The 62,271-nt window shown below is 45.8% G+C and overlaps 2 protein-coding genes and 1 pseudogene across 2 annotated transcripts; 2 read left to right on the top strand and 1 right to left on the bottom strand.

The window, feature by feature from the left end:
• The first annotated feature begins 3,514 nt into the window (after positions 1-3,514).
• On the top strand, positions 3,515-38,155 carry Rnf10 (ring finger protein 10). Its single transcript, XM_042669553.1, has 17 exons — positions 3,515-3,672; positions 14,364-14,560; positions 16,332-16,531; positions 19,243-19,333; positions 21,501-21,685; positions 21,765-21,901; positions 23,636-23,796; positions 25,470-25,595; positions 25,846-26,116; positions 26,404-26,537; positions 28,819-28,936; positions 29,160-29,261; positions 31,950-32,105; positions 34,077-34,177; positions 36,272-36,329; positions 36,423-36,581; positions 37,624-38,155. Exons 1-17 carry the CDS (start codon positions 3,516-3,518, stop codon positions 37,698-37,700), a joined length of 2,430 nt encoding a protein of 809 aa, XP_042525487.1. The 5' UTR covers position 3,515; the 3' UTR covers positions 37,701-38,155.
• Positions 20,754-21,199, top strand: LOC122099003 (annotated as a pseudogene).
• A 3,915-nt stretch (positions 38,156-42,070) lies between the features above and the next one.
• Positions 42,071-44,897, bottom strand: Pop5 (POP5 homolog, ribonuclease P/MRP subunit). The gene is made up of 5 exons (XM_042669589.1): positions 44,838-44,897; positions 44,614-44,756; positions 43,505-43,654; positions 43,261-43,344; positions 42,071-43,168 (listed from the first exon to the last, which is right to left on the bottom strand). Exons 1-5 carry the CDS (start codon positions 44,855-44,857, stop codon positions 43,059-43,061), a joined length of 507 nt encoding a protein of 168 aa, XP_042525523.1. The 5' UTR covers positions 44,858-44,897; the 3' UTR covers positions 42,071-43,058.
• Between the last annotated feature and the right edge of the window lie 17,374 nt (positions 44,898-62,271).

Below are 62,271 nucleotides of genomic sequence, written 5' to 3'. Positions count from 1 at the left end.
CTTCCTCCCTTCTTTTCTCCTTCCCTTCCTTCCTTCCTTCCTTCCCTTTTCTTGTTCCCACATATGAAGAAAAATGTGATAATTTCTTTGTGTCTTATTTTTAATATGATGATCTCCAGTTCCACCCTTTTTCCTCCAAATGACATTACTTCATTCTCCTGTTTCTTTCTTCCTCCTCCTCCTCCCCTTCCCCCTCCCCTCTCCTCCTCCTCCCCCTCCCTCTCTTCCCCCTCCCTCTCCCCTTTCCTCCCCCTCCCCCTCCCCCTACTTCCTCCTCCTCCTCCTCCTCCTTTTTCATAAGACCTGGATATGTAGCCCACAGAAGCCTAAAACTCAAGATGTGTTGCCTCAAGCTCCCAAGTGCTGGGGTTACAGGTCTTTCTACCACATCCAACTTACTTTCTCTCCCCCCCTCTCTCTTTCTCTCTCTCTGTAGGTCTTAGGGCTTCAACTCTGGGCCTGGGCACTGTCCCTGAGCTGAAGGCTAGCTCAAGCCTAGCACTCCTCCACTTGAGCCACACAGTGCCATTTCTGGTTTTTCTGGTGGTTAATTAGAGATAAGAATCTTACAGACTGGACTGGACTGGGAAGGGGGCCTGAACTCTGGGCCTGGCGCTGTCCCTCAGTTCTTCAGCTCAAAGCTAGCATTCTGCCACTTGAGCCACAGCGCCACTTCCGGCTTTTTTCTTTTTGCTTATGTGGTGCTGAGGAATCGAACCCAGGGCCTCAGGCATGCAAGGCAAGCACTCTACCACTGAGCTACCTTTCCAGCCCCTTTCTCTATTCTTTTATCTGTCCATACATACATGCATGTGCAGGTAACTGTTTGATGTTTCTTTCATTTCCTTCATGTATCTACCCAGAAGTAGTATAATTGGATTATATATGTCAGTTCTCTAGAACATTTTCCCCCCAGTATTGATGATTATAATTTTAAGCTCTTGTGCTTAGAGACCATCCTTGAGAAACATATGCTAGACTACTTTGAAAAATAAACAACAACGAAAGATTTCTTTTGGCCTATTTTATGAACCTTTAGGAAGTCATAAATGCAAACTAAAATTCAGGTATCTATTTAGCAAGCCAGAATCAAACATCAGATATTCTTTTTCTTCTGCTCAGGCAAAGCTACATTTGTAGCTCACTGGCATGTCATGGGTGTTTTACTTCAGTCCCAGATTTCAGTGTTTTTAGTGGAAAGGATAATGAGACCATCTTGTGCAAAAAGAGAGCATGGAAGTTATATTGTTTTGCTTTGCTTTCCTTTCTCTGTTTCTGCTTGAATTCCCTTTTTAAAATTATATTTTCTGTAAATATTTCACAAGGAGAAAGAGCCAAGGATCTTAAGAAACTATTTTGAACTGCAAAGTCTTTTTCTGGTTTTATATAGCCTGACAGATGGACATCTTCTACACTGGGATTTCTCTTTTACTCTCTTTTATTTTTATGAATGACACGGAGAAATGATTCATCTATAAGTTCATAATTGTTATGTCTATTTTACACTAAGATCCTTTGAGAAGGTATCTTAGTAATATGTAAGTACATCTAGTAATATGTAAGAATAGACCAGGGCTGGGAATGTGAGTTAGTGGTAGAGTGCTTGTCTGGCATGCATTGAGCCCTGGGTTCAATTCCTCACTACCACATAAACAGAAAAAGCCAGAAGTGGTGCTGTGGCTCAAGTGGTAGAGTGTTAGCTTTGAACAAAAGAAGCTCAGGGGCAGTGCCTACGATCTGAGTTCAAGCTCCATGGCTTGCAAAAAAAAAAAAAAGAATAGATCATAGATGGTGGTTCAAAGCCAGCCTGATAAGAACAATTATTATTTGAACTCTTTATTTCCAACTAATCAGTATAAAAAGTTGTAAGTGGAGGTGTGATTAAAGTGGTAGAGTGACAATTTTAATTGAAAAAATCTGAGCAAGAGCATTAACCTCAGTTTAAGCCTTAGCACAGCACCAAAATAAATATATACATACATTAAATAAATAAAATGGACCTTAAGATTTAGGTTATTGTTGTTTCTTCTGGATATCAAATTAAACAAACTAGCTGCATAGCTATTTTACTAGATTTTTGATATGATTTGTGTGTGTGTGTGTGTGTGTGTGTGTGTGTGTGTGTGTGTAAAACAAGAGAAGCAATACTGGAACTGGTGAAGGGCATTTTAAGGAAAATTAGAAATATAATATTCTGATAAATGATCTTCATTTATCCCCACTTAAACTGTTACTGCACAGAAAGCAATTTATGTATACGTATTAATGTCTCCTATGCCATGAACCAAGAAGGGGAGGGGCCCCATTAGAGATCCAGTCATTCTTTTTTTTTTTTATTTTTGGCTAGTCCTGAGGCTTGAACTCTGGGTCTGGGAGCTATCCCAGAGCTCTTCAGCTCAAGGTGAGCGCTCTACCAGTTGAGCCACAGCGTCCCTTCTGGTTTTCTGGTGGTTAATTGGAGATAAGAGTCCCACGGACTTTCCTGCCCGGGCTGGCTTTGAACCGCGATCCTCAGATCTCAGCCTCCCGAGTAGCTAGGATGACAGGCGTGAGCCACTGTGGTGCGGCTTGTTGTCATTCACTTTTAAGTGACTGCTAAAATTCTATTCGTGCTCCGGGGATTATGACTGCTAGTTTAAAGGGAGAGACCCTGGATTTGATTTTCAGCATAAAAAGCAGGAAAAGGAAAAAAAAAAGGAACAAAAAGCAAAGCAAAGTGATAGTAAATGAACGCATGAGGGAATAAAAGCCAGAAACCTGTTAATACTAGAATAAGAGCCACAGACCAAAAAAAACCCGATGAATATGTTCCACAAATATTCCAAGGTTCGGCTGCTTTATTATGAGTATGTGTTACTACTGCGTCTTAGCGTGCTTACAAAACCAAACTAAACCAAACCAAACAGCCCAACCCTGGTCTTGCCAGGAACTATAAGTCCCATAATCCTACGCGCCCCACCAGTGGAGAGGACCCGGATAAACAAGAAAACTACATTTCCCAGAATGCACCAGGTAGCTTCTCCACTCTATAAATAGTCCATCCGGGTTCTTTGAGATGCTGTTTGGCGACTCGTCGCCATTCCCGGAGCAGCTCGGCCTCGGCCCAGAGGCGAGTGTCGGTCGCTGTGTCGGAGACACTCGTCCCCGACATCGAGACAACCACCCCTCTCTCCTGCCCCGCGGCGGGAGAGCGTGTCCGGCCGGCCGGCGGGGCTCGCGCACCCTCCCTCGCCTCCCCTTCCCCCGTAGCCTCCGCCCCGCCAGGCCCGGCCCGGACCTCCGAGCCCCGGCCTCCTCCTCCGTCTCGGTCACCTCCGCCGCCGCCGGGCTCCGCAGCCCCGCCTTTCGCTTCTCTTCCCATTTTGAGAAGCCAAGGAAGGAAACAGGGAAAAATGTCGCCATGAAGGCCGAGAACCGCTGCCGCCGCCGACCCCCGCCGGCCCTGAACGCCATGAGCCTGGGTCCCCGCCGCGCCCGCTCCGCTCCGACCGCCGCCGCCGCCGAGGCCCCCGTTGATGCCGCAGAGCTCCCCCAGCGCCGCCGCCACCGCTTCCGACATGGACAAGAACAGCGGCTCCAACAGCTCCTCCGCCTCTTCGGGCAGCAGCAAAGGGCAACAGCCGCCCCGCTCCGCCTCGGCTGGGCCGGCTGGCGAGTCTAAACCCAAGAGCGGTAAGAGCCAGCCCGAGGGCTGCGGGTCACTCGGGGACAAGCCACGCTTTCTACGATGGTCCCCTCTTCCTCCCCCCCTCCCCTGGCGCCTGTTATTTACAGTGAATCAGCACCGGTCGTGCTACTTGGTTTGCTCCGGTCCGCGCATCTTTACTCACAATAGCGGGTGAAATTGGAGCGGTTCTCTCCCTTTACAGATGAGGAAACTGAGGTTCTCCAGCTGGTATGCGCCCGCAGTCAGGCCTTCAGACCCCGCTTTGCCTCGTCTCTTCGGGTCGGTCCCCTCTAAAATACGTCTTGGAGTTCGTATTGGGTGGTGAACAGGACCCAAGTTTAAACGAGAGAGGGTGGGGCCCCAAGAGCTCTTCAGACTGACTTTTTTTCATTTACTCTGGTCTCAGATCTGTGCCTCTGTTGAAGAGGACTCCTCTTTGAGTGACTTCGTTCTGTTTGTTGTAGTAGATAAGGATTCAGTCTTTTGGGTGCAAACCTTGAGTGAGTGGCTGAATTTCTTTAATCTGTACAGGGGGGAGCTCATAGAATACTAAATGAATTAAGAGCTCACAAGAGTTCTAGGTTGCTATTAGGTACCAAGAAGGTACCTTGAGTATGTGTGTACTACTAGGCTGCAGTAATTGCCCTTTCACTGGCAAGATTTTTGTCAAATCTGTAGTCATGCTTCTCAGTGTTTTGTCCCGAGGATAATTTTAACAGCTGCTATTTACTGAGGGCTTATCCTGGCTTTTATCTGCTATCTGTACCCCAGTCATTAACCTGTTTAGCAAGGTAAGAGTTGTGCCTTTTAAAGTGAGGAACAAGTTGAGAGGGAAGATGTTAGAAACTGGCAGAATCTAGAATTCACCATTCTCTATCTTATATCAAAGCTTATGTACTAATCTCTGCTCTCTTTTGTATTTTCTTTATATTTACAGTAATTAGAAGATACTGCCTGTGAGCATGAGGATGTGTGCAGATAGGGAACTATTTGGAGTCCTTAAACTTAAGAGGTTTAGTTGTTTAAAACATTTTGCGATCAAACATCTGTAAGGCTAATTTTAAAACAAAGTAACCTTTTTAGGGCTGGGAAGGTGGCTTAGTGGTAGAGTGCTTGCCTAGCATGCATGAAGCCCTGGGTTTGATTCAGCAGTACCACATAAACAGAAAAAGCTGGAAGAGGTGCTGTGGCTCAAGTGGTAGAATGCTAGCCTTGAGTACAGAGAGGCTCGGGGACAATGTCCAGGCCCTGAGTTCAAGCCCCAGTATTGGCCAAAAAAAAAAAAAGTAACTTTTTTTTATTTTTGTTATCATAAAAGTGATATATAGAGGAGTTACAGTTTCATAACTCAAGTAATGAGTACAATTCTTTTCCTTTGACAATATCATCCCTTCCTCTGTTCTCAGTTTTTTTCTTCCAGTTTCCACCCATAAGTTGTGTAGTTTGTAGTGTGTAGTGGGTGTCACTGCTGCATTTATTTTTTTGGTGGCAGTACTAGGGCTTGACCTCAGGGCCTCACTTTTTCACTTTTCCCTTTCCTCCCAAGGCCAGTGATCTGCCATTTTGGGCTATACTTTTAGTTTATTGGTGGTTAATTGGAAGTAAGAGTCTCTCACATTTTCTACCCTGGTTGGCTTTGAGCCTGGATTTTTCAGATCCCTGCTTCCCAATAGAGTAGCTAGGATTTTAAGCATGACCCACAAGTGCCCAGCGTCGATAGAATTATTATTGTTGTTGTTGTTGTCATTCTTGAGGCTTGACCTCAGGGCCTAGGCACTGTCACTGAGCATTAGCTCAAGACTAGGGTTCTAGCACTTTGAGCCACAGCTCCACTTCAGGTTTTTGAGTGGTTAATTGGAGGTCAGAGTCTCATGGACTTTTTTTGCCCAAGCTGTTTTGAACCATAATTCTTAGGTCTCATCCTCCTGAAAGCTAGGATTACAGGCATGAGCCACCAGCACCTGGTTTTCAACTGAATTTTTTTTTTTTTTTTTTTGGGTCTGGTCGTGGGGCCTGAACTCTGGGCCTGGGCACTGTCCCTCAACTCTTCAGCTCAAGGCTAGCGCTCTACCACTTGAGCCACAGCGCCACTTCCGGCTTTTTTCTTTTTTCTTATGTGGTGCTGGGGAATTGAACCCAGGGCCTCAGGCATGCAAGGCAAGCTCTCTACCACTGAACCACCTTCCCAGCCCTTCAACTGAATTCTTTTTTTTTTTTGGGTCCGGTTGTGGGGCCTGAACTCTGGGCCGGGGCACTGTCCCTCAGCTCTTCAGCTCAAGGCTAGCGCTCTACCATTAGAGCCACAGTGCCACTTCCAGCTTTTTTCTTTTTGCTTATGTGGTGCTGAGGAATCGAACCCAGGGCCTCAGGCATGCAAGGCAAGCGCTCTACCACTGAGCCACCTTCCCAGCCCCTCAACTGAATTCTTAACTATTTTTTTTTTTGTCGGTCATGGAGCCTGAACTCAGCCTGCGCACTGTCCCTCACTCTTCAGCTCAAGGCTAGTGCTCTATCACTTGAGCCACAGCATCACTTCCAGCTGTTTCTGTTTATGTGGTGCTGAGGAATCAATACCAGGGCCTCATGCATGTAAGGCAAGCACTCTACCACTGAGCCACCTTTCCTTAAGTAATTTTTTTTTTTTTTTCAGTAGTGGGGCTTGAACTCTGGGCTTGGGCGCTGTCCCTGTGCTCTTCAGCTCAAGGTGAGTGCTCTACTGCTTGAGCTACAGCACCACTTCTGCTTTTCTAGTGTTTTATTGGAGATAAGAGTCTCACGGACTTTGCTGCCCGGGGTTGGCTTTGAACCGTGATCCTTAGATCTCAGCCTCCTGTGTAGCTAGGATGACAGGCGTGAGCCACCAGCGTCTGGCTCCTTAACTAATTTTATTTAAGGCTTTTTTTATTGGGGGGGGATGGTACTAGGGTTTGAACGCAGGGTCTTACACCTGTTAGGCAGACCCAGTACCATTGAGCTACTTCTCTAACCTTTTTTTTTTTAATACTTTTTTGAGATAGGGCACTCTCACTTGGGCTTCAGGCTGCCTGTTTTAAGTTGCCCCAGTTAGGATAACAGGCATGCACCACTGTGTCCAGCATGTGCTTGAGATGGGGGGTGGTCTCCAAAGTAGCTAGAAATAGTCATGAGCCACTGGTGCCAGGCTCCAGGGCTCTTTAGGCCTATAACCTGGTTACTTATGAGTCAGCTACAATAAATTCCTTGTTTATTCCTTAGTGAGCAATAGGTGAAAACTTGTGACAACCCAAACCAAATAAGACAACAAAAAGCTAAGGTGCTGGAGGCATTTTATTCCTGCCTTTGACTGAATATGTTGTGAACGGAACTAATTACCCACTACTAGTATGGCACCAAGTACTGTTGTAGTTTGACCAAAGCCAGTCATTGTCATTGTTAACATTTCAAACAGTTGTATAGAGTGATTATTAGTTGTTCCCTTAATTCTGACTTTTAATTCTGATTTTTTTTTTATAGTTAAACACTTAATTGAAAACTTCAGAAGAAGGGTACAACACATAGAAAGGATGTTTTGTTAGCTTTCACGAAATACACAAGTATGTCTTGGGTGGTACCAGCTTTGGTGTGGTGTATTTATTGCTTGGCAGTGTTTGTTTGCCCTTGCTGGTGCCTACTTATTTTTTTTGTCAGTCGTGGGGCTTGAACTCCAGGCCTTGGCGCTTTCCCTGTGCTCTTCAGCTCAAGGCCAACGTTCTACCCCTTGAGCCACAGCACCACTTCCAGTTTTCTAGTGGTTTATTGGAGATAAGAGTCTCTTGGAGTTTCCTGCCTGGGCTGGCTCTGAACTGTGATCCTCAGATCTCAGCCTCCTCAATAGCTAGGATTACAGGCGAGAGCTACCGGCGCCTGGCTTGGTGCCTACTTTTATGGCTTCTGCAGTGTGTATTCCCTTAGTGAAGAAAGATGTTGTTTGTATCTAATACAACTTTATCAATTGTTTATGAGCAGCTTGCAGTTAGGAAAAAAATGTCAGAATATGTAGAGATGAAAAAAATTGGGAAACTACATACTGGCTTATTTTTAGAGCTGATCTATAGGGTAGCAAATATCTTATGAACATTGCAGCTGGGCAAGGCAGGTAGTACTTGCAGTCTCTGGAATTTGGGAGCTGAGGCCGGAGGATAGAGTTAAAGAGCAAGACCCTACCTTAAAACAAAAACAAAAACAAAATGAGAAAATATTGTTAACTAAGACTAGTGTTGCTACTTAAGCTACTCAGGACCTCTGATAGGGTGACTTCTGTTTCCCATGAACCAGAAGATAGACTCAGGCTCTACACAATTCCATGAAAAAATTTCTGTATATTTCAAAAGCTGACTCTACACTTGATATGCATGATCCTTTTGGAAATTGCTGAAAGGAACCCTGAAAAAAGGATCCCTTGAATTTGAGTCCTGAGTTGAAGGAAGAACAGGAAGAGTAAGATAAAAAGATGTAGCTGGAAGTGGCTCTGTAGCTCAAGAGGCAGGGCGCTAGCCTTGAGCTGAAGAGCTGAGAGACAGCACCCAGGCCCCAGAGTTCAAGCCCCATGACTGACAAAAAACAAAAAAAGAGTACATTTCTTTTTGGCTGGAAATGTGGCTCAGTGGTAGAGTGCTTGCCTTGCATGCATGAGGCCCTGGGTTCGATTCCTCAGCACTACATAAGCAGAAAAAGCCAGAAGTTGTGCTTTAGTAGAACGCTAGCTTTGAGCTGAAGAGCTGAGGGACAGTGTCCAGGCCCAGAGTTCAAGCCCCACCACCGGCCAAAAAAAAAGAAAGGAAAAAGAGGCAGGACAGGTTAGGCACTTTGTAGGCAAACAGTGGCCCCTGGCCAAGATCCAGTCTCTTGGCCATTTCTGTGGTGAATAGTATAGCCATGGAGGTTAAGGGAAGGTCAGGTATTATGCAGCAGTTATTTTGAGGTTGGTAGTGTGAAGCACTCCTGACACTCTTCCTGTTGTTCTGGTATCAGAAGTTAGGTTACTAGGTAACCTGCCTTGAGGAATGACAATGCTGTAAATGGACCTGCAGCAGGCTTTTGCCTTTGGAAATTGATGTAATTAGAAACTTTCAGTAAAATCACTTGGGAAAGATTTTATAAGAGTTTCAGGGTCTCTGGGCTGGATTAATATGGTTTAGCATGTTGGAGCTGACAGGAATGATTTGTATTTATTAATAATAAATGTGCCAGGCACTATGATAGGCATTTTACACAGATTGTCTTTCAGTCCTCAAGTTCTTACAGTAAACCCACTTAGCAAGCAGGTAGTGTACTGCCACATACATCATTCCTGATCACCACTTCTCTCTCCCTTTCATTCAGAATTACTAATTTCAGCTGGATTCAATTTGTTGTCAGTTGATGCTGTAGTAAGGCTTTATATTGTCCCTCTGGAAGTGCTTGTCAACCATTCTGATGATGGGATGGGTAAGCTACTTGCTCATGATTACAGCATGAGTCAGCAGCAGAAACTTCCTGGCTGGTATTCTGATCTCGGCTGGTGCAACCTGTCAGAACTAAAGCTAGAAATGTGATGCCAGATAACTCAGCTGAAAAACTTAAGGCCTTTAATTTGGTAATGGGGAAAAGAGATGAGGTATGCTTGCTGTTACTTGTCAGAGACCTTTACATAAAACATGTGGGACAATTAAGATCCTGAATTAAGTTTTTCCGAATTGTTGACTCTAAATATCGTGGGTTGTAGCTTTGAGCCATTTAACTAATGGCTTGGCCATTTTGGACTGTGTCTTGACAGTAGTTCTCGGCGTTCTTAACTGTGGCTATGCATAAGAATCTCCTGCCGGGCGCCGGTGGCTCACGCCTGTAATCCTAGCTACTCAGGAGGCTGAGATCTGAGGATCATGGTTCAAAGCCAGCCCAGTTCAAAGCCAACCTGGACAGGAAAGTCCGTGAGACTCTTATCTCCAATAAACCACTAGAAAACCAGAAGTGGTGCTGTGCCTCAAGCCGTAGAGTGCTCTCCTTGAGCTGAAGAGCTGAGGGATAGCGCCCAAGCCCAGGATTCAAGCCCCACAACCACCACCAACAACAACAAAAAGAATCTCCTGAGGATTCAAAGATACACTAGTGCTTTGGTTTAAAACTTCACCATACATAAAAGGCCAGAATTGGTGCTGTGGCTCAAATAGTAGAGTGCTAGCCTTGAGCAAAAGAATCTCAGGGACAGTGCTCAGGCCCTGAGTTTCAAGCCCTAGGACTGTCACAAACAACAATATCAACAACAAAAAACTTCACGTACAACAGAACAACATAAGAAAAAAATGGAGAAAACAAAATAAAAAATGAAAATATAGATTGTGTTTCTCTCTGGAACATGAACTTTTTTTTTTGGTCAGTTGTGGGGCTTGGGCTCTGTCTGTGCACTCTTCAGCTGAAGGTGAACGCTCTACCGCTTGAGCCACAGCACCATGTCTGGTTTTCTAGTGGTTTATTGGAAATAAGAATCTCACAGAGTTTCCTGCCCTGGCTGGCTTTGAACGGTGATCCTCAGATCTCAGCCTCCTGAGTAGCTAGGATTACAGGCGTGACTCACTGGCCCCCAACTTGGAACATGAACTTTTAAGTTTGTTTTCCAAAATCTAAAGTATATCATCTTATGCTCCTAACAGAAATGAGGACACATTCTACTGCTGAGTTATTGATATGTATATTCTGGCAAATTGTCAACAAAACATCTCAAACATAGCACTCTGAATTTTATCTTTAGGTTCCAGACAGTACCTTCAAGCTTTAGCTACCTGTTGCCTGGGTTTAGAGATAAGAGCCAGTTTCTCACTTGAGAGGTCTGTCTTCACATTCTTAGGCAAATGGAAGACAAGAAGAGAGATTTTAATGCCTAAATCATAAATCTTCATGTGGTTATTTGCTGTAATCTGGTTTAGAAATGAGAAGTTAAAAGAGCATTATGAAAGTTTTCTTACAAGTGTGGTAATAAGTAAAAAAATGAAATAGCTTCCTTGCTAGAGTGTCTTTTTTTGTTGTTGTTGTTGTTGGTTGTGGGATTTGAACTCTGGGCCTGCACACTGTCCCTCAGCTCTTCAGCTCAAGGCTAGTGCTCTACCATTTAAGCCACAGTGCCACTTCCAGCTTTCTTGTGGTTTATTGGAGGTAAAGAGTCTTGGACTTTCCAGCCCAGGCTGGCTTTGAACTGCAATCCTCATATTTTAGCCTCCTGAGTAGCTAGGATGACAGGAGTGAGCCATTGGTGCCTGGCTGGTATCTAGCTTTGAACTCCAGGGCCTTTGTGCTTGCTCTGCTTGCTTGCTCACAGCTGAAGCCATGCCTCCAGCTCAGGAGTCTTTCAGATATTTCTGCCCAGGCTGCCTTTGAACCATGCTCCTCTGCATCTTAGCCTCCTAAGGCACGAGCCACCAGGATCTAGCCAAGATGATGCCTCTCTTGAAAGCAACAGTTAAAGAGTCAAAATGGCCGTGCTCCGGTGGCTCACGCCTGTAATCCTAGCTACTCAGGAGGCTGAGATCTGAGGATCGCGGTTCAAAGCCAGCCGGAGCAGGAGAGACCGTGAGACTCCTATCTCCAATAAACCACCAGAAAACCGGAAGTGGTGCTGTAGCTCAAGTGGTAGAGCGCTCGCCTTGAGCTGAAGAGCTGAGGGACAGCACCCAGGCCCAGAGTTCAAAGCCCCACAACCGCCAAAAAAAAAAAAAAAAGAGTCAAAATGTAGGATTAGTCTAGATAATAAAGTTTGGCAATTATGTTGTTTTTATTTATTTTTTGGCAGTGTTGGGAATTGAGCTCAGGGCCTTGTACATGTTAAGAATGTGTTCTAAAGCCGGGCACTGGTGGCTCATGCCTGTAATCCTGGCTACTCAGGAGGCTGAAATCTGAGGATCAAGGTTCAAAGTCAGCCCAGGCAGGAAAGTCTCTGAGACTTTTTATTTTGGTCATTGGTGGGGCTTGAACTCTGGGCTTGGGCGCTGTCCCTGAGCTCTTCAGCTCAAGGCGAGCGCTCCACTGCTTGAGCTACAGCACCACTTCCGATTTTCTAGTGGTTTATTGGTGATAAGAGTCTCACAGACTTTCCTGTCTGGGCTGGCTTTGAACCGTGATCCTCAGATCTCAGCTTCCTGAGCAGCTAGGATTACAGGTGTGGGCCAATGGTGCCCAGCTTTTTTTTTTTTTAAACATTTTTATTATTATCTTTAAGTAGTTGTACAAAGAAGTTCCCATTCTACAAAACAGTATATGAGTACAAGGTGTCTGACATCTTTGTAAACTTGACAGTCTTTTTTTTTCTTTTTTGTTGGTAGTGGGGCTTGAACTCTGGGCTTGGGTGCATCCCTTAGCTCTTCAGCTCAAGGGGAGGGCTCTACCGCTTGACCCACAGCACCACTTCCAGTTTTCTAGTGGTTTATTGTAGATAAGAGTCTCTTGGACTTTCCTGCCTGGGCTGGCTTTGAACTGTGATCCTCAGATCTCAGTCTCCTGAGTAGCTAAGATTACAGGCATGAACTACCTGTGCCCTGCTACTTAACAATCTTATAGTGTTGTTAGGTTATAAATTTGTTCAAGGCTAGTGCTCCACCTCTTGAGCTACAGTGCCAGTTCTAGCTTTTTCTGTTTATGTGGTACTGAGGAATCGAAGCCTGGGCTTCATGCATGCTAGGCAAGCACTCTGCCACTAAGCCACATTCCCAGCCCCTTGTTTTACTCTTGAATGCCTCTTACTACATAGCCTAAGCAACCTTTTGCAGTACAGCATCTATGCTATACTAACTTGAAAGCAAATGTCTCCTGTCATTGATAAGGTAGCTATTCCTAATATAGCATGACCCTTTCTTTTTTCCTTTCCTCCTTCCTCTTCCCACTCCTTTCCCCCTTCTCCTCCTCAAGGGCTATTAGCTTTATTGACTTTTGAGTCCTGACTGTGGTTACCTTATCAGGGCCAAACCAAATGATTTCTTATGCCTCATATAATCTGTAGGCTGAATGTTCCTCACTCCTGCTCTGGAGACACTTTAAACTGAGAAAGCTGTGTGATTTGGTCTATAAAGTTTATTTGTCCTGAAAGAGGGACTTCCTTAGTTAGGCTTTAGCATTTGAAACAAAAAAATACTATGTATTGTTTTTCTCAGAGAGCTAAGCTCTGTCCTAAACTTAGATTTTTTAAAATTTTTTATTTTTTAAATATATATATTTTTATTGTAAAGAATACTGTACCAGAGGGGTTACAGTTCATGAGTAAGGTAATGAATACATTTACTATTGAGCATTGCTAATGGAATTTTTTTTTTATTGTGAACATACTGTACAGAGGGGTTACAATTACATGGGCAAGATAATGAGTACATTTCTTATCAAGCATTGTAGCCTCCTCCTTTGTTTACCCTTCACATCCCTTCCCAGCCTCCACCCGCCCTGCTAATGGAATTTTTGAGGCGTGCATTTATGAAACTGAGATTCTCTAGAGTAAGTTCATTCATATAAAAACTGCTAATATTTCTGGAAATATAGGTTGTTATTTCCATTTTGTCATACAAGTGAGAATTAGACATCACAGCTGTGTATGTGCAGGCTTGTCAGACTCATCTCTAAGCATATTCAGCCAGCCTATCTGGTCTTTTTCCTGAGTAGTGAGGAAACAGTGAAGGTTCTGTTACCACTGTCTAAGTAGTAGGTCGAGTCAGGCTCTCTTTAGGACGTTCCTGTTCACAGTGGTCACAATGCCAAAGCAAAATACAAAGACTGACAAAAAAAATTTTTTTTGAGAAATCTGTCAGACTTATTTGATGTTGAGCATCAGTAAGTAGCACCTGGAAACTTTGAGACTTGATGCAAGACCCAGGCCACGTAAAATTTTTTCTATGAACTTACACCTGAAGGAGCATCAAACTTCTGCTTCCTCTTGTGTTTGGCTTAGTGTAGTTATTTCTTTTCATAAACTCAGAGAAAATCATTGAAAAGCCCAATAAGATAATATACTTTGCTTATTTATTTATTTATTTATTTATTTATTTTGAGTTGTGGGGCTTGAACTCTGTCTTGGGCACTGTCCCTCAGCTCTTCAGCTCAAGGCGAGCGCTCTACCACTTGAACCACAACGCCACTTCCGGTTTTCCAGTGGCTAAACTTAGATTATTATTTCTTCTTCTCCTTCTCCTTCTCCTTCTCCTTCTTCTTCTGGTTTTCGAGTGGCTAAACTTAGATTATTATTTCTTCTTCTTCTCCTTCTCCTTCTCCTTCTCCTCCTTCTTCTTCTGGTTTTCGAGTGGCTAAACTTAGATTATTTCTTCTTCTTCTTCGTTGTCGTCGTCATCGTCTTTTTTTTTTTTTTTTGTCTGTCATGGGACCTGAACTCTCGGCCAGGGCACTCTCCCTCACTCAGCTCTGCAGCTCAAGGCTGGCGCTCTACCACTTGAGCCTCAGTGTCACTTCTGGCTTTTTCTGTGTATATGGTACTGAGGAATTGAACCCAGGGCATCATGCATACAAGACAAGCACTCTACCACTGAGCCACTTGCTCAGCCCTAAACCTAGATTTCTTAGAGGTATGGAAAGGCCTGTTTTTCCTTATTTAAAAACACTATTATTAACCATATTTTGCTAGAGGTGGAGAAAAATTTTATGTGTGTGTATATGTGTATATATGTAGGTGTATGTCTTTTTAACATATTTCCTGGTTTTTTTTTGCTTTCAGATGGAAAGAACTCAAATGGATCCAAACGTTATAATCGCAAACGTGAACCTTCCTACCCCAAAAATGAAAATTTTAGCAACCAGTCCCGTCGCTCCAATTCACAGAAAAGCAAAACTTTTAATAAGATGCCTCCTCAAAGGGGCGGCGGCAGCAGCAAACTCTTTAGCTCTTCTTTTAATGGTGGAAGACGAGATGAGGTATGTAATTGGAGAATGTCCTTTCTAGAGCATAAACATAAGATTTAGATTTTTAATTTTTCCCCTGCAGTGTGTCAGTAGCTAAAGGAAGAGAGCAAGAGGGAGAAGAATAGGTAAAAAGCAGTCATGTAGTTGAGGATTAACTGGATGTGGAACTTTGCCTCCTTTCTTCCTCTGAAGGAAGTTATAGACATTTCCTTGGAGGAAGAAGACATGTAATCATGTGTTGAGAAATTGTAGCTAATAGGGTACCAGACTCTGTGTAGTACTTTTCTTACCACTCTTGGGTTTTAGTGTTGTACCATTTGAGCCATACCTCCACTTACCACTTTTGCTGGTTTGTCAGAGATGAATCTCAGACCTAGGCTGTCTTTGAACCATGATTTCCTGGATTTCAGCCTCCTGAGTAGTTAGGAGTCATAGGCCACTGCTGTCTGTCTTGTACTTTTCTTTTGAGGCAGGGTCTTACTAAAAAGTTGACCTTGACTTCAAACTTAAGAGTCCTCCACCTTCTTAGAATCTGTCATGTGTATGTGCAAGTGCTTTGTTCTAAAAACTTCCAAATTTGACTAGGCAGCAAACCTTTCATTTGCACTTGGCATGTCCTTTGGTCCAGTCATTTCTTCCATACATTCAAAAGAGATAATTGGGGGCTGAGGGTGTACTTCAGTGATAGGGAGCTTGCCTAGTATTCATGAAGCAACCCCTGAGATCAGTCCCTTTCACTGAAAAAAAGAAAAATTCAGGTGCCCAATTGTGTACAAATCTAGCCTCAAATATGCTTGTTGCAGCATTAATTTGAACAGTAAAAAAAAAGCCGCAAAAACTAAACAATCTCCATAAGTAGGAGATATCGTATGCCTGCTTTAGGACATTAAATGGGAAACTGGGCTTGGGGAAAAATCCACTAGTCTGTTTCCCCCTCCCCCCCAATCACTCATGGGGCTTGAACTATGGTCTGGATGCTAACAAAATGAAGGTTAAGCTGGGTGCTGGTGGCTCATACCCATAATCCTAGCTACTCAGGAGCCTGAGATCTGTGGCTCAAGCGGTAGAGTGCTTGCTTTGAGCTGAAGAGTGCAGGGACAGCGCCCAAGCCCATAGTTCAGCCCCACGACCACCAAAAAAAAACAAAACCCAAAAAAACAAAATGAAGGCTAGTATAAACTCAAATGTAGAGCATGTGCCTAGCATATATGAATGAGGCCCTGTGTTTGATCTCCAGGAGAAAACAGTCACACATGCACACAAGGTACGTATGTAGTTGTCTTCTGGGAGTGTGGGAAAATTAGTCCAGTGTGTAACATTGTTGTACTTTTTAAGAAGACTGGAGGTGTTGGGACTGGGCCTTGTCATTTAATAGTGAATTGCCATTTAGCAGGACAGAGTAAATGGTGTAGGTAGTGGGATAATAAAGGCTCTTTTACTTCCAAGATTCTCAAAGCCTTTCTTTTTTTTTCTTTTTTTCTTTTTTGTGGTTGTTGTTGTTGTTGGTTGTGGGGCCTGAACTCTGGGCCTGGATGCTGTCCCTCAGCTCTTCAGCCCATGGCTAAGCGCTCTACCACTTGAACCACAGAACCACTTCTGGCTTTTTCTGCTTATGTGGTGCTGAGAATCAAACCCAGGGCCTCAGGCATGTGAGGCAAGCACTCTTAGCACTGAGCCACCTTCCCAGCCCATCTAAGCCTCTTTTTATTTAATCTTTGAAGGAAGAATGGGACTCTTTTCTTGCTGTAAATTGGTGTTTTAATCTAAAACTCATTCTTTCTAGGTAGCAGAGGCTCAACGGGCAGAGTTTAGCCCTGCCCAGTTTTCTGGCCCTAAGAAGATCAACCTGAACCACTTGTTGAATTTTACTTTTGAACCTCGTGGCCAGACAGGTCACTTTGAAGGCAGTGGACATGGCAGCTGGGGAAAAAGGAACAAGTGGGGACATAAGCCTTTCAACAAGGAACTTTTTTTACAGGCCAAGTGAGTATTGCTACTCCTAGGGTGGCGTGGGGGAATAAAATAGAAGATTCAAGGGAGTAGGAATCCTGGGAGGAGGCTTCCTTGCTTTTAAGTAGAAAGCTAATTGATGCCTACCCCTACCTCTCTCACTCACTTTCCAACTACATGTTCTTGATATTAATATAAACATAATGTTTAAATAAATGACTTGAGTACTATGTTGAGAGAGGAAAAGTGGAATTGGATATGTATTTGAAACTTTTTTTGACTTTTTTTTTTTGGGTCCGGTCGTGGGGCCTGAACTCTGGGCCTGGGCACTGTCTCTCAGCTCTTCAGCTCAAGGCTAGCGCTCTACCACCTGAGCCACAGTGCCACTTCCAGCTTTTTTCTTTTTTTTTGCTTATGTGGTGCTGGGGAATCGAACCCAGGGCCTCAGGCATGCAAGGCAAGTGCTCTACCACTGAGCTACCTTCCCAGCTTCACTTTTTTTGACTTTTAACCTCAGATAATTAGCCACTTTTGTGAAGAAGAGGGAAAAATATTGTTTACATTTTGAATAGGGTCTCAATGTGTAACCCAGGCTGGCTTCAAGCTTTTGATCCTTAGCCTCTGGAATTGTGGGATGACAGGTGTGTACCACCATTCCCTCTTTTTGTTTGAAGGAGGGTTTCACTATGTAGCCTAGGTTGACCTCAATTCTGGATCTTCCTATCTTAATCTCTGGAGTATTGGGATTGAAATCATGTATCACCATACCAAGCCAGGCGGAAATTTCTTTAATTTTTTTTTAAATTTGTTTATTGTTGTTTTAAAGGTGAGGTATAGAGTGGTTACAGTTGCGTAAGTCAGATAAAGAGTACATTTCTTTTTTTTTTTGGGGGGGGGTCCAGTCATGGGACCTGAACTCTGGGCCTGGGTGCTGTCCCTCAGCTCTTCAGCTCAAAGCTAGTACTCTACCACTTGAGCCACAGTGCCACTTCCGGCTTTTTTTCTTTTTGCTTATGTGGTGCTGAGGAATTGAACTCAGGGCCTTATGCATGCAAGGCAAGCGCTCTACCACTGAGCCACCTTCCCGGCCCCAAGAGTACATTTCTTTTGGACAGTGTCACCCCACCTCTCACTTCCAGTTGTATAGTTCCACAAATTGTATACTTCATTTTCAGCATAGTGTATAGTAAGTACCACACTGCTTGTTTACACTTTGTTCTTCCATTTCTGTACCCCCTTACCCTCCCAAAGACAGATAAGTGAACAAACAAAACAGAAAAGAAAGCAAAAACAGTATTTAACAAAGAAAAAAAAAATCTCTTGCTTCCATTTCCTGGAAAGGACATTTCTTAAGTGTGAATTGAATAAGTTCAAATGCTTGGCATGTATTTATCAAAAACTGATTCCTTCGGGGCTCTGGTGGCTCATGCCTATAATCCTAGCTACTCAGGAGGTTGAGATATGAGGATCATGATTCAAAGCCAATCTGGGCAGGAAAGTCCATGAGACTTTTTTTTTTTTGGTTGGTCATGGGGCCTGAACTTTGGGCCTGGGTGCTGTCACTCAGCTCTTCAGTTCAAGGCTTGAGCCACAGCGCCACTTCCAGCTTTTTCTGCTTGTGTGGTGCTGAGGAATCGAACTCAGGACCTCATGCATGCAAGGCAAGCTACTCTACCATTGAGCCACCTTCCCAGCCTGTCCATGAGACTTTTATCTCCAATTAACCACCAGAAAACCAGAAGTAGAGCTATGGCTCAAAGTGTTAGAGCACTAGCCTGGAGCAAAAGAGCTCAGAGTAGGCCTTGAGTTCCAGCCCCATAACCCATTAAAAAAAATAAAATAAAAAATAAAGAGTCCAGGGGCTGGTGACTCACACCTGTAATCCTATCTACTCATGAGGCTGAAATCTGAGGACCGAAGTTCTAAGCCAGACAGGGCAGAAAGTCTATGAGACTCTTAACTGCTAATTAACCACCAGAAAACTGGAACCTCTAATTAACCACCAGAAAACTGGAAGTGGTGCTGTGGCTCAAGTGGTAGAATGCTTGCCTTGAGCTGAAGAGCTCAGGGCCATTTCCCAGGCCCAGAGTTCAAGCCCCAGGACCAAAAAAAACCAAAAAAGATTCTGCTTTTTTTTTCTTTCTTTTTTTTTTTTTGAGATGAGTTCTTACTATGTTGCTCATTTTGGCCTTAGACTCCTGGGCTCAACTGATCCTCTCACATCAGCCTCCTAAGTAGTTAGTGCCATAGGCAAGTGCTACCATGCCCAGCTATCCCTTTGTGTAGCCTTAGTTATAAGATTCGACTTTGGCTGTAGACTGAATTAACTACTGTATACATTGTAAGCTTTTTTTTTGGTGCTGTTGCTAACACTCTACCACTTGAGTCATATCTGTAGTTCCTTTTGTATACTTCATATAAACTGGTCTCAGATGATTGAAAATAGTTTCTACTCCCTTGAAGATGAGCCATGTTCTGGGGTTCCAAGGTTTGAGGAGGAATTGTTTGGTAGAGGTAGATTAATTCAAGGGAACACTTCATAGGTTTGTACTTCTTGCTTAGATTGGATTCCTTCTAGAACCAGAGCTCTAAAATGGAGCTCAAAGTCCTGTTACAGTGCTTCATAAACCATGGTTGTTACTGGCCTGCATTTGAAGTTTGAGTGAAGAGATGACAAATTTCTGCTTAGGACCTTGTGATTCTGAACACTCTTGCCTTTTTGTTGTTTTTCTTGTTATTTCTAGCTGCCAGTTTGTAGTGTCTGAAGACCAAGACTACACAGCTCATTTTGCTGATCCTGATACCTTAGTCAACTGGGACTTTGTGGAACAAGTGGTGAGTAGCTCAGACAGACTTGTTAGTTAGTGGGAGAGAACTAAAAAAGAGAAGGTGGTGACACAGCAGCTGTTGGCTGTGTGCACTACTGATAGCCCTTTCTGCTTGCCTAGTGGGTAGATAGTTCTCAGAGGCTAGTCCTTGCTTCCTCCCAGAATTCCTTTGTAGATCTAGTTGACACTGGCTTGCAGGCATAGGATGTGAAAGGCTCTGATCTAAAGGTATATAAACAGTCCTATCTACACCACCGAGTGCTCCCTGGGGACACAGTAAGCAGGGACCCTGTGAGGGGCTGTAGTTCCCTCCTCCTGATCAAGCTGTTAAAAGGACTTGCTTCAGAGAGACAAATGGCATATGGTCTCCCTGATAGGTGGAGGTTAAATCCAAAATACAAGGAGATAGGACAAAGTAAACAGGACTCATGAAACAAGGACCTCCACTCAATGTTTTTGTATCATTACTAAATAACTCCCACATATGTGGTGTATATGTATGTGCACATCTGAGTGAAGCTAGGAGAGGAGGACATAGAATCAGAGGGAAATGGGAACATAGACAACAGAGGGGCCCATCAGCTGCACAGGACATTGATAAAAATGAACTTGATTGATAAGCAACTCTGGCAGCAATAAAAGGGAAAGAGGGAACAGCTTACACTAAGCAAAATGAAAGAAATGTGCATATCACCCAATTTGGAAGAAATAGTTGTATCATCGAAGCTTATAGAATTCATAAACGTTATAGACCACGATGATGACAATTTGCCTTGTGAAGGTTAAAATGTGTTTGTGACTTTAATAGTATCACTATCTTAAAATACTGTGAAATTTGTGAAATTTATGTAATCACAATCTCAATAAACAATCTCAATAAAGATTTCTTTAAAAAAAAAAGGACTTGCTTCATTGGTAGCCCTTTGTGTAGTGCACAGCTGCACTTTCTGCCAAAGTCACTGTTATATTTCTTTCCAACTGAAGTTAAAGTATGTCCTTGCTGGTCCTAACAGTGTAACTGATGGAGAACCACTTTCAGAATGGCAGTTTTTTTTTTCTTTCTTTGTTCCCCCCCCCCCCCCCAACTTCCCTTCCCTCCCCCCTGTGTTGTCCTGAGCTCTTTAGCCCAAGGCAAGCCCTCTACCACTTGAGCCACAGTGCCATTTCTGGTGGTTAATTGGAGATGAGTCTCTAGGACTTTTCTGCTGGGGGCTGGCTTTGAACTGTGATCCTCAAATCTTAGCCTCCTGAGTAGCTAGGATTAGAGGTGTGAGCCACTAGCCACTGGCCTGTTTTTGTTTTAATTAAGCTATTACTGTGAGAATTCATAAAGCCCTCTGAGACTGACATAGGCCTATTAAGTTTAATACATACCAGTTAAAAATAGATGCATAGCTCTTTCCCTGCCCCGGTGTGGAGGTGGAAGCTCAGCTGCGCTCAAGATTCAGCTTCACCATAATCCACCACCATGGCTGAGGAAGGCATTGCTGCTGGAGGTGTAATGGATGTCAATGCTGCTTTACAAGAGGTGCTGAAGACCGCCCTCATCCACGACGGCCTAGCACGTGGAATCCACGAAGCTGCCAAAACCCTAGACAAGTGCCAAGCACACCTTTGTGTGCTTACATCCAACTGCAGTGAGCCCATGTATGTCCAAGTCGGTGGAGGCCTTTTGTGCTGAGCACCAAATCAATCTTATTAAGGTCGATGACAGCAAAAAAACTAGGGGAGTGGGTAGGTCTTTGCAAAATTTGTCGAGAGGGAAAGCCCCATAAAGTGGTTGGTTGCAGTTGTGTAGTTAAAGACTGGCAAAGAGTCTCAGGCCAAGGATGTCATCGAAGAGTACTTCAAATGCAAGAAATGAACAAATAAAAAGAGTTGACTTTAAAAAAAAATATATGCATAAACAAAAGTTGTTTGGAAGTTATTGATAGATTTGTTGGCAGATTACTTATGGTGCTCTGTTAATCCTTCACTCTATGCATACTCATTGTTTTTGTAAGTGAAATATATGATTTAGTAAACAATTTGCTTAAAATCCTGTCATCCTTTATACCTACATTGTTAAATTATTTTAATGTGTTGAGTAGGGATGAGAGGAGATGGGAGAGGCTGAGGTTTTGAACTTTGATACCCCTGGTCAGTTCTGAAATTATGGTGGCATTTTGTTTCAGCGCATCTGTAGCCATGAAGTGCCATCTTGCCCAATATGCCTCTATCCACCTACTGCAGCGAAGATAACCCGCTGTGGACACATCTTCTGCTGGGCATGCATCCTGCATTATCTTTCACTGAGCGAGAAGACCTGGAGTAAATGTCCCATTTGTTACAGTTCTGTGCATAAGAAGGATCTCAAGAGGTATGACTGAGGCCTTTACTAGGTTAGGCTCAAGTCCACTAGCATCTTGCTCTGCTTCATCTAACTGTCCTTATTATAGTGTGGTTGCCACAGAATCACGTCAGTATGTTGTTGGTGATAACATTACAATGCAGCTGATGAAGAGGGAGAAAGGAGTGTTGGTAGCCTTGCCCAAATCCAAGTGGATGAATGTAGACCATCCTATTCGTCTAGGAGGTAAGTTCTCATTATTTTGGGGGCAGATAATCCTGAGTACAGCCTTTAAGAGTATTGGATTGCATGGGGCAGGGAAGGTGGCTCAGTGGTAGAGTGCTTGCTTTGCATGTATGAGGCCCTGGGTTCGATTCCTCAGCACCACATAAGCAGACAAAGCCGGAAGTGGCACTGTGGCTCGAGTGGTAGAACTTGAACTGAAGTGCTGAGAGACAGCGCCCAGGCCCAGAATTCAGACCCCATGACTGACAAAAAAAAAAAGATTGGATTGCTGCATTGCCAGCCCTTTGTAGTGTCAGCTGTTTCTAGCCTATGCTACATAGTAAGAACTATTTTTAAAAAACCAAGCTCTGAGGATGTATCTCAGTGGTAGATTGCTTGCCAAGGATGCACAGTCCAGGGATTCAATCCCCACTCCAGAAAATCTAGGAGAAGGAAGAAAAGAAATCAAAGTTATCTATGATATTCTCCTAAAGGTGGTACAAAATGTTAATTGTAGACTTTCTTCAGTACATATATATTTTGAGAAATTGGAATTAGATTTGCTATTCTGACACCTGCATTTCTCCTAGAACATAGACATTTCTATATAGTTTTTTTTTTTTTTTGGTCGGTCGTGGGGCTTGAACTCTGGGCCTGGGCGTTGTCCCTCAGCTCTTCAACTCAAGGCGAGCGCTCTACCACTTGAGCTACAGCGCCACTTCCTAGAACATAGACATTTCTTTATAATGTTAGTGGTTGTTCCATCTTAGAAATTTCTTCCCTTCTTTTGTGGGTACTGGGGTTTGAACTCAAGCCTTCATGCCCTACTAGGTAGGAGCTGAACTATTTGAACTATACCATAAAATTCTTTTCAATAAACCATGTAATAAACCATTTACTAGAATTATTCGTTTTCCTTTTTTTTTTTTTTTTGCCAGTTTTGTGTTTGAACTCAACCTGGGCACTGTCCCTGAGCTTCTTTTGCTCAGGGCTAGCACTCTACCATTTGAGCCACAGTGCCACTTCCAGCTTTTTCTCTTTATGTGGTACTGGGGAATTGAACCCAGCGCTTCATACATGCTGGGCACTCTTATCACTAGGTCACATTCCCAGCTCCTACTTTTCTGACATTCTATATAATGCTATATATATTTAAATACTGTGCAACTAAATATTTGATTTTTATCTCTGATTTTCTTAAACTTCTCATGTTAAGGGGTCAGAGTTAAAGACTTTTTTTTTTTGTTGTTGTTGTTGGTTGTGGGGCTTGCTCAAGGCCAGTGTTCTACCACTTTGAGTCACAGAGCCACTTCCGGTTTTCTAGTGGTTATTTAGAGATAATCATCTCCCAGGCTTTCCTGCCAGGAGAGGCTTTGAATTGTGATTCTCAGATCTCAGCCTCCTGGGTAGCTAGCTAGGATTATAGGTGTTAGCCTCTAGTGCCTGGCTGAGAATTGCATTTTTGTAATTTTTTTTTTGGGGGGGGGGGATCAGTTGTAGGGCTTGAATTTTTAGTGTCTCGGCACTGTCCTTGAGCTTTTTCACTCAAGGTTAGCTCTTTACCACTTTGAGCCACAGCTCCACTTCCAGTTTTCTATTGATTAACTGGGATGAGTCTCATTGACTTTCCTGCCTGGGCTGGCTTCAAGCCATGATCTTCAGATCTCAGCCTCCTGAGTAGCTAGGATTACAGGCCATTGGAACCCAACAATAAACTATTGTCTCATTTTTATGATCTTACTGGCTTTCTTGCAGATGAACAGCACAGCCAATATTCTAAGCTGCTATTGGCCTCTAAAGAGCAGGTGTTGCAACGGGTGGTTCTGGAAGAGAAAGTAGCATTGGAGCAGCAGCTGGCAGAAGAGAAGCACACTCCTGAGTCTTGTTTTATTGAGGCAGCTATCCAGGAGCTCAAGGTAAAGAATTCATTGAACAGTAGAACCAGAGATGTTTTTAACTTCATGTCTGGGGACAGATGCTAGGGACAAATTACTTTAGCCCACACTAAAGCTAATAAGCAGAGAATGGCTTGAAATGCCACTCTGCACTGGACTTGTGTGGTGATGAGATGGAAGGTAAAGAAGGCTTTTAGGTCCTTTCTAGTGCTAAAAGCATAGATTAAAATCTTTTTTCTTTTTTGGTGTCATTTCTGGGACTTGAATACAGGCCTTTGTGGGCTCTCTTGACTTTTTTGCTCATGGCTGGCATTCTACCACTTGAGCCACACTCCTCTGCTTCCAATTTTTTTTCTAGTTAATGAGTTCCTCAAGTTTGTCTGCTTTGGCTAAGTTTTTTTTTTTTTTTTGGAGGGGGGCTTTGGATTGTTCTGTTGTTGATTTGTTTATTGTGATATACCATACTATCTAAATTATAATAGCTTTTTTAGAGGGCTGTTGGAGTAGTAAAATCCCCATCATTATTCTATTTTATTATTAGTCCTTGGATTCTAGAATTAAACATTTGACACTATGTCTTGTACATAGAAGACACTCAAAAAATGTGCTCAGTGAATGCTCTGACTAGTTTTGAACCTTTATCCTCATGTATCAGCCTTCTGAGTAGCTGAATTATAAGCATTAGGCACCATTGCTCAACTCCTTTTTTTTTTTTTTGCCAGTCCTGGGGCTTGAACTCAGGGTCTGGGCACTGTCCTTAACTTCTTTTGCTTACAGGAATAAACCACAGGTGCCCAGTATGCTTTTTTTTTTTTTTTTTGGTCGGTCGTAGCGCTTGAACTCTGGGCTTGGGTGCTGTTCCTGCACTCTAGAGCTCAAGGTGAGTGTTCTACCACTTGAGCCACAGCACCAATTCCAGTTTTCTAGTGGTTTATTAGAGATAAGAGTCTCGCAGACTTTCCTGCCTGGGCTGGATTTTAACTGTGATCCTCAGATCTCAGCCTCCTGAGTAGGTAGGATTATAGGTGTGAGCCACCATGCCTGGCTAAAGATTTGCTTTTATGGCCAGGTTGACCTGGACTGTGATCTCCCTAATTAGTGCCTCTCCAGGTTGCTGGGATTATAGGTGTATACAGCTATACCCAGCCATTTTGCTACCTCTGTAGCTTGGGATGACAGGTGCACTCCACCATGACTAGCTATTGAGCATTTTTGTCCTTAGACCCCCACTCCCCTAATCTCTGGCTCCCAACTAACAGGATTGAGCCACTGTACACGTGTAAGTACTAGGTGTTTTTGCTACCTGTTTCCTTCAACAAGTGAGGGTTTTATTTTTTATTTATTTTTTGGGGGGTCCGGTTGTGGGACCTAACTCGGGGCCTGGGCGCTGTCCCTCAGCTCTTCAGCTCAAGGCTAGTGCTCTACCACTTGAGCCACAGCACCACTTCCAGCTTTTTTCTTTTTGCTTATGTGGTGCTGAGGAATCGAACCCAGGGCCTCATGCATGCAAGGCAAGCACTCTACCACTGAGCCACCTTCCCAGCCCAAGTGAGGGTTTTAATAACCTAACTAAACCTCTTCCCCTTGGGTTTAGTTACTTCTCTTGAGAAGGGGCCAGTCTAAGTCCTTGCCCTTCAAAATGAATGTGTTTCTGGAAACTTACTTCCTTCTGGTCTTCTTCCTGGTGGCCTTAGACTCGGGAAGAGGCTCTGTCAGGACTGGCTGAAAGCAGAGGGGAGGTCACTGGTGTCATGGCTGCTCTAGAACAACTGGTGCTGATGGCTCCCTTGGCAAAGGAATCTGTTTTCCAACCAAGGAAGGTCAGTGTGCCCCCGTTACAGATGAAATGGCTGTCATTCCTCAAATGCACTGTTGTGAGATCTGAACTTCTTGGGACAGAGGGGACTATGATTCATGATTCCTGTATGCTCATTGCTCTTTGCCCGAGGTGTTAAATCAGTAGCTGAGAGCTCAGATAAATATCCAGGAAGCTTCTTACCCTTGTTTTTGCCATATCACTGTTTGAAAACAAAACATAACTTTCTGTTGACCTAGAGTTTGTTCCGACAGGGTATGCTAGAGTATCTTTCTGCTTTCGATGAAGAAACCACAGAAGTTTGTTCTCTGGACTCTCATCCTCTTGCTCTGCCTCTGGTAGAGGAAGAGGAAGGAGTGTCTGAACCTGAGCCTGAGGGGTTGTCAGAGACCTGTGATGACTCGGAGTTAGCAGATGACAGTCTTGGGGAGAGAACCATTTGTACTGAGTCTGGTCAGCAGGAGCCCATCACCAAACCAGGTTTCACACACCTGAGCAGCTCTCCTTGTTACTACTTTTATCAAGGTGAGAGCCCTGAGGGGGGAGGGCTGGCTTGCCACAGAGGTGTTTGCAAAGGATCACCTGGTCTTCTGAACAGGACAGATTTCTACTAGGTCCTGGTGTTTGGATTTTAGGGTCTTTCAGCTAAGGGAGGCCATGGCAGGCCTATCTAGGACAGGATAGTTGTGTGGGGTGGAAGTGTGGTTTAAGTGGTAGGCACATGCCTAGTGAGAGCAAAGCAAAACCCCTGAGTTCAAGACCCCCCCCCCCCCTTAAAAATAATTGACTTGTGATAGAGCTCTTGTCTTCAGCGGAGGATGGGCAGCATATGTTCCTGCATCCTGTGAATGTGCGCTGCCTTGTACGGGAGTATGGCAGCCTGGAGCAGAGCCCGGAGAAGATTTCAGCAACTGTGGTAGAGATTGCTGGGTATTCCATGTCTGAGGTAAGGAGGGAGGGGTAGGGAATAACAACCCTAATTTCTTTTTTTTTTTTGTCGGTCGTGGGGCTTGAACTCTGGGCCTGGGCGCTGTCCCTCAGCTCTTCAGCTCAAGGCGAGCACTCTACCACTTGAGCTACAGGGCCACTTCCGGTTTTCTGGTGGTTTATTGGAGATAGGAGTCTCACGGTCTCTCCTGCCTGGGCTGGCTTTGAACCGCGATCCTCAGATCTCAGCCTCCTGAGTAGCTAGGATTACAGGCGTGAGCCACCAGCCCCCGGCTAACCCTAATTTCTTTTGGTAGTCCTCCCAAGGTTTGTGATAAGACTTTTATTTGTTTTTCTTATGCTGGGAATCAGACCTAGGGCCTTGAATGTGCTAGGCACAACCTCAGGTTTAGGTATTTTTTTTTTTTGTTTTGTCTGTTTTTTTGATGATGGTGCTGTGAATTTTTTTTTTTCCTTTTAAAGTTAGATGCTTCTCCTTTACTATGACAGAGCTTGGTAAGTCAATTTACATTGCTCTCTTGCTCCCAAGGATAATTTGTTGTGGTTTGTAGATATGGAAGTCTCATTTCATTCAAGATGGAGTTTGTGCTTGTTTCTCTTTCTTCTGGTTGCTTATTAGAAATATTCATAAAGATTGAAAACTTGCCCAGGCTCACAACTTGTGAGCTCACAACTGTTATCTTACTTAGTCAGGAGGCTAATATCTGAGGATTGTTTGAAACCAGGCCAGGCAGGAAGTCTGTAAGACTTAACCACTGGTGGCGCTGTGGCTCAAAGTTGTAGAGTGCTACACTTGAGCAAAAGAACTCAGGGACAGGGCCCAGGCTCTAAGTTCAAGCCCGACTACCAACAAAAAGAAAAGAAAAAAAATTGAAAACTTGTTGGAGGCTATAAGCCAGATCACACAGGCATAAGGTACATTTTTAGCTTAGCAGATAACTGAATTACAGTCTAATAGTTTATATAAGTATATTTTTGCTTTTTTGGAATTAACTCCAGTATTGATCACCAATTTGTTAGAAGCCTTAAAAACTAGAGACTTGGAGTACTGTCAGCTTTCCATCATATACATTCAGAGAAGATTAGCAAATAAGTTAATGGGCTTTATCTTTCCCTGTTTCAGGCCAGACTTCATTCTGTAGGGAAATATCATTTCTCTTCCTAGTTACCATTAGTTCTGTCAGTGGGTCCCAGAGTTATTTTTTGCTTTTTTTCTCCTAATTGCCTATTCTCTCTCTTCCATTGTAGACCCTAGAAAATCAGAAACAGCTGAATAGCTATTTTTAAAAATTCTTTATTGTGATTGTTTACATAATGTCCCCCTTTTTTTTTTTGGGGTCCGGTCATGGGGCCTGAACTCTGGTTCTGGGCACTGTCCCGCAGCTCTTCAGCTCAAGGCTAGCGCTCTACTACTTGAGCCACAGTGCCACTTCTGGCTTTTTTCTTTTTGCTTATGTGGTGCTGAGGAATCAAACCCAGGGCCTCATGCATGCAAGGCAAGTGCTCTACCACTGAGCCACCTTCCCAGCCCCTAATTTCCCAATTTTTACAGTATTGTGGAATAATGATGCTTAGTTAAAGTCATAAAACACATTCTAACTTTCATGGGACAAATTGTCTATCGTGGTCTATAACATTTATGAGTTCTATGAGCTTTGACAATACAATTATTTCTTCCACATCGGGTGATATGTACATTTCTTTTGTTTTGCATAGCGTCAGCTGTTACCTCTTTCCCACTTGTTCCCTCCCTCCCATCGCTGTCATTGAGTTGCTTGGTTCATTTTGATCAATGTCCAGTGCAGCTGATGGGTCCTGCTATTGTATGTTTTTCCCTGATTCCCTCTAGTTCTGTGTCCGCCTCCTGGTTTCCCTCCGGTGTGCAAGTATGTACCATATATGTGATCAGCAGCACGGGTAGTGATTTGACCAGATGAGTGGAAGTCCTTTGTTTCTTAAGCCTTGTTAATTTTGTCATATCACCTTGCATTTTGGATTTATCAGGGAGACCATGTGCCGTTTGCTCTTTGCTGAATAGCTATTGATAATTTGTTACTAGGCTCAATTTGTTCATTTGCAGCACAGTCTAGGAAAAATCTTTTGATTTAGTTGGTGCCTGTCTTGTTGTAGCCAAACCAGTTTCTATTTGGCTTTTCAAAGTAGTTTTAACATGTGTACTAGTCTTTTGAGTGCTAGGGCTGTCTGTGAATATGTGTATACTGTTGGAAATCTGGCTTGAGACCATTTGTTCTCAAGTACTGGTCTTAATTCCAATATAGGATGTTCGACAGCGCCATAGATATCTCTCCCACTTGCCTCTCACCTGTGAGTTCAGCATTTGCGAACTGGCTCTGCAGCCTCCTGTGGTCTCTAAGGAAACCCTAGAGATATTCTCAGGTAAGAAAGTTGCCATTTTGCATCTGTAGTGGGGTTCAGGGACTTCAGACCAGAAACCAGTGTGGGTGGAGACTTTGAGGAACTGTATCATGAGTTGATTCTTCCAGAAACACTCCGTATGATCATCTGTCCAGTTGGATCCACTGTAGGCTTTGTTACTAGTTAGCCAGGAAGAGTCCAGGTGCTCTAAGACCTGCCTTTTCACAATTTGGCTAATCTGCAGATGATATTGAGAAGAGGAAGCGCCAGCGCCAGAAGAAGGCCCGGGAGGAACGCCGCCGAGAGCGCAGGATTGAAATGGAGGAGAACAAGAAGCAGGGCAAGTGTACGTTCAGGAACTCTTATCTTTGCTTGTGCCATATGTCATTGTGTGGAAGCTCTGGGCCTGGAACCAGACTACTTGGTTTGTGTTCTGCAGTTTGTTTCTTTCAATTCTTGGACCTGTGAGTTAGGACAGTACTTGCTTTGTAGGGTTGGTTGAATATTTAATGAGTTTGTTTGAGTATACAAAGCACATAGTAAAAGTGAAGATGAGATTCACACTGTTTCCGGAGAGGAAGTTAGAGATGTGCTGGGAGTGCTAGAGTCCTGGTGCTGTGAATAATGGGTATCCCCTGACTATTTTTGTTGTTGATCGTGGGGCTTGAAATGGGGGCCTGGGCATTGTCGCTGAGCTCTTTTGCTCAAGGCTAGTGCTCTACCACTTTGAGTTTTCTGGTGGTTAATTGGAGATTAAAATCTCATGGATTTTGCTGCCCAGGCTGGCTTTGAACCTGAATCATCAGATCTCAGCCTCCTGAGTAGCTTAGATTACAAGCGTGAGCCACATGCCCAGTTCACCCCTGTTTGAGGGACAGTACTACACAGTGAGTACCAGGAGGGTCTGATGGAGCAGGCAAGCTAGGAAGAACATGAAGGAAATTACAGATTTGAGAACTGTTGTACCAGTAAAGCACAATCTTAGGATCTGATTCTCTAGCATAAACTTCATTGAATCTAGGGGTTTAATGTAACTGAGGTCCTACTTATATACCAGGAAACAAAGATTTGAGTCCTTGACTGGGAAAAGCACCTAGTTCTTATGATTCCATGTGGTATAGCAAACACTATAAATTTTCCCAAAGTGGAACAAGCATACGCTAGGACTGCTAGTACTTTGCTATTTGGCTCATACAACCTCAACTTGAGAAAACAAATGTTTCAGGAAAGGGGCTTTACTTTTTATTTATTAAATTTTTGTCAGTTCTGAGTCTTGAACTGAGTGTTGTCCCTAAGCTTTTTTGCTCAAGGCTAGCATTCTACATCTTTGAACCACACAGCAGCTCTTCTGGTTTCCTGCTGGTTCATTGGAGATAAGAGTCTCACGGACTTTCCTGCCTGGGCTGGCTTTGAACTGCAACCTTCAGATCTCAGCCTACTGAGTAGCTAAGATTATAGATATGAGCCACTGGCACCTGGCAAGCCTTGAATTTTTTTTTTTTTTTTTTTGTCGTGGGGTGTGAACTCTGTACCTGGGCGATGTCCCTCAGCTCTTCAGCTCAAGGCTAGCATTCTACCACTTGAGCCACAGTTCCCCTTCTGGCTTTTTCTGCTTATGTGGTGTTGAGGAATCGTACCCAGGGCCTCATGCATGCAAGGCAAGCACTCTACCACTGAACCACCTTCCTAGCCCCAGCCTTGAATTTTTGAGTTTAGCCATTTCTCCTCAGTCTCCCAAGTGCTGTGTTACAGGGATATGCCCTGACCTCTGCCAAGAGCAGGATGTTTTGCTTTAGTTTTTTTTTTGGGGGGGGTCATGGGACCTGAACTCGAAGCCTGGGCACTGTCCCTCAGCTCTTCAGCTCAAGGCTAGCACTCTAGCACTTGAACTGTAACGCCACTTCTGGCCTTTTCTGTTTATGTAGTGCTGAGGAATCGAACCCAGGTCCTCATGCATGCAAGGCAAGCACTCGATATCACTTAGCCACCTTACCAGCCCTGCTTTAGCTTTTTTGTTAGGAAAATATTTAGATAAGTAGAACAACATAACAACTATGTTTAACACCTATCTTTAATTATGAAGTTAGAATAAGTCATATATATTTGCATGTGTGTGTTTGTGTGTATGTGTGTGGCATTACTGGAGTATGAATTCAGGGACTTGCAATTTCTAGGCAGGCACTCTTCCACTTAAGTCATACTCCCTGCCCTTTGTTAGTGTTCTTAGCTATCATTACTTTCCAAATAGATGCCTGGTCTGTCCTGGACCTTGATCCTCTTATTTATGCTTCCCAATGAAAGTTGTGTACCACCACATCTAGCCTCTTCTATTGGTGGAAATAGGGACTTGGACACTTTCTGCCTAGACCTCATATTGCAAGCCTGGTGATTTTAGCCTCCCTTGTAGTTAAGACAGCAGATGTGTTTGTTGTTTGGTTGGTTTGGGTTTTTTTTTTTCCACCGTATTGAGGTTGAATTTAAAGCCTTCCATTTGTTGGTCAATCATTCTTCCACTGGAGCCAGCCCCATTTCCACTTTGCTTTGGTTCTTTTGAAATATGTACTCTGGGCTGGCCTTGACCCAGAGATCCTCCTACCTCAGTCTCCTGAGTGCTGCAATTATAACATTCTGTGTGCTGCCATCAGGCCCAGACAATTTGGAGTAAAAACAGACATTTAGAATAAAAATTGTGAGCTGGGAAGGTGGCTCAGTGGTAGAGCCCTGGGTTCGATTTCTCAGCACCACATAAGCAAAAAGAAAAAATCCGGAAGTGGCACTGTGGCTCAAGTGGTAGAGTGCTAGCCTTGAGCTGAAGAGTTGAGGGACAGTGCCCAGGCCCAGAGTTCAAGCCCCACGACCAGACTCCCCCCCCCAAAAAAATAAATAAATAAAAATTGCATTAAATGCAGATTTTACAGTATCCTCCAATCTGTATTCTCTGGATCCCTGAGAGTCTGTTATTTGGCTGTCCTTAACTGTTGGAAATTTGAGGAATTATGTAAGTGGGTTTACTGTTACTGTTTTTCCTTTGCAGACCCTGAAGTCCACATTCCCCTAGAGAATCTACAGCAGTTTCCTGCCTTCAATTCCTATACCTGCTCCTCTGATCATGCTTTGGGTCCTACCAGCACTGAGGGCCAAGGGGCCCTCTCCCTTTCTCCTCTCAGTAGAAGTCCAGGTTCCCATACAGGTAAAGAGCTGAAATATAAAGAATTCAGGCAGTAGCTAAATCTTAAGCAACACTCTTGTATCTGAGTTTACAACTCTGACCCTGTTTGGCATGGTGTCATGTTTTGGTGAAAAACCTTAACTTCAGATAGTCCTAAACTACCTCAAGTTCTTGCTCTTTGATTATCTTTTCCCATTAGCTGTACAGACTTCTTAAATGCTACCCAGCTTCTGAATTTCAAACCTACTTTCTAGATTCTTTCCTGCTCTTTTATTTCTAGATTTTGCTTGGCATAGTCCTCTAAATGCTTGAGAATCTTTGAATGAGTCTCTTTACCAAAGTATTCTTTATAAATAATAAGAAAAAGCTTACACATTAGAAAATGATTAAATTACAGCATTTATGTCATGAAATACTTAATACCTTTTTTTTTTTGTCGTGGGGCCTGAACTCTGGGCCTGGGCGCTGTCCTTCAGCTCTTCAGCTCAAGGCTAGAGCTCTACCACTTGAGCCATAGCGCCACTTCTGGCTTTTTCTGTGTGTGTGGCTGTGGATCTAACCCAGGGCCTCATGAATGCAAGGCAAGCACTCTTCTACTGAGCCACCTTCCCAGCCCATACCTTTTGTTGTTGTTGGTGGTGGTGGTGGTGGTGGTGGTGGTGGTGGTCATGGTCATGGTGGTCATGGTCATAGGGCTTGTACTCTGGGCCTGGGCGGTTTCCCTGAGCTCTTCAGTTCAAGACTAGCACTCTACCACTTGATCTACAGCACCGCTTCCAGTTTTCTGGTGGTTTATTGGTGGTAAGAGTCTCATGGACTTTCCTGCCCAGGCTGGTTTTGAACCTCAATCCTCAGATCTTAGCCTCCTGAGTACCTCTAGGGTTATAGGTGTGAGGCACCAGCACCCAGTACTTCATACCTTTTGAACAAGGAAGTAGCTGCCTTTACTAATTAATGGGAAGATGAAAAGTAGATTATAGAATGTTAAACATTTGTGGATAAGATTAAAAAAAAATGACCATTACAAAATCATTTCATTGTGGGCTTATATATCTAAATGTATAGCATACTGAGACTAAATATATATTCAAGACTACGTATCTTGAGGGAGAATTGAGGATTGTCAGGTATTCAAAGAAGTCTTTGACATTTAAAATTTTAAAAAATTAACAAACACTTATTGAGGGAATCTAGTGTTAGGAAATGAAATACTTAGCATTGTTGACCCTTCTCTTAATTTTTTTTTTTTTAAATGTGTTAACTCAGGTCCTGAGCTGCTCTGCTCAACGCTGGCGGTCTACCATTTAAGCCACAGTTCCACTTCTAGCTTTTTTGGTTTTTACTTGGAGATAAAATTCTCATGGACTTTCCTGTTCAGGCTGGCTTTGAACTGCAATCCTCAGATTTCAGCCTCATGAGTTGCTAAAATTACAAGTATTGAATCACTTGCACCCAGCAGATATTTAAGATTGTCAGGCACTTTTTAACAAAATGTACTAAATCAGAATATGTATAACTCTGGTATCCTATGATCACATATGATTCTACTACTATATTCACATAATCAAATAGTGCTTTATGAGGGGATATAGCAGGTCATTGGATATTATCTGTAAGGATTGTGTTTTCACTAGGTGCTGGTGGCTTAGGCCTATAGTAGTTCTAGTTATTCAGGAAGCTGAGATCTCAGGATTGTGGTTTGAAGCCAGTCTGGGCAGGAAAGGCTGCTGGACTATTTTCAATTACTAAAAGAGCCAAAAGTAGAGGTGTAGCTCAAGTGGAAGAACACCAGCCTTGAGCAAGAAAGCTAAGGACAGCATCCAGGCCCTCAGTTCAAGCTCCAGGAACAGGGAAAAAAATAGTAATAAAAGATTGAGAGAAAGTTTTCGGGAGAGTGGTATGCAGTGGGAATTACCCTGCTTTGACTCAGGGCTTATTGTGTTAGGACACTAGCACTTTGGAACTTACATAATCTGGTCTCTGGTTTTTCAGATTTTCTGCTGACCCCCCTGTCACCCACTGCCGGGCAGGGTAGTCCCTCTTTCTGCGTTGGGAGTTTGGAAGAAGATTCTCCTTTCCCTTCCTTTGCCCAGGTAAATCCTTTACTTGTAAAAGCAGCCCAAGAATATCTAAGAAGGATTCTTCTACTTGTTCTGAGAAGCTTTTCGAAGGACTCTTGTCCTTCATTGTAATACAGCTGAACAAACTTGAATTAGTGGATGATATAAGGGAAATCTGCTGCCAGTTGGAGCTTTAAGCAGCAGGATGTGGCTGAGAGCAGATGATCTGGAAATACTGTTAGAGAAGGAAGACCAAGAGCCGTTGCATTGATTTTAGTACATAAGAGTGGGAAGCTAAAGAGGAAAATTTATAGAGTTAGTCTCAGTACTTTAGACTTTCTCAAAAACGAGGCCAAGAGTACTAAAGGAGCTACTAGTGCTCAGTGCATTGGTACCAGTTGCTTTCTTGAATTCTTCAGTTGGTATCGTTTGGATTTGTCTGTTTCCTCATGAGCAGACTCAGATTAAACACTTAAAAACATTTCTAGTAAAAATGAAACATAGGTGAGGAAGTGGTGCTGTGGCTCAAGTGGTAGAGCGCTCGCCTTGAGCTGAAGACTGAGGGACAGCGCCCAGGCCCAGAGTTCAAGCCCCACGACCGACAAAAACAATAACAACAAAAACAAAAGCAGAATAAAACATAGGTGATATAGCTTAGTAACCTTGTGTGTGTGTGTGTGTGCGCGCACGCGTGCACGTGCGTGCATGTACGTGCACACACGCGCTGCACCTGCGGTTGAACTCGGAGCCTTGCACACACACTCACTTGACTTTTTTGCTCAAGGCTGGTGCATTGGACCAGGCATTGAGCCACACTTCCACGTGGGCTCAGTGTCACCTTTTGTCATTCTCCACCTCCATCTATCCCAGCCCCACCATATGGTCCTTGTTTCACTTTGAAGCATGTACATTGAGTATAACTCACCCACTGTTACTTTCTGCAGTTGTCTGCTGCCCTCCTCTAAACCCCCTGCTTCCCTAATCTACAGGGCTTGTTTGTTTTTGTCTGTCATGGGGCTTGAACTCTGGATCTGGGCACCGTCCCTCAGCTCAAGGTGAATGCTCTACCACTTGAGCCACAGCACTACTTCTGATTTTCTGGTGGGTTAATTGGAGATAAGAGTCTCAAGGACTTTCCTGCCTGGACTGGCTTTGAACCGAGATCCTCAGATCTCAGCCTCCTGATTAGCTAGGATTATAGGTGAGAGCCACCAGCGCCCACCTGTAAAAAAAAATAAGGTCTCACATTTCACTTGGGCTAGCCTGAAACCTGACCTTCCTATTTACACTTCATGCATAACTGGAATGACAGTTGCATTCCATTAAGCCCAGTTTTTTATTAGTTGACATGGGGTTTCATGAACTCCTGGGCTGGCCTTGAACTGTGATCCTCCCAAACTCAACTTCTCCAGTGTTGAATTCAGATGTTGACCATCATACCTGAGAATCTAAGCATCTCTTGAATTCTTTTTGCCATGTTCTCCTTTTTTTTTGTCAGTCATGGGACTAGAACTTGGGACCTGGGTGCTGTCTCAGAGCTTTTTTGCTCAAGGCTAGCACTACTACTTTGAGCCACAGTGCTACTTGTAGTTTCCTGGTGGTTAATTGAAGATAAGTCTCACAGACTTTCCTGCTTGGTTTGGCTTTAAACTGCAGTCCTCAGATCTCAGTGTCCTAAGTAGCTAGGATTACAGGTGTGAGCCACCATGGCCCAGCTTCTTTACATATTTTCTAAAGAACAAACCCACTTAAGGCTTTATTGACTCATGCCTGTAATCTCAGCTATTAAGGATCACCAGCCTTGCAAAAAAAAGTTTGCAAGATGCCAATGTAATAAGCCTCATGTGGTGGTGTATGTCTGTATTTCTATGTAGGCTATATGTAGGAGGATCTCATTGTGAAACTATTCCCAGGTAAAATATAAAACCCTACGTGAAAAATAAAGCCAAAAAAAGAGCTGGGGCTTTAGCTCTACTAAAGCTACCTGCCTGGCAGAGGTAATTCCAAGTTTGCATCCTAGTGCTGACCCCTTCCAAATGTTAATGGTTTGCTCTATACCCCTTTATCAAGGTGGGTATGTGGAAAAACATTGGGCTGAATTCTTTTCTCCCTTTTCCACTTTGGCAGATGTTGCGGGTTGGAAAAGCTAAAGCAGATGTTTGGCCCAAAACTGCTCCAAAGAAAGGTGAGAAGGGCCTGCTGGTGAAGAGGCACTTAGACACTGTCCTTAAAAGCTTTAGAGTTGTTTCTAGAATTAGAACGCTGTTGTCTTTTCCAGATGAGAACAGCTTAGTTCCTCCTGCTCCCGTGGACAGTGATGGGGAGAGTGATAACTCAGATCGTGTTCCTGTGCCCAGTTTCCAGAATTCATTCAGCCAAGCTATTGAAGCAGCCTTCATGAAACTGGACACACCCTCTACTTCAGATCCCCTCTCTGGTAAGGGCAGGAACTCTAGTGTCCAGCACAGGCACTCAGGTTGCTGTTTCCACTACAGATTCCATGGCTTGTTCAGGCTCTTTTTCTTCTTAGCCTCAAGGATTGTCTTCAGCACCTGAGTGTCTACTAATGGTTTTGTTTGGCATAGGACTTGTTTAACCATCTCCTGGAAGTGAAACTATGATTTCTTTTTCCAAAATAGTGGAGCATAGATCCTGCCTACACTTTAGAATCTTGAGTTGGTAAAGGGTGGCTCATAGATGGGGAAATCAGGCTCATGGCCACCCCTGCACTCTAGTAGTATGACACATTTTTTTGAGGATTTTTTTTTTTGGGGGGGGGGTCCGGTCCTGGAGCCTGAACTCTGGGCCTGGGCGCTGTCCCTCAACTCTTCAGTTCAAGGCTAGCACTCTACTACTTGAGCCACAGCTCCACTTCCGGCTTTTTTTTTTGCTTATGTGGTGCTGGGGAATCGAACCCAGGGCCTCATGCATGCAAGGCAAGCGCTCTACCACTGAGCCACCTTCCCAGCCCGTAGTATGACACATTTTATGGTGTGCTTTATATGTAACTAGCACTGTGCTAGTTTTATTTCCCAACAACCATGTTAAATGGGTATGGTGTTCAAGTTACAGCTGAAGAAATTGATATCAAGGGAGGAAGAGTGACTTGCCTACAGACAAGAATGAAAATGTATGCTAGGGGCTGGGAATGTGGCTTAGTGGTGGAGTGCTTGCCTTGCATGCATGAAGCCCTGGGTTCCAGCCCTCAGTACCACATAAATTGAAAAAGCTGGAAGTGACACTGTGGCTTAAGTGGTAGAATGCTAGCTTTGAGTACAGAGAGATTCAGAGAGAGAGCCCAGGCTCTGTGAGTTCAAGAACCAAGACTGGCAAAAAACAACAACAAAAAGTATGTTAGGACTGTTAATGAAATCCAGGGAATTCTAGGGCCTGCACTTTTATCCCACACTCTGACTTAGTAATGAAAAAGCAGGGTCAAGGGGATGGCATTGCAAATTGAGTTCTCTGTTTCCCTTTAGAGGAGAAAGGAGGAAAGAAAAGGAAAAAGCAGAAACAGAAGCTCCTGTTCAGCACCTCAGTTGTCCATACCAAGTGACACTACTCGCCCAGGCTACCTTCTCCATCTGATTTTTTTCCTGCGCTTTTGTTTTGCTGCTGTAATTTTTAAGTATTTGAGTTTGAACAGATTAACTTGGGGCGGGGGGAGGGGGTTTCCACAATGTGAGGGGAAACCAAGAAAATTTTAAATACAGTGTATTTTCCAGCTTCCCGTCTTTACACCAAAATAAAGTATTGACACTCACGAGATCTCTTCCTGCCAAGGTTTTTAGTTCGCTGCCAGGTTAGTCTTTCTGTCCCATGTGTAATGAATTTTCTTTACCAAACAAGTTTGAATCCCTTCAGTGTCCCTCAGGACTGCTCTGCTGTGGCATCCTGTGCTGGGCTGTCCTTGTCACTCAGCACACCTATCTGAATGGGTAACTCTTCCCTACCTGCTCAGTTCTCCTTGTTAAAGAAAGAGGGATGCAAATAAAATGGATTTAGGACACACAGCTTGAATTTAAGTTTTTCTTCTAACAAATGGCCCTGCTGTGGCCAGCTGGATGTGGTAGGTTGTCCCTAGTATTTGTATTCACAAGGTGTGTTGGGGGAGGAGGGTTTCCTGTCTCATGAACCAAGTTTCATATGAGTAAGCTAAGCTATAATTCTCTTGGGTCCGGTCGTGGGGCCTAAACTCTGGGCGTGGGCACTGTCCCTCAGCTCTTCAGCTCAAGGCTAGTACGCTACCACTTGAGCCATAGCACTACTTGCAGCTTTTTTTTTTCTGCTTATGTGGTGCTGAGGAATCGAACCCAGGGCCTCTGGCATGCAAGGCAAGCACTCTACCATTGAGCCACCTTCCCAGCCCCTAAGCTATAATTCTCATTAAGAAAGCTCTGGGTGCCAGGTGCCAGTGCTCACGCCTGTAATCCTAGCTGCTCAAGAGGCTAAGATCTGAGGATCATGGTTCAAAGCCAGCCCGGACAGGGAACTCTGAGACTCTTATCTCCAATAAACCACTAGAAAACCGGAAGTGGCATTTGTGGTTCAAGCAGTAGAACACTAGCCTTGAGCTGAAGAGCTGAGGATAGTACCCAGACCCAGAGTTCAAGTCCCACAACCAACCAAAAAAAAAAAAAGAAAGCTCTGGGATCTGCCACCCTTCCCACCAAGCCTTTTTTAAGTGATAGTGGCCTGAGATGGAAGAATAGGAGTCCAGCACGTGGGGAGAGCAAGTCAACAGCAAGTAGGTTGCCTACTCTTCGCAGCTTTCCTTGATTTCAGCCAAATTTGAGTGATATCTTCTTTTACTGCTTAATAAAGTGACCTCTAACAGAATGTGTAAGCAAAAAGCTGTGTAACTTGGAATAAATTACTTACCCACGCAAATGTAAACTTTTTAAGTTCATTACAGATTAACTAGACACACAACTCTTTTTTTTCTTTTTGGGGTCTGGTTGTGGGGCCTGAACTCTGGGCCTGGGCGCTGTCCCTCAGCTCTTCAGCTCAAGGCTAGCGCTCTACCACTTGAGCCACAGCGCCACTTCCGGCTTTTTTCTTTTTGCTTATGTGGTGCTGAGGAATTGAACCCAGGGCCTCATGCATTCAAGGCAAGCACTCTACCACTGAGCCATCTTCTCAGCCCGACACACAATTTCTTAAAATTAAGTTAGTAACAGCTGGACTGATGAGTTGTGATGGACTGATATCTTTTCTGGTGTCAGGCCTAATGCTGGGCTTAGGTTTAACTTGCCATTTCTGGGAAATCCTGAATCAGCAACTCCTGGAGAAATTTTTCCAGCCCGGAATTAAGTGTCATATGGAAGCAGAAAAGTACAATGCTAAGAAATGTGTAAGGGGCTATGAGTGACATCCTTTTATAGAAATGTTATTAGGAAGAAGCAGATCAAACCTGACTTCAAGACTTACTCCTAATTTCTTTGTGGCCACAGGAAAAAAGAGAACTGTACAAAACTAACTGAAGTTGGTAGCTACTTGAGGGCTATGTAATAATGAGGTCAGGTGAGGCCATCTCCCTCTCTTGGGCCATTTCCCAAGTGCCAACATTTCATTCCATTTTTTCCCCCCATCTCAAAATAATTTTTTTTTTGGTCCGGTTGTGGGGCCTGAACTCTGGGCCTGGGTGCTGTCCCTCAGCTCTTCAGCTCAAAGCTAGCACTCTACCACTTGAGCCACAGCGCCACGTCCAGCTTTTTTCTTTTTGCTTATGTGGTGCTGGGGAATCGAACCCAGGGCCTCAGGCATGCAAGGCAAGTGCTCTAGCACTGAGCCACCTTCCCAGCCCCTCAAAATAAATTACTATGTTACACAAATTGTTCTTACAAATCACATGAAAATTTTATTAACTTTTAGAAAACTTCTGACTTAAGAGTTTACCTTTGAAGCTGGGCGCCGGTGGCTCACACCTATAATCCTAACTACTCAGGAGGCTGAGATCTGAGGATTGTGGTTCAAAGCCAGCTTGGGCAGGAAAGTCTGTGAGACTCATCTCCAATAAAAACCATTAGAAAACCGGAAGTGGCGCTGTGGCTCAAGCGGTAGAGCACTTGGCTTGAGCTGAAGAGCACAGGAACAGCGCCCAAGCCCCACGACTGATCCAAAAAAAAAAGTTTACCTTTGAATATTCTCTTAATTCCTGCCAAGCTGACAATACTACTTACTACTATATAGAATGTGTTATATAATATAACCACCTGAACATCATCTAAGAATTGTTTTAGGGAACTAATAGACCTGGCTCCTAAACTAACCAATAGTTTCATCTTTATGAGTAGGAAAATATTTTTTTTTGTTTTTTTATTGTGAAAATACTGTACAGAGGGGTTACAATTACATGGGCAAGATAATGAGTACAGTTCTTATCAAGCATTGTAGTCTCCTCCTTTGTTTCCCCTTCCCATCCCTTCCCATCTCCCCCCCCCCCCCCCCCCCCCCCGCCCCCAGGAAAATATTTTAATGACTCACGGTTATGTAAAATTCCATCAAGTTTTAAAAGTGGTGTGACTTAGTCAGCACTGAATAAACAGATCAGTGAGTGTAACAAATATCCAAAGATCACGCCACACCAGCTGTCAGAAAACTTGTCATCATTGTGGAATTCGCTTGACAACTGACTTCTCTCCAACTAGTTAACAGTCTAGATTTTATTTTATTTATTTATTTATTTTTTGGTCCGGTCATGGGGCCTGAACTCGGCCTGGGCGCTGTCCCTCAGCTCTTCAGCCCAAGGCTAGCACTCTACCACTTGAGCCACAGCGCCACTTCCGGCTTTTTTCTTATGTGGTGCTGAGGAATCGAACCCAGGGCCTCGAGCATGCAAGGCAAGTACTCTACCACTGAGCCACCTTCCCAGCCCAACAGTCTAGATTTTAGATAAAGATTAGTGAGCAGGGTGCCAGCGGCTCACGCCTGTAATCCTAGCTACTCAGGAGGCCGAGATCTGAAGATCAGGGTTCAAAGCCAGCTCGGGCAGGAAAGTCCATAAAACTCTCCAATAAACCACCAGAAAACCAGAAGTGGCCCTGTGGCTCAAGTGGTAGAGTGCTAACCTTGAGCTGAAGAGCTGAGGGATGGTGCTCAGGCCCAGAGTTCAGTTCCCATGACAAAAAAAAAGGGGGGCTGGGAAGGTGGCTCAGTGGTAAAGCGCTTGCCTTGCATGCCTGAGGCCCTGGGTTTGATTACCCAGCACCACATAAGCAAAAATAAAAAAAGCCAGAAGTGGCACTGTGGCTCAAGTGGTAGAGCACTAGCTTTGAGCTGAAGAGCTGATGGACAGTGCCCAGGCCCAGAGTTCAGGCCCCACGACTGGACCCAAAAAAAAAAAAAAAGTGAGAACCAATGTGCAGACCATTGTCGATAGAAAATGACAAACACATAACATCTTTACTTTTTAGTCATTACAAATACATAACAGAATAGAAGTGTAATCATTTCAAGTGATGAAGAGGCAAACCAAACTTCAGAGTACAGAACTGTGTTGCACACTAAATGAAGAGGCAAAGTTTTTATTTTGCTCTATCAACAGTCCTTAAATTAAGCAAACTTGAAATACTATATGCTCATTCCTAACAACTTAGAATTTAAGGTTTAGGAATGAAAAGTGGCTTGCTTGAAGAAAGCATGTCACATAAATAGCTAAATATCTTGATTGGAGGAAGGGACTTTACATGGTCTTGTACAGTAAGCATGCTGCAAAGTTAAAATGAGTGGAGAACATCTGTACCACTGAAGTGAGATTAGCCCTTCTTGCAGTAAAACACAGCAGAGACAGGACAACAAAGGGCTGGGAATGTGGTTTAGTGGTAGAGTGCCTGCCTAGCATGCATGAAGCCCCAGGCTTGATTCCTCAGTACCACATAAACAGAAAAAGCTGGAAGTGGTGCTGTGGTTCAAGGGATAGAGTGCTAGCCTTGAGCAGGCCAGGCCCTGAGTTCAAGCCCCAGGCCTGATGGGGAGGGGAGGGGAGGGGAGAAGAGAAAGGGGGGGTGTGAAGAAACAAAAAGCCAGGTGTAGTTGTTTATGCCTATCCCAGTTACATGGGAGGCTGAGAGTGGGACCAGCCTCAGGAAAAAAGTTAGCAAGACTTTAAGAGAAACAGCCGGTGGTACTGGTATAGCTTGTCATCCCTGGTAGGAAGGAAGCTCAAAAGATCGAAATCCAGGAGTCTGGGTAAGGCAAGAACCTATCTTAAAATAACCAGCGCAAAAAAAAAATCTGGTCCTAGAGTGCCTAGTAAGCACAAGGCCCTGAATTCAAACTGCATTACAAGAAAGGGGGAGGCAGAGAGTGAGCAAGGGAAGGGAGGAAAAGAGGGAGAGGAAGGAAGGCGAAAGCAAACTCAGTTATCCAAGAAAAGGGAAGGGGGAACAAACCCTTCCCATACCCTCTTGCGACAAAGTAGGTACAGCAGGTGTTTGTGTTGTATTTTTGAGAGGGTTGTGCTGTATAGCTTAGACTGGTCTGGACTGCAACTGCTTCAGCCTCCTAAGTGCTAGGATTACAGTTAAAAGGCTGGATTTCTTGGTAAATTGCATGAATATGTACTGGCAAGGAATCACCTGGTATTGTTAAGTCCCTATGGGATCCATACTGAGGCTATAGATCTATGCAAGTTTAGTGACAGTGTCTCACCAATATTCACAATTCCATATGACTATCTGCCTCAGGTCCATTTAGGGGGGAGGAGTCTCAAATCCATCCAATACCACAGAAGTAGTCTTCCCACTAAAGCAAGGACTATGCAGATGAGGAAAGAGACTTGGTTAAGGGCACGAATTCTGTAAGCCCTTTTTGCAACAGAAGTTTGGAGAACTGCAGAAGCTGCTGCTGCTGTCTCCTAGAATGTCTAGTGGGCTTGGCTATCGTGCAGCCTGCTGTTGTGGCCTGCAGAATTTCACTCCACTGCTTCAGTGGCCTCCTCACCACTACCTGAAAGCTCCTCACCCGACTCTTCCTCCAGTACACAACTTCTTGTGACAGACTTTTGGATAGCTTCCCGCTCACCTGGAGAAAGGCACAGACAGGGATGAAAGATGCCTTTGGGAGTGATTTCTTAGCTGAGACTCAGTCACTGCTCATTGGCCTCTGTTGCTTACCTTCATCAGTGCAGTTCTGTAACAAGATCAACAGCTGCCTCCTGTTGTACTGAATCAGGAACTTCTGACAGGTTCTAATTGTACCTACATGAAAGTTTTTGTCATCAACAGCCTGTGAAAAGGCTGTCTTTCAGAGGTAGGGGAGTTTGTGGCTCTCAGTGGGATGGACTGTCCCAACTACCCTAATCCATCAAGATTGATCTCTGAACCAATCACTAAAAATGACCCATCATGCCACGCCTACCTCCCACGTGTAATGTGTTGAAAAAGCAAGGATAACGGTGTCCTTTGTTCTCCAAGTACGTGATGAAGGGAAGGGCTGACCACACAAGCTGGTAGAATTCCTTTCGGCATCGAAGCAGCACTATTCCAGTATAGGCATTCAGGTACCGAACTGTAGCAGGAAGAAAAAGGCATTTTAGAAAACTGGATTCACAAAATCGCACTTAAATAAACCTTGGGAGAAACCTACTACATGCAAAAGCTGCTCTGAGCAAGTAAGTAAAAAAACCATTCCTGAAAGCTGGCGGTTCATGCCTGAAATCCTAGCTACTCAGATGGCGGGATGAGGACTGCTGTTCTGAGCCAGCCGAGGCAGACTAATCCAATGAGACTCATCTCCAGTTAGCTAGCCAAAAAGCCAGAAGTGTGTGTATCTCAAGTGGCTAGAGCGCCACCTGTGGGAGCCCAAGGCCTCGAGTTCCAAGATTACTGAAAGGAATAAGAAAAAAAAAAAATTGGACAAACCATCTGTGGAGACAATGGTTGTACAACTTAACTGGTGAATGAATTTAAAACATTCAGTCACTGACTAGCCAATTCAATAAACAGGACCAGAGACATCCATCTTCGTTCAAGAAAAACCAAACTATTGTCTGGCAGCCCGATAATTTATTCTTCAGGATTTAAGTCTGAGTTTAGGTAAAGAGGAAACAAAAGTATAGCAACTGGGGGAATTGCTGGGGGTGGGGAGAGGGCCTTTACCTTGGCTAGGCTTGCATTTAAGTACAAACAATCTGGTGTTCTGTATGGCTCAGGGCTTTCCGGCCTTTGTAAGTTTCACCATTTGTCACTGGTCAAATACTGCCTCTTTATCCTGAACTATTAACTGCTTCCCCCAATTGTCCGATCAAGTTCATTCCCAACCTGCAATAATGCAGACGTCAAACGGGTACAGGAAAGTTTCTGATGATGTTGAAACTGCCCAATGTCGGCATCAACTCGGTCTCCCGTCTGGAGTTCCAGTCCTGGTTGCTAACAACCGTCACCAAGGGAGGATCAAGGTGCCCGGGCTTGGCCGCCCTTCTTTCCGGCTCCCTCCCCAGCCCCGCAGCCCCGGCCCGGCGCCCTCACCCGCGAAGCCGATCGAGCTGGCGGCAGCGCCGAAAGTCCCGTGCACCCGGGCGACGGTGTCCCGTACGAGGACGCTCAGCACTCGGTCGTCCAGGCTTAGGCGGCAGCGGGGGTCGTCGGATACCAGTTCGCAGAGCAGATACCTGCGGCGGGCAACAAGCGCGAGGTGAGCGCGAGCCGGGGCCGCCGAGGATCCGGGAAGACCGGGAGCCTTGCTTACTTACCTGTGCTTGAAACGCACCATGGCTGCCGGCGCGTTCGCGGCTTCCGGGAGCGCACGCCGGATGTGGGTCCCGCCCCCTGACCACCCAGGGCCAATGAGAAGTTTGCCTCCACAGGCTTGCAGCCACTCAGAGGTGGAGGCGGGGGTAAGGGGCGGGGTTAGAGTTGAGAGGCTCATCCTTGCGTCAGTCTCTTTCAAGCCCCGCCCCCGCAGGCGTTTGCTAGCGCGCAGGCGCCTTTCGGAGACCTCTAAATTTAGTTGTTGGGGAAGTTGACTGGCTGGACGGTGTTTGTGATGGTGGGAGGTTCTGTTCCGCGCCGGCGTTTACCTCAGTGTCCGGCGTGCAGCCGCTGCAGCAGCGCTCAGCCCTCCGGACCTTGCAACGCTGTTGTGGCTGCAGTTTGCATTGATTCTCTCCTCAAGTTGGAACTTTAGAGGCCCAGATCCTGCGCTTGAAGCCCCCGGATTGTCAGCGGGGGAAGTCGGGCTGCTGCGTGCAGGTGAGACCCGGTTCTCTGATGTAGACGCAAATATGCGCCTTGTTACTCTTCGGGCCTTTTCACAGGGTCTTATGGAGGTGGGTGTTTTCCTCGCTTTGAGTTACTGCCACAAGCCTCTGGGGTGCTGTATCTCCCTCCCGCCTCCCTCTCCCCCCTGACTCTGCCTTCGGAGTGCTGGGATTACAGGCATCCACTTCCATACCCTGCTTCCAGTTTTGTATGTTTTATCAGAAAAACAAAAAGAAGCAAATAAAAATGGATTGCAATTCCACCACCAAGGGATAATAATTGTCATTTGGGCTGTTTAGACTTTAAAATTACTTCTATAATACTGAGAACCTGGGCACTGGCGGTTCAGGCCTGTAATCCTAGCTACTCAGGAAACTGAGCTGAGGATGGCTATTCCAAGCCAGCCTGGGCAGACCAGGCCAGGAGACTCATAGCTCTAATTAACCAGTAAAAAGCTAGAAGTGGCACCGTGTGGTTCGGATGGTAGAGCACCGGACTTGAGTGAAAAAAGCTAAACAAGAGTGTGAGGCCCTCAGCTCAAATCCCAGTACCAGCATTCACACAAATAATAACAAAAGGTTAATAAAATAATAATAAAAGTAATTAAGGGCTGAGAATGAGGCTTAGTGGTAGAGTGCTTGCCTAGCACGCATGAAGCCCTGGGCTTAATTCCTCAGCATCACATACACAGAAAAATCTGGAAGTAGCACTGTGGCTCAAGTGGTAGAATGTTAGCCTTGAGCAAAAGAGGCTCCGGGACAGTGCACAGGCAGGCCCTGAGTTCAAGCCCCAGGACTGGTAAAATAATAATAATAATAATGACAATAATAATTAAAAGGTTGTTTTCCTTTTTTGTTCTCTCAGTGTGGACACTAATGTTTTCTAGAACCTGTATGGCATATGATCACAGCGTTGCTCTGACTGCTAATGGAATGTTGTATTATTATTTATTTATATATTTTTGGGTAGGTTGTAGAGCCTGTGCTTTTTCTTACTTTGTAGACTTCTAGTGGACTCAAACCAGTGTGGGCCTTGAGACACCTTTTACATCTGATAATTGGCATCTTCCTTCCTCCCACAGTTGTCATTCCAAGGAGAGAAGGGGAGGAGGCTGTGCTGTGGCCCAGCTGAGGGACTAGTGACCCCTCTTTTTCTTCTCACCCTGACATCCCATCCCATCCTTACCCAGAAACACTGTGGCTACCTGGTTACACAGAAACACTGCCTCCTTTGGCCGGCAGGGGGTGCCAGAGACCCAGAGAGAACTCCAGACCCAGCCTATCAACACCCTTAACACTTTCCACTGCCTTTCACTGAACCTGAATGCTGCGTCCGTTTTATTGATGCCTTTGGGACCCAGACTAGAGTTATGTATCCAGATAGGAGCAGAGTTCAAGCCCAGAAAGAGACTTCCGATTACTGCAGTCGGTGAGGTTCCTGTCCTGGACCCAGCTTCACTGTCCAATGAGTGTTAATAAAACAGAGGCAAAAAACGTGGGTTCAAATCCCCCAGCCGCCCCTTAGCCAGGTGCTATCGGATTGGTGAATTCAGCCCCCCATTGACCTCAGCTTTCCGACAGCAGCCCCTGATTACCAGGAATTAGTAGGTGAGCTTGAAGCCTTGCACAGTGAGTGCTGCTTTGAAGGAATGATTTACTCCTGGGTGGAAGGAATGAAGGAATGATTCACCCCAGGGTAGAGGGAATGAGTGATTTGCTCCAGAGTGGGGAGGAATAAATGAATGAATTGAGGAATGAATGAATGAATGAGTGAGTCATCCAGGGCGGAGGAGGGAGGCCGGGCGGAGGCGGGCCGGCGGGCGGGGCACCCTCTCTCGTAGTTAATTAGCCGGCAGGCTCTACTCCTCCACCCGCTCATTACCGGCCTCCTCCGCCGGCCGGCGGCTGTCTGCGGTCACCCGGCTCCCCGGGACCCGCCGGGGAGGTGCGGCGGGGCGGGCCGGGACGGTGTGCGCGCCCGCGGTGCCCGTCCCCGGGTGTGTGGACGCGCGGAGGGGATCGTGGTGCACCTCGCCCAGTGCGCTCTCGGCCGATGCTGCCCAGGCTGGACTCGGGCCGGTCTGATGCATCCCAGCCTGTGCCCATGGGGATCGTGGCTGGTGTGGCTCGGATTCCGGTCGCCTGGACACCACGCGGGCACCCACTCCACGGGCTGGGGGCCTGGCGCCGCCCGCCCGCCCTCCCCACGGGGAGGAGACACCCACGGGGATCAGAGCCTCCTCCCCCTACCTGCAGAGCTGCCGTTCGGAACACTGTCACGGAACATGAGTCCTCGCACGCACAGACCCCTGTGGGTTGGGGTTGTGTTTTTGCGCTGGTACTAGGGCTTGAACTCAGAGTTTGGGTGTTGTCTCCAAGGGTTTTTTTGTTTTGTTTTGTTTTCTGTTCTTTTTCCCTCAAGGCTGGCACTCTGCCATTTGAGCCACACCCAGCTCCACTTCTGGCTGCGTTGGGGTGCTTAATTGGAGATCAGAGACTCTCACACTTTCCTGCCTGGGCTGGCTTCAAATTTCAATCCTCTGATCTCAGACTCGTGAGTAGCTGCAACTACAGGTGTGAGCCACCAGTGCCTAGGTTGGTCCCATCTTTCTCTGAGGCTGGGGAAGGGAAATGACTAGCCCCTGAACCTGTGATCTTATCACCTCCTTCCTGAAACCTTATTCCAGGGATCCTGATCTAGGAAGATGTTTGAGGAGGGTGTGTGTGTCTGTCTGTCTGTCTCTATCTATCTATCTATGTGTGGTGTTGAGGATCCACCCCAGGGTCTCTCATACCCCAGGCATGCATTTACCACCGAATTACAATCCCAGCTGCCCTTTTTGCAGCTGCCTGTGGCATCCAGGAAGTCCTTTCCAGAGCCTGGGTCTACCACCAAGATGATGACAGCGGAAAATCATATCTGCTTCAACATTTAACAAAGCAGCCACTGCTCATTAAGGGCTCCCGTTCCTCTAATCCTATCAACCCAATTTTCCTCTGGAAAAAAAAACCTCTGTGGGGACAATCGAGATAAAATTAAGCCCTCCATCTGCTTGGCCAGGAGCCTGGGGAGTTGCCCCATCCTCTAGGTTGCTAGTGCCATTTCAGCCCTTCCCAAACTTCAGAGACAGTTCCCTACAGACCCCCCCCCCCCCCACATGCTAGTTTTCACATACTTTGTGAACTTTTCCCGCCCCTCGCTGCTGCTGATTGGCCTATACAAAAGTTCATTGACTTTTCTGTCCTGATTGGCTGCAAACTTCTATCTCAGTCTCCTGAGTAGCTAGGATTACAGGCATGAGCCACTGGTGCCCAGATACAACCTGTGATCTTAATCATAATCCTATGGAGAATTCCTCAAAATGCCATTGATTGTGGTTATTATCTTTGGGGAGAGAAATTAAAAGTAGGAAGTAGGAAGAGGAACTCCCCCCATGTCAAAGTTTCAATCAGAGTCTCATTGTTTGCTTGGCTAGTCCTTAGCCACTTGAGTCATGGCTCCAATTTGGCATTTTGCTGGTTAATTGGAGATGGAGTCTTAGCCATCTGAGCAATTAGGATTTTAGGCATGAGTCACTGGCACCTGGCAGGAGTTGCCTCTGTGTGTGTGTGTGTGTGTGTGTGTGTTTCTGTGTCTGTGTCTGTCTGTCTGTCTGCCAGCCCTGAGGCTTGAGTCTGGGGCCTCGGTGCTGTCTCTGAGCTTTTTGCCAAAGGCTAGCACTCTACTATAGCTTCCAGCTGGCTTTGAACCAGGATTCTCAGGTCTCAGACCCCTGAGTAGCAAGGATTACACGTATGAGCCACTAGTGCCCGACTTAGGTGGGATCTTTGAGTGGGATCAGTATCCTTGTGAAAGGGACCAAAAAAAATCTCTTGCCCCCTTTCTGGCCATATGAAAACACAGTAAGAAGGTAGCTGTCTATGTTCCAGGAAGCGACTCTCAAGAGACACTAACTGCCATACCTTCATTCTGGACATTCTAGAATCCAGAACTGAACAGTGAACAACAAATGTTGGTTAAGCTACCCAGCTTATCGATTTTTTTTCTTGGCAATACCAGAGTTTCAATTTGGGCCTTGCACGTGTTTGTCTTGCTTGTTCATCTGTCACAATACCACTTGAGTCATACCTCCTGTCTGGCTTTTTGCTAGTTATTTTGGAGATGGAGCCTTTCCAGACTATTCTGCCTGGACTAGCTTGGAACTGTGACCCTCTAGATCTCAGCCGATTACAGTCATGAGCTATGGTGCTTGGCTTTGCACTGGTTATTTTTTTTTGTTTTGTTTTGGTTTTGTTTTTGGGTCCGGTCATGGGGCCTGAACTCTGGGCCTGGGCACTGTCCCTCAGCTCTCCAGCTCAAGGCTAGCACTGTACCACTTGAGCCACAGCACCACTTCCGGCTTTTTTCTTTTTGCTTATGTGGTGCTGAGGAATCGAACCCAGGGCCTCATGCATGCAAGGCAAGTGCTCTACCACTGAGCCACCTTCCCAGCCCCTGCACTGGTTATTTTTGAGATAGGGTCTTGCTTCTTCTCTAGGCTATGTCTGAGCTGTAGTCTATGGCTATGTTAGGCTTTCCACTGTAGCTAGGACAGGCATTTCCAGAGTTCAAGGCCCACGACCGACAAAAAAAAAAAAAAGAATCTCAGGGACTTTCCTGCCCAGGCTGGCCTTGAACTGTTATCCTCAGATCTCAACCTCCTGAGTAGCTAGGATGACAGGCGTGAGCCACTGGCACCTGGGTTTGTGGTGTTTTTATTCTAACAGCCTGAACAGATGAAGGTGCTGTATTTCATAATTTAAAGAAGTTACTATGACCTGGTCCCCCCAACTCTGGAACTGGGAACTAACTCCTCTTGTTCCCTTCTGTCGATGAGGTTGCTGAGCTCAGCCAGGCAGTTTAGCTGGGCTAAGACTGGCAAAGAGAACTGATGAAGTCAGTAAGTACTCTCCTAGCCTTCATAGTATTAGTTCCTGGACTTGGAAGGCTCAAGGAGAGAAAAGGTGTCCTAGGCACGGACTCTGTAGCCAACAACCCTGAGTTCAAATCCTCATGAAGCCACTCACCAGCTGTGGTGACCTTGGCCAAGTCACTTCCCTTCTCTGAACCTTAAGATCACCTTTGTGAGGATCCCACATCAAGTGCTCAGAACGGAGTCTTTCTCGAGGCCAGCAGTCTAGGAATGAGTGCCAGGTGTTTTTCTGCCATGTGTTCTGATCATCTCCTGAGTTGCAAGCGCTTTGCCGCCCCTCCTCCTTGCAAGTGGCTCCAGCTGAGGCTCTTCCATCCAGTTCTGTCTGCAGACCCAGGCCTGGTCGCCCCACCCCTGGGCGGTCAGCTCCCCACCAGGGTCCTCCCAGCGTGATTGTTGTGATCCAACTTGTCACATCAGCTTAGCTGGAAAAAATGGCAGAGCCATCGAGGCCAAGATTCCCGAAGGCCAGGCTGGGACAAGGCGGGCAGCCTCCTGGTTCAGGATGTTCCCAGAACCTTCCACCACTCACACTTGGAAGGAGAAGGACCTCAAAATAGCTGTTGCTTCCCCAGCACGGCGCTAGGCCAGGGACAGGAATAGACATCTGGGGGTGGCTGCCTCAGCCTTCCTCTGGGCCTTTGGAGGGGAGGGTGGGCTGGGAATAGGTAGAGGATAGACTCCTCCCCCATTGTAGGGGAGGGGAGTGGTCCACATGCAGTGTCCCATCTGTGACAGTCTAATCCATGGAAGAGATTGGACAAACAGCAGCCAGGCAGGGGCCAAGTTCTGGCCTGTTAGACCAATGGAAATGCCCTTAATGCTGGCCCCATCGCCATCTGGTGGCATAAGTGGTAACTGCAGCCCAGAAAAAAATCCGAAGTGACAGGTGAGGACATGTCCTATAGGGCCCTTGGAACTTCAGTTTTCCTACCTGTAAAGTTAGCTTGGTACCAGCACCCACGTCCTAGAGTAGTTGTGAAGATCAAGGGAGATTATAGTTACAGACTGTTATGGTCTTGTTTTCCTGGTTGATTTTCTTCCCTGCCCTCCTTCCTTCTTACCTTCCTTAACAAGGCCTTGGCTGAGCACCTACGATGTGCCAGGCCTGGAGTATTGTAGTTTATAGGGTGACAGAAGAGTCCTTGTTAACATTTCAGGAGCTGTCATGTGCCAGAAACTGTAGTGTTTTTTTGTTTTGTTTTGTTTTTGGTTGATAGTGAGGCTTGAACTCAGGGCCTGAGTGCTGTCCCTGAGCTACACTCTACCACTTTGAGCCACAGCACCACTTCTGATTTTCTGGTGGTTAATTGGAGATAAGAGTCTCACAGACTTTCCTGTCCTGGCTGGCTTTGAACGGCGATCCTTATATCTTAACCTCCTGAGTAGCTAGGATTACAGGTGTGAACCACTGGTGGGTGCTTTTTTAAAAATGTTTTTTACACATCTCCTTTATTCCTCATGACACCTCTGAGGGGCTGTTGTGCTATGTTGTACAAATGAGACCAGTTTGTTTCATTTTTTTTCCCCCCTTGGGGCTGGTGCTTTATCATTTGAGTCACACCTCCAACTAGTGTTTTTCTGATAAATTGGAGCTGGAGTCTCCATTGACTTTAAACTGTGTTCATCCAGATCTCAGCCTCCTAAGTAGTCAAGCTTACTTCTAGACAAGAGGTCATCAGAATCTCACAGAGAGAGAAGAATTAAGAGGTCATGGTAATGAGGGCTAAGTGGCTAGGTACGCAGTTGGGGAGAAGGCAGGAGAAGGCAGACAGGCAGGCAGTTGAGCTCCTGGGTAGCTAAGGAACCCTGTAAAGAGGGAAAATGTGGGAGAATGGGGGAGCGGGGAAGGACTCAGTCATGGGTTTTAGTCGGAAGGTGAGATCACTGGGAATCAAATGATAAATGAGGTATAGAAGGTACTGGGACCTAGTCAGCATAGATGTGTGTGTAAATATAATATTTATATATTATATGTATGGCATATATATGGAATTTTCCACACCAGTACTAGCTATCATTTATGTTGTATTAAACATAGGCCAGGTATTTGTACTTAAAAAAAACTGAGCTCTGGGGTTGGGAAGGTAGCTCAGTGGTAGAGTGCTTGCCTTGCAGGCATGAGGCCCTGGGTTCCATTCCTCAGCACCACATAAGCAAAAAGAAAAAAGCCAGAAGTGGCGCTGTGGCTCAAGTAGTAGAGCGCTAGCCTTGAGCTGAAGAGCTGAGGGACAGTGTCCAGGTCCAGAGTTCAGGCCCCACGACCGGACCCCCCAAAAAAAATCTCTTTATCTGAGTTATATAACTGTAACCCTCTGTACATCACCTTTATTATTTATTTGCTTATTTTATGTTGGTCATAGGACCTGAACTCTGGGCCTGGGCGCTGTCCCTCAGCTCTTCAGCTCAAGGCTAGCGCCATACCACTTGAGCCACAGCACCACTTCCAGCTTTTTCTGCTTATGTGGTGCTGAGGAATCGAACCCAGGACCTTATGCATGTGAGGCAAGCACTCTGCCACTGAACCACTTTCCCAGCCCCTACATCACCTTTATAATAATTTAAAAAAATAGAAGAAAGAAAGCTTAAGGACCAGTGTCCAGGTCCTGAGTTCAAACCCCAGGACTGGCACACACACATACAAAGCTGAGCTATAATCAGGTGTCATGGCTTAAGTCTGTAATTCTAGTGACTTGGGAGGAGGCAATTAGAGGATAGCAGTTCAAGCCAGGACTGTAAAAAGATCTTGAGACTCCTTCTCAGCCAATGGCTTGGCACATTGGCATGCACCTGTCAACCCATTGACATGAGAAAGCTTAAGTAGGAACATGGAAGACCACACTGACCTAGGTATAAAGCAACACCCTACTCAAAAATTACCAATGCAAGACGGGCACTGGTGGTGCGTGTTGTAATCCTAGCTACTCAGAAGGTTGCGATCTGAGGATCATGGTTCAAAATCAGCCAGATAGGAAAGTCTATGAGACTCATCTCCAGTTAACCATTCAAAAAGCCAGAAGTGGAGCTGTAGCTCAAAGTAGAGCGCTAGCCTTGAACACAAATGCTCAGGGACAGTTAGGCCCTGAGTTCAAATCCTAGGACTGGCGTGCGCGCACGCACACACACACACACACACACACACACACACACACACACACACACACACACAATGCAAAAGGGGTTGGAGGGATGGCTTAAGTGATAGAATGCCTGTCTAGCAAACCAATGTTCTGAGTTCAGTCCCATTACTGTCCCTCCCCCGCCCCCCAAAAAGCAAATAAGTCAACCAAACCCCAAACCACAAAATCCTGTGCTATAAAACGTATCTATCACTTCCCAGATGGGGTATACGTAAAACCCATCCAGCTCCCAACAAGCTCTCCTAAGGTAGGCTGTATTTAACAGCCACCTAAAACGTCCCAGTGTTTTCATATGAAGACACTGGGACATAGTGAAGCCACATTCCACGAAGCTCATATAGAGTAGAAGTTAGATTCTAATTCAGCACCTTTTAATTTATTATTATTATTATTTGTCAGTCGTGGGTCTCGAACTCTAGGCCTGGGTACTGGCCCTCAGCTCTTCAGCTCAAGGTGTGTTCTACCAATTGAGCCACAGCGCCACTTCTGGTTTTCTAGTGGTTTATTGAGATAAGAGTCTCATGGACTTTCCTGCCGGGCTGGCTTTGAACCGCGATCCTCAGATCTCAGCCTCCTGAGTAGCTAGGATTACAGGTGTGAGCCACCGGTGCCTAGCTAATTCAGCACTTTTCGACTGCCCTGTGATTTCTTCCTCTGAGTCCTCATGGGACTGGACTAAGGCCGGGAGCACAGAGGGCAGGAACGGGGTGGGGGTGGGGTCCAGTCTGGCTGGAGGATGGAGGAGCCCTCTGATTCAGAGGCCCTGGAAGAATATGGGTGCCCTGCCCCTGAAGACCCCATGCCGACCACTGAGGGATGTTATGAGAAGAGGCTAAACAATATGTGGACAATCCAGCTAGGCCATTTCCCAGCAAGGAGTTGGGAATTAGATGGGGATCAATGCTGCCTGGGCTTAATCAGCTTGATTCAGTGGAGAGAGGGGCTCCAGGCCTGTCTGAACCATTTCAGGCCACACTTGAACCCTGAGGCCACACCTCAGGGAGGACAGTCGATCAGTACTCTAACCCCAGTGTCTTGCATTGGCCTTGCTCTGATCTGCTCTGCCCTCTGCCCTGGCTAAAACTGGCCAACTGTTCTTTCAACCTGTCAAGCGCCCATTCACCTCAGGGCCTTTGCATTCAACCTTCCTTCCATCTAGAACCTTCTGCCTCCTGGACTTCCCATGTCTTGGCAGTGTGTCCCAGCTCAAATGTCACCTCGATGTTAGTCTCTTCCTGGACAAATTGCCCTACTTAATACATTCTTCACCAGCAAGCATTGTGCAGACAGATGGCCTGGATATGTATTCTCCAGTTCTCCCATTACTAGCTGGGTAGCATTGCATATATTACTTAACCTCTCTGTGCCTTAAGTGTAAAATAGGAGTGGATAATAATAGCACATATCTCATAGGGCTGCAGTAAGGATTAAATTATTTAACATCTGTTAGCAACGCTTGACTCATAGATGCTTTTATAGAGATCTGCTTTTATAGGCAGGAGTGTTAATCCCATCCCAGCACCAGAGAGGCTGAGACAGGAGGATCCAGAGTTTGAGACTAGCCTAAGCTATATAGCAAGACCTTATTGTGAAATAATAATAATAATTGTAAGCCAGGTGCCGGTGGCTCATGCCTGTAATCCTAGGAGGCTGAGATCTGAGGATCATGGTTCAAAGCCAGCCCACACAGGAATGAGACTCTTATCTCTAAAAAACTATTCAGAAAACTGGAAGTGGCGCTGTGGCTCAAAGTGGTAGAGCGCTCACCTTGAGCTGAAGAGCTGAGGGACAGTGCCCACACTCAGAGTTCAAGCCTCACAACAAAAATAATAATAATAATTGTAGCCAGGTACTGGTAGCTCACACTTGTGAGGATTGAGGTTCAAAGCCATCCTGGGCAGAAAAGTCTGTGAGATTCTTAACTCCAACCAACCAGCAAAAAGCCAGGAGTGAAGCTGGGCACCCGTGGCTCATTCCTGTAATCCTAGCTATTCAGGAGGCATCTGAGGATTTCGGTTCAAAGTCAGCCCAGGCCGTGAGACCTTTTATCTTCAAACCACAAAAAGCTGGCAGTGGAGCTGTAGCTCAAGTGGTAGAGCATTACTAGCCTTGAACTTAAAAGCTCAAGGGAAGTGCTCAGTACCTGAGTTCAAACCCTAGGACCAACACACAAACAGACAAAAAAGCCAGAAGTGGAGGTGTGGCACCAGGCTTGAATAAGAATCAAAGCAAGAGACCAAAGCCCTGGGTTCGAGCCCCAGTACTGGCACAAAAATCAATCAGCCAATCAACCAGAGTGCCAGCTGCAAAACGTGTAGATTTAACTGTGTGCTACAGCCAGGGAGCATGAAGACCCACAATGTTCACCCCTTGATAAAGGGGCTCCAGCAAGACCTGCTTTTCCACTCCCACCATTTCCGAAACACTCACACAGCAAACATATCTTTTTTTGGAGGGGGGGGGGGGGAAGGGTCGGTCGTGGGGCTTGAACTCTGGGCCTGGGCGCTGTCCCTCAGCTCTTCAGCTCAAGGTTAGCACTCTACCACTTGAGCTACAGCACCACATCCGTTTTTTCTGGTGGTTTATTGGAGATAAGTCTCATGGAGTTTCCTGCCCGGGCTGGCTTTGAACTGCGATCCTCAGATCTCAGCCTCCTGAGTAGCTAGGATGATAGGCGTGAACCACCAGCACCTGGCCAAACCACATCTTGTGATGTATTTATTGTGTATTTTGTGTCTCTTCTTGCAATCCTGGCTTATAGACCTCTCAGCAGCCAGCCTTGCTTGCTTGCTCAGGTGGATTTTCAGATTATTCCCACCTTGATTAGTTCTGATCTCTTCTGCCAAAGCTGGAATTATTTTGGGGGCTCAGTTACAAGCTCCTCTTTCTTCCACCCCATGCTTCATTAGGTGCCCTGGGCCTTGCTCTGTTCGCTTTTCTTTTCTTTTTTGGGGGGAGTCTGGTCATGGGGCCTGAACTCTGGGGCTGGGCACTGTCCCTCAGCTCTTCAGCTCAAGGCTAGCGCTCTACCACTTGAGCCACAGCGCCACTTCCGGCTTTTTTCTTTTTGCTTATGTGGTGCTGAGGAATTGAACCCAGGGCCTCAGGCATGCAAGGCAAGCGCTCTACCACTGAGCCACCTTCCCAGTCCTCTGCTCGCTTTTCTGCCTGGCACCTTGCAGAGATGGAGGACAGTCACTCCTTTCCTGAACCTTGGTCCTCCGACTTGGCCTCTGAGCAGTGATCCTCTGATTTCACCGTGTTCCCCAAACAGATCCAAACCTCCTGCACCATGTATTTGGTCCTCACGGCTGAGAGCCCCCTCTCCTGCTCCAGGGGAGACACAGACTCAGCCCGGGAAGGGAGGGGTTAAACATTTCCAGGATAATTTTTAGATTATGTAGATTTTTTTTGCCACAGTTTATAAATGTCCCTAAGTGGGGGGGGGGGAAGGTTGGTCCCCTGCCCACCCCCGCCACGGTGTTATGTCACAGTGCATGGTGTTGATGTCATAGAGAGAGTGTGGGCTCTGCCTGGCTGCTGCTGCTGCAGCTCTCCCTCTCCCTCCTCTTTCTTCAGCCCCCCCCCCCCCCAACCCCATCTCCCAGCTCTGAGCTCTGCTAGGGCCGCCCGCAGACCTCACTTACTTTTCAGAAATAACTCTTTTGAGACTCTCACTGAGGTTGGGGGCTGCTTCCTGCGTGTCCTGGGCTCTGGGTTAAGCCTTCCAGAAGCTTCCACTCTGGCTGGGGCTGGAGAGCTGGTCATCAGGGTGAGGTGGGGAGGTGTCCATCCTTTATCCCAGCATCTATCTGTTCCCTTCAAGGAGGGAGGACAGGTGGGCCCTCCTTTGGGACCACTTAGTCAACAAGCACCTGTTGGTGCCTATAGCCTGCAGTGCCCAGCTCCAGGTGGCCACTGGTGGTTTCTGGGTTATCTTCTCTCTTTGAATGTCTACTTTTTTTTTCTCTTTTTTTGTCACTTGTGGGGCTTGAACTCAGGGCCTGCACGCTTTCCCTGAGCTCTTATGCTCAAGGCTAGTGTTTTACTACTTTGAGCCACAGCACCACTTCCAGTTTTCTGGTGGTTAATTGGAGATGAGTCTCACAGAATTTCCTGCCTGGATTGACTCTGAACCGAGATCCTCAGATCTCATCCTCCAGCGTAGGTAGGATTAGGTAGATAGGATTACAGGCTCAATTTTCTTTTTCTTTTTTTTCCCCCTGGTCATGGGGCTTGAACTCAGGAACTGGTCACTGTCCCTGAAATCTTCTGCTCAAGGCTAGCCCTGTACCACTTTGAGCCACAGTGCCACTTCTGGTTTTTCTGGTGGTTAATTGGAGATGAGAGTCTCACAGAGTTTCCTGCCTTGGCTGGCTTTGAACTGAGATCCTCAGATCTCAACCTTGTGAGTAGCTAGGATTACAGGCGTGAGCCACCCGCGCCCACCTGCCTGTCTTTGTTTTTGTTTTCGTTTTGTTTTGTTTTAAGCTCTCTTGCTTCTTTCTTACTTTTCCTCTTTCCCTCCCTCCTTCTCTCCCTTCCTTCCTTTCTTCCTTTTCTTTCATGCAAGTCCTAGAACTTGAACTCGGCCTAGGCACTGCTTCTAAGCTTTCGTTGCTCAGCTAGCATTCTACCACTTGAGCCACAACTCCACTTCTATTTTTTTGCTGGTTAACTGGAGATAAGAGGGGCTGGGAAGGTGGCTTAGTGGTAGAGCACTTGCCTTGCATGTCAGAGGCCCTGGGTTTGATTCCTCAGCACCACATAAGCAAAAAGAAAAAAGCCAGAAGTGGCGCTGTGGCTCAAGTGGTAGAGCGCTAGCCTTGAGCTGAATAGCTGAGGGACAGCCTGCAGGCCGAGTTCAGGCCCCACAACCGGACCCAAAAACAAACAAACAAACAAACTGGAGATTGAGTCTCATGGACTTCCCTGCCGGGCTGCATTTAAACCACAATCCTCAGATCTCAGCCTCCTGAGTAGCTAATAGTTTTATGAGTTCAGTCTTTACATTTAGGTCTCTAAGCCATTTCAAGTTAACTTTTAGTTTATGGTGTGAGGTAGGGATTGTGGTTCATTTTTTTGGTTGTAGGTGATGTTTTTTGTTTTTTTGTTTTTTGGGGGGCGGGGCTTAAACTCAGGGCCTGGGCACCCTGGGCTTCTTTTACACAAAGCTAGCCCTCTACCACTGGAGCTGCACACTGCACCACTTCTGGCTTTTTCTGAGTAATTTATTAGAGATAAGAGTCTCACAGACTTTCCTGTCTGGGCTGGCTTCAAGCTGGGATCTTCAGATCTCAGCCTCTAGAGTAAGTAGGATTATAGGCCTGAGCTGCTATGAGCTGCTGAGCCAGGCTCCAAATCCTTTTTCAACATCAAGGAGATCCTGGTTTGTGAGGAACCATCTTTCCAAGTCTGTCTGTCCCCCTTAACCCCACCCCCTGTCCTCTCCTCCTCCTGTAGCCCCTCCAGCTCATCATCGGGCTGAGCCGGAATCTGTGGGGAAAGGAGCAGGATTTTGGCTAAATATAAACCAGGCTGTTCCAGTTTCCAAATAGAACAAAAGGAGCAGGGTGTTAAGTTGATTTTTTTTTATAAATAAAGAGAGAGGGAGTGAGAGAATATTTTTTCGAGATGTTTAATAAAAAAAAAAGTCGCCTCGTGAGAGGCAGGAAAATCACTAAGCTGCAGTGGGAGGGTTTGGAGGAGGGAGGGGAGGGAAAGGGAGAAAGTGGGGGGTGTTGCTTCATTTCTCCTGAGCTCCAAGTCCCCCTCCTGCCACTGGGGAGGGAGGGGCGCAGGGCTGGGGAACAGGAGCAGGGGGGAGGGCAGGGGGGAGGGAAGGAGAGGACCTGGAGGAACCCGGTCATGGGAGTTGCTTGTATTGCCAAGGCCTGTGCTAGGTCTCGCAGGGTCTCCTGGCCGATGCTTTCGCACTCTGTTGAGCTAGCCAGCTCCTACCTGTTACTGTATCACTCGTGACCTCATACCTCCCTCTCTACCTCTTCTCCCATCACCCCCAGCTCCACGGCCCCCAAGTCCAAGTGCATCCTCTTCTCAAGTCCTGGCTACCCCAGCTTCTCACGGCCAGCCATTCTTATCCTTTAGGGCCTCGAACCCGTGGCACTGTCATCCTGACCACTTCATTCACCACTGCCTTTTCTCCATTACCAGATCCCCTCGGAAATGACTGGCTTGTTTTTATGTCTTGCTGCTCCCCATCCCCACCCCACTCCTAAAATAAAAGCTGCCCCCCAGATAATAAAGCAAAATAAAGCCCCATAAAGAGTCTGTGTCTGTCATCTACAGCAGAGTCTGGCCCATGGTTGGCAAATGTGTATTTGCCAAATGAATGGAGGAGCAAATTTGGCTCAGAGAGGTAAAGTGACTTGGCCAAGGTCACATAGCTAGGCAATGACAGAACCAGGAGAGAACTCACATATGTCCCAACCGCAATTGGACACTCTTCCCTATCCCGCGCCCCCCCCCCCCCCCCCCGCCCCTTCCTTTTCTCTCTGTGGTCAGTTATGAGGCTTGAATTCCAGGCCTGGGCGCTGTCCTGGAGCTCTTTTGCTCAAGGCTAGTGCTCTCTCACTTTGAGCCACAGTGCCATTTCTTGTTTTCTGGAAAATTAATTGGAGACAGAGTGTCTTATAGACTGCAATCCCCAGATCTCAGACTCCTGAGTAGCTAGGATTACAGACTTTTCTATTCTTTTTTCTTTCTTTCTTTCTTTTTTGGTCCATTGTGGGGCTTGAACTCAGGGCCTGGGCACTGTCCCTGAGCCTCTTTGTGCTCAAGGCTAGAGCTCTACCTCTTGAGCCACAGCTCCACTTCCAGTTTTTGAGTGGTAAATTGCAGATGTCTCACAGGGATTTTTTTGCCCCAAGCTGGCTTCAAACCATGATCCTCAGATCTCAGCCTCCTGAGTAGCTAGGATTACAGGCATGAGCCACTGGCACCCACATCCTTTCTACTCTTTTTTTTTGGTCATGGGGCTTGAACTCTGGGCCTGGGCGCTGTCTCTCAGCTCTTCAGCTCAAGGCGAGCGCTCTACCACTTGAGCCACAGTGCCACTTCCGGTTTTCTGGTGGTTTATTGGAGATAAGAGTCTCACAGACTTTCCTGCCCAGGCTGGCTTTGAACCATGATCCTCAGATCTCAGCCTCCTGAGTAGCTAGGATTATAGGCGTGAGCCGCTGTGCCTGGCTTCCTTTCTACTCTTTTTTTTTTTTTTTTTTTTTGTCAGTTGTGGGGCCTGAACTCTGGGCCTGGGCACTGTCCCTCAGCTTTTCAGCTCAAGGATAGTGCTCTGCCACTTGAGCCACAGCGCCACTTCCTGCTTTTTTTTTTTTTTTTGCTTATGTGGTGCTGAGGAATGGAACCCAGGGCCTCAGGCATGCATGGCAAGCCCTCTACCACTGAGCCACCTTCCCAGCCCCTCCTTTCTACTCTTGTATGGAACTTCCAGTGTGGTAGATAGAGAGATGCCAATGAAGCCAAATTGTTACCATCACATTCATTCTTTCTTGATGGTCCTGAGTTCAAACCTCAGGACCTCACACTGACCAGGAGCTCTCCCACTTAAGTCATGCCTTCAGTCCTTTATGCTTCCATTATTTTTTTCAGGTAGGGTATTAATTCCGCATCCCCCGCCCCACCCCCCCAGATCTTCCTGGACTGCAATCTCCCTATTTATACTTCCCATGTAGCTGGGGTGACAGGTCAGAACCATGATACCCAACGTTTTCTGTTGAGATGGGGGTCTCTTGGACTTTTTCTTTTTTTTGTGGGGGGGTCTGGTTGTGGGGCCTGAACGCTGGGCCTGGGCACTGCCCCTCAGCTCTTCAGCTCAAGGCTAGCGCTCTACCACTTGAGCCACAGTACCACTTCCTGCTTTTTTCTTTTTGCTTATGTGGTGCTGAGGAATCGAACCCAGGGCCTCATGCATGCAAGGCAAGCGCTCTGAACCACTGAGCCACCTTCCCAGCCCCTGGACTTTTTCTTTAATTGCCCTGGGCTGAGCTGGAACAGCGATCCTCCCTATCTCAGCCTCCCCTGTAGCTCTAGCCAAGAGCCACTTTTTTTTCTCATACCCAGTGGCAGGCATATCAGGCATAGGTGGGCCGCACACAGCCCTGCAGCCTCTGGTGACTCAGTTATACCTTTTTGCTTATATCAGATGGTGTCTGACCAGGTGTAGTGTGGCCTTGGAGAAGGTCGAGGTCCTAGCTGTCTCTGAGCCTCGGGTTCTTTCTAAATAAGGTGAATGTGGAGAATTCAATGGGTTTTTGTTTTTTGTCAGTCATGGGTCCTGAACTCGGCCTGGGCGCTGTCCTTCAGCTCTTCAGCTCAAGGCTAGCACACTACCACTTGAGCCACAGCACCACTTCTGACTTTTTTCTTTTTGCTTATGTGGTGCTGAGGAATCGAACCCAGGGCCTCATGCATGCAAGGCAAGCGCTCTACCACTGGGTGCTCTATCTTTTGAGCCACTCCTTTCAGCCTGACTTTTTCTGGTCACTTTGAGATGGCCTCTCTTCAGACTTTTCCACCCCAGCTCCAGATCTCAGCTTCCGAGTAAATAGGATTACTGATGTGAGCCACAGACACTCAGCTCCAGGCCCATTTTATGAAGGAGGAGAATAGAGCTCCCAGCAGAGTAGCACCTTGCTCAAGGTCACAGGAAGTAGCAGAACTGGGGCGAGAAATCCAGGTAGGTCCCAACAATCCATCAAACACAAGCTTTGAAATAGTAGATAGTCCTGCCTTTGTTTTTGTTTTGTTTTATTTTGGGTCCGGCCCTGGGCCTGA

This window comes from Dipodomys spectabilis, unplaced genomic scaffold, assembly GCF_019054845.1.
Source record: "Dipodomys spectabilis isolate Male_0828 unplaced genomic scaffold, ASM1905484v1 ptg000499l, whole genome shotgun sequence".
NCBI lineage: Eukaryota > Metazoa > Chordata > Mammalia > Rodentia > Heteromyidae > Dipodomys > Dipodomys spectabilis.
The sequence above is the reverse complement of the archived record's forward strand: the minus strand, read 5'-3'. Positions and strand labels throughout refer to the sequence as shown.

What these genes read in the sequence shown, in the direction of transcription:
- Pop5 (XM_042669589.1), bottom strand. Translation starts at nt 44,857, where the DNA reads ATGGTGCGTTTCAAGCACAG. An exon ending in CAACACATTACACGTGGGAG is followed by an intron (nt 43,345 to 43,504) that starts GTAGGCGTGGCA and finishes ACTTTCATGTAG; the next exon opens with GTACAATTAGAACCTGTCAG. An exon ending in ACAGAACTGCACTGATGAAG is followed by an intron (nt 43,169 to 43,260) that starts GTAAGCAACAGA and finishes GCCTTTCTCCAG; the next exon opens with GTGAGCGGGAAGCTATCCAA.
- Rnf10 (XM_042669553.1), top strand. Translation starts at nt 3,516, where the DNA reads ATGCCGCAGAGCTCCCCCAGCGCCGCCGCCACCGCTTCCGACATGGAC. An exon ending in ATGGTGGAAGACGAGATGAG is followed by an intron (nt 14,561 to 16,331) that starts GTATGTAATTGG and finishes CATTCTTTCTAG; the next exon opens with GTAGCAGAGGCTCAACGGGC. An exon ending in GGGACTTTGTGGAACAAGTG is followed by an intron (nt 19,334 to 21,500) that starts GTGAGTAGCTCA and finishes ATTTTGTTTCAG; the next exon opens with CGCATCTGTAGCCATGAAGT.